The 72,089-nt window shown below is 41.7% G+C and overlaps 1 protein-coding gene across 1 annotated transcript; it reads left to right on the top strand.

Annotated features, from left to right (window-relative positions):
• The first annotated feature begins 58,199 nt into the window (after positions 1-58,199).
• On the top strand, positions 58,200-71,753 carry LOC126236625 (60S ribosomal protein L35a). Its single transcript, XM_049946072.1, has 4 exons — positions 58,200-58,296; positions 58,514-58,811; positions 62,698-62,856; positions 71,684-71,753. Exons 2-4 carry the CDS (start codon positions 58,533-58,535, stop codon positions 71,705-71,707), a joined length of 462 nt encoding a protein of 153 aa, XP_049802029.1. The 5' UTR covers positions 58,200-58,296; positions 58,514-58,532; the 3' UTR covers positions 71,708-71,753.
• The last annotated feature ends 336 nt before the right edge of the window (positions 71,754-72,089 follow it).

The following is a 72,089-nucleotide window of genomic DNA, read 5'->3' as shown; positions in this document are numbered from 1 at the left end:
TAACTGACGCAACGCGTTACATTACCTATAACATAAAACACTTCAGTAGAGAACTGGTTAGTGACAATGAGTCACATGAAGACTTCCACTGTAAACAGTGGTAAGTGGCAATCGATGAGAACAGATTTATCGCATGTAAAACATATTATGATACGCAGTGTGCTTTATTCATGTTAGTCGATACCTTCACGACAAATCTAGAAATTTCAGATTCTCACTAATGATAGATTAGTCAAGATATTTGGATGTAAACAATGGTAAGTGCCAAACTAGGGTGTCCATTCGTCCCGTTTTTCCCGGGACAGTCCCGTTTTTTACCAAAATATCCCGCTGTCCTCAAAGTTTTTTTGGAGACGCTCAAATGTCCCGTTTTTTATGTTTCCGCTTGGCTAGAGTATTTTACGCTATTGATTTTTTGACTTGCTATTATCTGCGCAATTATTTACGCTAGGAAGCGTGTGATGACTTTCAGCATACCCCAAACATGTACCGAACTGTCAAAAATCGCAAGTAATTTTAAACGCATTATAGGTTACGAATAACGACGAAGATTCTTCTCTTCTAAATCGATCCACTGAATCCGTCCTTTCGATCCAGAGATACTCTACACCACTGATACTTGTTCTCGCTTTCGTCACCACACTGTTAATGTTTTGCACTGTGCAATCACTGTTTCATTATGCGAAACGAAAGTGTAATTTTAACACCAATATAAAAAGCGAGTTTCCTTTTATCACTGGTAGTCCATAAACTGTAGAATGTACGTTGTGCAGATCAAAATTTGCTATTGGTCATGGTGGAAGGTCTGGCATTGTGAATCACATTAAGACGAAGAAACATCGCATGAATGATCAAACAAAAAGAGCAAATAAATGCGTGAGTGACTACTATGTAAACTTAAAATCAGTAATAGAAATGGATAGGCAGTTGGCAGCACAAGAAGCTACGTCTGTATACCACAGTGCAATGCATAACCATAGCTTTAAGCCAATGGCCAGTACTACAGCAGTTGTTAAAAAACTTTTCAATCCTAAATTCACATGTGGACACACAAAATGTAATGCAATCATTTCAAATGTTATCGCACCGTATGCAGCTCAGCAGGTTTTAAATGAACTGAGAAGTACTCGATTCATTTCTGTAATGATTGATACATCGCCACATCTGGATTTGAAGTACGTTCCTCTCCTTATCAGGTATTTTCACCCTGAAAATGGCATCACGGTGAAAGTGCTCGAATTGGTTAATTTAGCTGGAGAAACTTCAGATTTACTTCAGAATTATGTGCTAGGGGTTTTAAAGAAATCTGATCTTGAGGGAAAGGTGATTGCAGTTTCTGCAGACAACACTAACACCAATTTTGATGGTAAGCAGAGGAAAGGAGAAAACAATTTGTTCTATAAACTGCAACAGAATACAGTGAATAATATAGTAGGTGTTGGCTGTCCAGCACATGTGGTGCTCAATTCCTTACAAACTGGCTCAGATTGCCAACCCATCGACTGCCAATTAACTGTAAACAAAATCTACCAGCATTTCCTCATATATACAGTAAGGGTTGAATCTCTGAAGTCATTTTGTAAGTTTACTGAAACTGAATGCAAAACTGTACTTGGGCACAGCAAGACAAGGTGGCTATCTCTGCTACCAGCACTGGAAAGAATTGTAGAGATATTTCCTGCTTTGATATCATATTTCATTTCCCTTGATAAGTGTCCTGTTATACTTAAACAATTCTTTGATAACCCTGTGTCTATTGTTCTTCTACATTTTCTTGTTAGCCAGCTAAAACCTTTCTCCACAACAATTAAATGTATTGAGAAACAAGAAATCACAATAGTGGAAGTTTATCAAGAAATAAACAAATTATTGGGCAAATTACAATGTAGAAAATCTGAAAAATTTCTCACATCCTTTGTACATGAGACTCTAAGAAAGCTGGAAGAAGCGGGTGAAATTACTGTAGAACAATTTCATATTTATGCTGACATCTTCTATGACTCTTGCACTGAGTATAATAAAGAATGGTGTTTACCATTTCTCACACGTTTTAAAGTATTTGACTGGGTTAATACTGAAAAGGAGCAGCTACAGTGAAAGGATATTCAGGACTGTTGTGTTTTAGTTAAAAGTATTGTACCAAACTGTCCTGTTGATGAAGACAAATTGTTCGATGAATTTTCATGTGCACAGAACTTCATAAACAGTGAAGAAGGAGACAAAGAAAGTGTTAGTGCATCGTGGTGTAAAATACGAGGGCGGTTCAGAAAGTAACCTCCGATTGGTCACAGTGCGGGTTGTGGGGGGAGTAGCGACGCCATCTGTGCGTTCACGCACTCAACAGGTCAGTCAGCATCAAGCCGTGGTCGAGTGAACGTCGTACCCGCGCTAGTTTAGTTTTTGTGGCAGTTTGAAATGTGTGCTGCAATAGAAAACCCCGCCAAATGTGAAGTGCGTGCTGTCATAAGGTTTTTTACAGCCAAAGGATATTCTGCAGCAGCTATTCATCGTGAGCTTTGTGCCGTGTACGGACCAAGAGTTATGAGTGAAGGAGTTGTCCGTGAATGGGTACGTTTATTTAAAAGTGGACGAGAAAACGTTCATGATGAAGAGAGGAGTGGTAGACCATCATTGGTGACTGACGAACTCGTTCAGACAGTTGATGCAAAAGTTCGTGAAAATCGACTTCTCAATGTCGGAGTTGTCTACTGGTTTTCCACAGATTTCTAAGACTCTCTTGTACGAGATAGTGACAGCAAGATTGGGTTACCGTAAGTTCTGTGCACGATGGGTGCCCAAAATTCTTACCGACCACCACAAAACTCAAAGAATGGCCTCTGCATTAGACTTTCTGTCACGTTATGAGGACGAAGGAGAACCATTGTTAAACAGAATCGTGACCGGTGACGAAACCTGGATTAAGTACGTGAACCCTGAGACAAAAGAACAATCAAAGATGTGGGCACATTCAAATTCGCCTACCAAACCAAGAAAAGCCTCGCAAGATTTTTCTGCCAGAAAACTGATGGCAACGGTGTTTTGGGATGCCAAAGGGGTGTTGTTGGTTGAATTCATGGAACGTGGTACGACCATTAATCAAGACGTGTACTGTGAAACAATAAAAAAGTTACGACGGGCTATACAGAACAAACGCCGTGGTATGCTGACTTCCGGTATCGTTTTTTTGCACGATAACGCCCGTCCTCACTCTGCTCGCAGAACAACGGCCCTTCTTGAGTCCTTCAAGTGGGACGTTATCAACCATCCACCTTACAGCCCAGACCTGGCGCCAAGTGATTATCACCTCTTCATGCATTTGAAGAAATGGCTCGGGTCACAGCGGTTTGATGACGACGAAGAGCTCAAAGATGCAGTCACAGGCTGGCTCCAGGCACAATCGGGTGATTTTTATGCAGAAGGAATTTCAAAGCTTGTGAAGAGATACGATAAGTGCCTCAATTGCTATGGAGACTATGTAGAAAAATAGTGCAAAGATGTAGTTGTAAGATGTATATATTAAAATATTTTTATTTAACTTGGTGTATTTTTTTAAATCAACCGGACGTTAATTTCTGAACGGCCCTCGTATTTGCTTATTTCAAAAGTAAAAACATTAACATGAAAAACATGATTCATTTGGTGGAGTTTTGTCTGGCAATTCCTGGGTCAAATGCTGCTGTGGAACGCGTGTTTTCGTTAGTGGAATCTTTGTGGTCAGATGAAAAAAATAGCAGAATGAAAGTTGAAACAGTGAGGGCATTGCTCATTGTCAAAACACACTTTAATGGTGTATCGTGCACTGATTTTTATGATACAATTTCAAACGAAAATGAACTTCTTGATAAAGTACATAAAAGTGAAAAGTAGGGTGATAGTGTGACAGAATAATTGTAAAAAGTGATTTGGGATCATCTGAGTGCACGTTGTAAAGGTAAACTTGCATGTGTATTAAATGTAGTCAATACAATATTTATGTCCCTTTTTTTCTTTATTGTCCCACGTTTTTCTGTTATTTATTTTAAATGTCCCCTTTTTCAATGAAAATGAAATGGACACCCTATGCCAAACAGACAATTGCCCGTAGTAGTAACGAGTACGGTGTTCGTGCCGGGAGAACCCTTTTCAGGGATGATTTGTACAAATCCGTAAACGATATGGATAACTGCGGCTCAGATAAAAATTCCGAATATGTTCTTGAACATAACTGCGCAACGAAAGTTAGGTAAATGTGAATAATCATTTAAGCAAGTAAACAACGTTAACTGTGTCGCTTGCCATAGTTTCGTGAATTTAGGTGACAATGTGACTGCAGAAGTATTAATGTCCATTGTTAACAATGTTTAAGTGCTGCAGTGTGGCGACAATAAAATTAAATTATATTCTTCAGAACCATAGATTAATTTTTGGGTTGGTACACTTCATCGTTGGAAAAATTGATAATCCAAGGTTATGTATAAAAAAGCGAAACAATTCGGACCTTTCGAATATGTATTTCTTAGGGGTTTCGTTAAATCGCCCAGCAAGTAAACAGTAGTAAATCACTGCTGACCCAAGGTAAGTGCACTCAGTCTGCAAGTAAACAATCTACATCTCCATGGACACCCTCCAAATCAAACTTAAGTGGCCGGCAGAGGGTTCATTGAAGCACCTTCACAATAATTCTCTGTTATTCCAATGTCAAACACATATATCTTTCTGTACGAGGTCTGATTTCCCCTATTTGATTGTCATGATTGTTTCTCCCTGTGTAGGTCGTCGTCAACAAAATATAGGTCGTCGTCAACAAAATATTTTTACGTTCGGAGGGGAAGTTTGGTGACTGAAATTTCGTGAGAAGACTCCGCCGCAACAAAAAGTACACATTGAAGTATTTTTACGAATAATATTTTGGATAGACATAATAAATCTAAAAAATATGTCGATACTCAAGAATTCTTTGACAACATTAACTTTTATGAATAAAGAAATCACAATGCCTGTACACGAAAAATCTTATTTCCCGAGATTTTTCCTGAAATTTTGCTGCGCAGTTTCTGAAAACAACCAACTGTTTCCCTGCCTTTTTTTACAGCTGAGGTATATGACGCTGAGATCAGTAATAGACACTGCGGCCGCAAATATCGGGAAGTACCCAAAAGTAGATGACAGATGTTGAATACGTGACGTCGCCAGTTGAATGTCACTGCACTTGCAGCGGTTGACCCGAGCGAGTGTTCGCGTCTGTCTAGCTCCCGGCCTAAGTGCGTGCCTTTGCCGCGTAGGGCTCGGGGTTCGAGTTTTGTGTCTGGCAAGCAGTATTTTTTTTTTCGTTGCGTTAGACAGTTGTGTGTTACCACTGAAGTAAGATTTATGATTTTATTTCAAAGTAAAATACAACAAATAACTATCGTAATGCGTCTCAAATAAATGAGTATAAGTTTCCGAATTTCGTCGTTACCAGTAACTGACCTACGTTTTATTTACTAAATAATGTCTGTAAACAAAAAAGAAAAGAAACACAAGATAAGAACGACTCTTGATTGGTTATAGGGAGCGCAGTAATTTTGTTACTTCTCCGATTACAACAGATTACATTTGCAAAAGGTTTCGAAATTTGCACCGATGTGTAGCATTTGCCCCTACCGGCGAGTGTAGGGTCGCCAGCACAACCGATGCACGTGCAGGGATGTACGTCATCTGGTGACGTCACATGTTCAAAATTTCCCGATATTTGCTACCCCATGTACCTTATATTAAATTACTTGTGGCAGCGGCATTTACGCCGCTTCGAGTGTTTTTAAACATTAATAATAATCACCCTGTGTATAATGAGTTACAAATAACTAATGATTTTCAGATTTACCTTACTTATTAGTAATTAATTACGTCATACAGTGGTTATAATACACAGGCCGCAAGTCACCAGTCCAACAAATAGTGTAGATTAATACGAGCAATAACGAAAGTAGTCGAAATTAGATACTACTCACTATCACGTCCAGACAAGAGAGAATTATAAAGATCTCGTTTTAAAACAAGCACTGATAGATAGATTCGCACCACCGATTTAATATCTCCATTGACAGGGATAAAACTCATATAACACAGAAGTGATCAAGAAAAAAGTTAAAGGAAGAAAGATTAACGCTTAATGTCCTGTCGACAAAGATGTCATGAGAGACGAAGCACAAGCTCGGTTTAGAGAAGTCACGGAAAACCTAAATCTGGATGGCCGGCCACTGCGCACACTCGCTCGATGGAAAGAAAAAACTTATAGTAATTTACGCTTTAATACTGAAGGATACTACAGTGACAAAAGTGATTGTCTTCTTACGGACGTTGACTTTCCAGCGATGGCCGGTTCAACTTACGGTGGTAATAACTGCAGGCACTTTTGTCCTGTAGGCCACACGCTCCGTATGAAACAAGAGTGCAGAAATATCTATGAGATTAGCATAGCGTACTCCACATGTCGCCAACATCTGGAGGTAAATATCGCTTGACTTTTGGTAATACGCTGATTACAATTTCAGCACATGACACTTTAATAATAAACTTATTTGTATAGCTTTTACTCATATATATACTAGCAACAGCAAACGTGAGTAAATATTGTTGCTTTGGAAGTAAATCGAAATAAGTAAAGGAGTGACAGTTACTTCTCAGAAGTAAGAAGGCCTACTTCAAAGTCACGGACTTTGGTGACGACAATTCTGTTCTGTGCTCTGAATTCTCATTCTATAGATATTACTACTCTTTGATAAGAAACAGAAAATACATTTTCATCAGTAATATAAAATACTAATAAACATTTTTCACATGAATTATAGTAAAGTATTTATTCCAATTATTATGTAAGTGGATGTAAGCTTTCAGCACATGTAAGTAGAGACAATACAGAAAAAGGCGGAGTTGTCATATATGTTAAAAGTTATCACAGTGTGAAAAACTTAGAAACTAAAAAATTTTGTGTAGAGCGGCAGGTATAAGCATGTGCTTGTGAGCTTAAGCTAAGTAATGGAAGTTTGTAATTGCAACTGTGTATAGGTCAGCATTAGGAAATTTTCAACTGCTTCCAAAAAACTTGTATACCTTGTACTGCTTTCTGTCAGAGAGAGGGAAGCAAATTATTATTTGTGGGAATTTCCATGTAGATTTCCTGAAAGAGTCTGATAAGAAGAATGATCTTGAAGTATTACTTAGTCCTTTCAATTCGACATCAGTTATCGATTTTTCTCCTCAGGTAGTACAGGAAAGCAGCACACTGATAAATAACATTTTCATAGACCAAGATAAATTGAATAAAATAAACATTTGTCCTGTTAAGTCTGGTCTATCTGATCACGATGCACAGCTAGGTACAGTAAATGACATAACTCCACATAGTAATGAAAAGCTGTCCTCCAAAAGGGTTCTTTCAATTAATGAATGCTCAAGATTTCCTCATAACTTTTCTTTTCTGTACACAATAATTAAAATAACGCAAAGCCAAAACACATTAAAAAGTGATAGAGTAAAAGCACATCATAATTACCTTATTACTAGTCTTTACCAGGGAAGCCCCGGTTTTGAGACGCTTCCCCGCCCCCCTCCGCCCCCCCCCCCCCAACTCAGTTTTGGAAGTTTTTGCCAAACTATCCGTTTAAAGTATACACTAAAATGTATTATTTATTTATCACTTCAGTCTATTTTGAATTATGGCTCTGGTAACAGTCATCCATGAAATTTGTCCCACTTTTAGCAGTTGTTTTGTAAATATATTCTGCTATAATTCGTATGCTTCTAGCGAGTCGTTTCTGAAGTCTGCTTAAAGTTTACGACACCGTGTCTCTTTACTGTTAGTTAATAGAAATTTGTGAGGTTTTAGGAACAGAATACTAGGCAATTTTGCCTCACCGTAAAAAAAGGTGATTGTTACTTGTACCTGCAATTGAAAGGATGCTGCAGATATCTGATGATATAAGAAGTTATTTCTTGCATAAACAAGACTGTCTTGTAACAATTAGACTTCTTAGAAAATCCATTGGCGGAAGTCTATTTATGTTTTGTACACAATATAATGAGTTTTTCGCAAAAGCAAATTCTACATATTGAAGGTGAGAAAAAACTGTTGCAGAAGTCTATTCTATTTTACATAGCACTGCCTCTAGTTCGCATGAAAGGGCAGAAAACCATTTTGTTCCCTTAAAAGGAAAGGAAATTATTGATAGCTCTTATGACAAAAATTTAATTAACGCCTTTTAAAGTGATATGTACATTCTTCACAATGATATTTACAATTACATTAATAAGTGGATGACCCAATATAGTGGTATATCTGTATTTCTGTAGTAAATTCTGGAAAAAAGACCCAGAGTGGCAAGCAGTAGAAAAAACTGTGCTATTTGTAAGTAGAGTTGATGTTGTTATTGATAGCTCTGTACTATTTGACGATATAAGAGCTTTAAGAACATACTACATGATAAACTCTCTGCAACATTGGTAGAGAGAACAGTGTTGGTGAGAAATGGTACCAGCACATGAGTAATAGCGTTGATTACAAAGAGTTGTTGAAAGTGGTACAGTACTAGTTCGCCATACCTGCACATAATGTAGCTGTAGAGAGAATATTTTCTCTGCTAAATGTTCAATGGATGGGAAAGATTCACTGTTGAAAATGTATTATGCAACATAAAAAATGTAATGTGTGTTTGTTACTATGACAGGATTGTCTGTAAAAAAGGTCCAAGTAAATGAAAAATATGTGAAATAAATCACATTACCTAAATCCCCCTCCCCCCATGTTTTGTTGAACATTAAAAAATTGTAACGATAACTACACATAATTGTCTGTTTATTTATTTGCAACATGCTTCATTACAAAATTTGTAATAATACATTTACATATTGTATCTGCATATATGTGTGTATGTGTGTGTGTGTGTGTGTGTATGTGTGTTTGTGTGAGTGTGTGTGTAGTGTAGTATAATGTTTCTGTTGTATGATAATCAGAAAAGCGAGAGGGCAAAACATGGTGCCAGCACATAGCCTGCTCCTTTCAAAAAGCTCCAATGGGTCCGCCCCACTTAACGTCCCCATCTGACAGACGTGTCACTAATTATACATATATAAATTAAAGTATCCTGCTAATCTCAGGAACTACCATACAGATTTTAATACGATTTTCACTAACAGACAGACTGCTAGTTATATCTGTTCCACATTTAATTGACACCTGGAGTGATATGTTGTGGCAGCAATAGAAGCTATAAGCTGGTCACCTGCAAAGGAGGTAGTATCTGATGGGGAAAATATTAAATAGCTGCTGCAATTCCAGAGAGCAGAGAAGCTTAGCCAGAAACTATACACACCTATCTGTCTATATTTATGTATTCAAACTAAAGGCCCTTGCTGCACTTGTCTCACTGTATGTGTAGGCTGACCTCAAGAACTACTCTAAGGGTTTTGATACAGTTTTCACTAATACTCAGAAGTTTTGTGTATACACTGTCCAGTCACAATACTGTGGTCACCAGTCAAAATGCTGAATAACCACCTTTCACAGCATGGACTGCTTTGAGTCTTGAAGGAAGAGAGTCAATGAAGTTCTGGAAGGCACTGACAGGGATGTGGAGCCCTCTCAACTCTACTGCTGTGGTCAGGTTTCTCGGCTGAGGGCGCATTACATGAACAGCACGATCTGGTACTACAGATTTTTCGATTGGGTTTAAATCCAGGAGTTTCGTGGTCAAGGTAGTACGGTAAATCCATCCTGGTGCTCTTCAAACCCCGCACATAAACTGTTAGCTGTGTAACATGGTGTATTTTCCTGCTAGTAGATGCCATCGTGCTGAGGAAAACAAATTGCATGTAAGGGTGGACATGGACCCTAAGGATACGAAAATACTGATGTTGATCCATTGTACCTTCAGAATGATGAGATCACCCAGGGAATGCTACAAAAACATTCACCAGACCATAACGTTCCCTTCTGGATGCAGTGTGCTTGCTTTGAGAAGGTTCACACTGTCCACACCAATGGCCACCTGTCCGATGAAGCATAAAACGTGATTCACCTGAAAAGATCGCCTGTCGCCATTCATTGAACGTCCAGTTGCCGTACTGGCGTGCTAATTCCAGCCTTCATCGCCAATGAACAGCAGTCAGCATGAACCAGGTGCCTGCTGCAGAGGCCTATACTCATCAACGTTCCCTGAACAGTCTTTGAGGGAGCACTGTTTGTAGACCCTTGGTTCGCCTGGGAAGCCAGCTGCTCAACAGTTACACGTCTGTTCGCCTATACACATCTCCATAGCTGACGTTCACCACTATCATCTAGGGCCCATGGTGAATCACAGTTGCCTTGGCGCCAACTTTGGATAGTACCATTTTGCCATGCATGGTTTACTTTATCCACAATGGCACATGAACAGTTCTTCTGCCATTGACCCATAAGCCACATAAATCGCTCCATTTCCACAAGTAGTAGGACAAGCTCAGCACCACCCCACATTGCATTGTTGCCAAATTTATTCAAGATGGCGGACCCAAGATGGCGGCGATAGATATGGCAATGTCGCGATGATGTCATGGTCAGGAGCTCAAATTTTGGCGGGAAAAAGGTCAATTGGCCTACCTCCACTAACCTAACCTCCTCCCCTCCCACCCTTCCCTAAGAAAATGGCGGGAAGTTCAAATTTTGACGGGCAAAGGTCACTTGGGCTACTTCCACTAACCTAAAAAAGTGGCAGGAGAATAGATCATTTGGACTACTGCCAGTAACATAAGTCATCTGACCGCCACCTCTTTCTTGGAATTTACAAGAAAAGGACTCAACCTGTGCTGGGCTGCTAGATAGGATGGACATAAGTCTTTATTTTGCAGGTAGTGTTTATTTAAACAATTTCAGTTGTCATAGGCATTACCTCCCTCCAGTATGTTCACCATGAGGTCCGGAGTCCAACTGACCTAGTACACAGTACTGCCACCAAAGAGCACCATTGTCCCATGGCGGTTTAGGGGAAAATGGCGGGAAAAGGACTCAGTCTGTGTCCAACTGTTGCAGAAAGGAAGGAGTGTAACTTATTTATTTTGGAACGAATTATTTAGCGATGGATTACATGTAGTTCATTTGTTACACTGATACAAAAACTTGCTCTGACATGCTTGGGGTCACACTACACAGCCTACAGACCTGCAAACTACTCGTAAATTACCAAAATAATACAGTACACTGATGTACAGACCTGCAAACAACTCGTAAATTGTCAAAATAATACATATAAAAGGCTCTGCAAACACGCTCACTAATTGTAAACTGCCGAAATAATGCATAACACAGCCTACAGGCCTGTTCACAAGATAATGCAACAGATATGTCCACTACTTGTGAAATTGTCAAGAAATAATGCATATTTAATACTCTGCCGATATGCTCACTACTCTTAAACAGCCGCACTGCACAAACACTCAGTGCACTTAAAAACCACTTTCGAACTATCCTTAAAAAATTCGACCGCAACACATCAGCGAATGGTTCCCTACAGAGCTCCAAGACATGCATGCCATGCCAGTGTACTCACGCCGGTCCCATACGTGCGCACGTGTTTGATGTTGCAGGCAATATACACTCCTGGAAATTGAAATAAGAACACCGTGAATTCATTGTCCCAGGAAGGGGAAACTTTATTGACACATTCCTGGGGTCAGATACATCACATGATCACACTGACAGAACCACAGGCACATAGACACAGGCAACAGAGCATGCACAATGTCGCCACTAGTACAGTGTATATCCACCTTTCGCAGCAATGCAGGCTGCTATTCTCCCATGGAGACGATCGTAGAGATGCTGGATGTAGTCCTGTGGAACGGCTTGCCATGCCATTTCCACCTGGCGCCTCAGTTGGACCAGCGTTCGTGCTGGACGTGCAGACCACGTGAGACGACGCTTCATCCAGTCCCAAACATGCTCAATGGGGGACAGATCCGGAGATCTTGCTGGCCAGGGTAGTTGACTTACACCTTCTAGAGCACGTTGGGTGGCACGGGATACATGCGGACGTGGATTGTCCTGTTGGAACAGCAAGTTCCCTTGCCGGTCTAGGAATGGTAGAACGATGGGTTCGATGACGGTTTGGATGTACCGTGCACTATTCAGTGTCCCCTCGACGATCACCAGTGGTGTGCGGCCAGTGTAGGAGATCGCTCCCCACACCATGATGCCGGGTGTTGGCCCTGTGTGCCTCGGTCGTATGCAGTCCTGATTGTGGCGCTCACCTGCACGGCTCCAAACACGCATACGACCATCATTGGCACCAAGGCAGAAGCGACTCTCATCGCTGAAGACGACACGTCTCCATTCGTCCCTCCATTCACGCCTGTCGCGACACCACTGGAGGCGGGCTGCACGATGTTGGGGCGTGAGCGGAAGACGGCCTAACGGTGTGCGGGACCGTAGCCCAGCTTCATGGAGACGGTTGCGAATGGTCCTCGCCGATACCCCAGGAGCAACAGTGTCCCTAATTTGCTGGGAAGTGGCGGTGCGGTCCCCTACGGCACTGCGTAGGATCCTACGGTCTTGGCGTGCATCCGTGCGTCGCTGCGGTCCGGTCCCAGGTCGACGGGCATGTGCACCTTCCGCCGACCACTGGCGACAACATCGATGTACTGTGGAGACCTCACGCCCCACGTGTTGAGCAATTCGGCGGTACGTCCACCCGGCCTCCCGCATGCCCACTATACGCCCTCGCTCAAAGTCCGTCAACTGCACATACGGTTCACGTCCACGCTGTCGCGGCATGCTACCAGTGTTAAAGACTGCGATGGAGCTCCGTATGCCACGGCAAACTGGCTGACACTGACGGCGGCGGTGCACAAATGCTGCGCAGCTAGCGCCATTCGACGGCCAACACCACGGTTCCTGGTGTGTCCGCTGTGCCGTGCGTGTGATCATTGCTTGTACAGCCCTCTCGCAGTGTCCGGAGCAAGTATGGTGGGTCTGACACACCGGTGTCAATGTGTTCTTTTTTCCATTTCCAGGAGTGTAAATCTCTACCTGTGGTCCAGCGAAGATCTAATTGCTGAGTGACTCACCATCATAGGCACAGATAAAAGATTTTCAGTGTTATACTGACATCACAGATCTATGTAAATAAAAGCCAAGTCACCCTCTGGACCCGCTATAGAAATCTTGTGCAATGCTTTCAGAAACTGTTGACAAAAATAGTCCAGAATAACATCAAATGCATTCTTCCTGATGACCTTAATGGCAGAGCCCATCCATCACATATCAGTCCCTCACGTAAATCGTAAAGTCTCGCAGAAATAATTAATGGTCGTTTTTGTAAGAGATTTCGTGATGCCTCAGCTTGTCTGCATGGAAATTCTTGCCAGAACCAGAGCTGTTTACGAAAAGAGCTCAGAATAACACTGAATGCATTCTTCCTGATAGCACTAACGAGACACCCTGTCCTACGCTTCCTGGGAATAGTAATGTCCTGCTTTCATCAAACATCTCCGAAATGATAAACATTCTCACCGCTATGAAGAGGCTCATATGTCCCAGCACAAAAGATGTCTTGTGGCTGAATGGAGCATTCTGATTGGCTCTTACAGAATTTACCCGCCAAACTGTTGCTGCTGTTGGTGGCGGAGCACTGTCCGCCATTTTTTTCTGTGCAGACGGGACTTTCAGCGGCAAAACAGTTTTGTACAGATCGCCATATTGCACTGACAATTAAACCCTGCAAATGTGACCTACAGGTCGTCAAATACGGAAAGACACTTCCTCAATGACACTGCTCTGCCACTGACGACGGAAGCTGGAATATTACAGCATGAAACTGATCTCCAACCCAGCAATATATCAGTACGTACCGTGTCGATGTAGTAAACATACTGCACCTTACAAAATCTCCCCTATTGACCGCCAGACACTCGTACATATACCACAAAAACAGACAACATAAGCACATGCACCATATACACTTCTCGCAGCACTAGATATTTACTGCAAGATTGAGTGGTCATCCACTCCAGCTGACGGTCACAAGTCATGCGCCAATAATGCGTGACCAGAGTGCACTCAGCGGACCGAAGTCACTCTTCGAACTGTTGTACAAAGTCGGGATCGGTTCCCATCGGCACAAGGGAGTTACTGTTTCTGTCCCCTACCTGCTTGCTTGCTACACCCATCTCCAGACACTGGGATTACAAGAACATACCTAATTCTGAAGGTGGCAGGGGTAAAATACAGGGAGCGAAAGCTATTTACAGTTTGTACAGAAACCAGACAGCAGTTATAAGAGTCGAAGTGCATGAAAGGGAAGCAGTGGTTGGGAAGGGAATGAGACAGGGTTGTAGCCTATCTCCGATGTTATGCAATCTGTATATTGAGCAAGCAGTAAAGGAAACAAAAGAAAAATTCGGATTAGGAATTAAAATCCATGGAGAAGAAATAAAAAGTTTGAGGTTCGCTGATGACATTGTAATTCTGTCAGAGACAGCAAAGGATCTGGAATAGCAGTTGAATGGAATGGACAGTGTCTTGAAAGGAGGATATAAGTTGAACATCAACAAAAGCAAAACGAGGATAATGGAATGTAGTCGAATTATCTCGGGTGATGCTGAGGGAATTAAATTAGTAAATGAGACACTTAGAGTAGTAAATTAGTTTTGCTATTTGTGGAGCAAAATAACTAATTATGGTCGAAGTAGAGAGGATATAAAATGTAGACTGTCAATGGCAAGGAAAGAAGAAAAATTTGTTAACATCGAGTATAGATTTAAGTGTCAGGAAGTCTTTTCTGAAAGTATTTGTATGGAATGTAGCCATGTATGGAAATGAAATATGGACGATAAATAGTTTGGACAAGAAGAGAATAGAAGCTTTCGAAATGTGGTGCTACAGTAGAATGCTGAAGATTAGATGGGTAGATCACATAACTAATGAGGAAGTATTGAATAGGATTGGGGAGAAGAGAAGTTTGTGGCACAACTTGACCAGAAGAAGGGATCGGTTGGTAGGACATGGCTTCAAATGGTTCAAATGGCTCTGAGCACCATGGGACTCAACATCGTAGGTCATAAGTCCCCTAGAACTTAGAACTACTTAAACCTAACTAACCTAAGGACATCACACACACCCATGCCCGAGGCAGGATTCGAACCTGCGACCGTAGCAGTCCCGCGGTTCCGGACTGCAGCGCCAGAACCGCTAGACCACCGCGGCCGGCGGTAGGACATGGTCTGAGGCATCAAGGGATCACCAATTTGGTATTGGAGGGCAGCGTGGAGGGTAAAAATCGTAGAGGGAGACCAAGAGATGAATACACTAAGCAGATTCAGAAGGATGTAGGTTACAGTAGGTACTAGGAGGTGAAGAAGCTTGCAGAGGATAGAGCAGCATGGAGAGCTGCATGAAACCAGTCTCTGGACTGAAGACCACAACAAAAACAACATGTAATTTCACATGCTTTGCCAGAATATTATACCATTTACGTGATACTTATCAAGCACATAGCAGTATGCTACCGATCGTTTGCACAGTATAATTCCGAATATAGACTGGAAATTATTTCTCTGGAGACCCAACACTCTAGTGAGGTGGAGCGTGCTGTAAATCACTGAGTAACTAGAAACTTTTTCCATCTGTGAAGACCTGTACGTGAAAACTCGAAAAAAATAGAGGAGAGTGATATTTCCACTCACGAATACCCATGACGGTGATATAACAGATTCCAAATCATCCTTATGATTTACAAAGTCAACTAAGGTGTTTCTCATGCCTAGAGAACCAGCAAACGTGTCTCCACTCGTCTTTCACTTGCTAAAAGCACACAACACAGTCGATGTTCTCTCAACCAAATAAAGACGGGAAATGTGCAGAAGTAGTCAACCAGATAATTTACATGGGAGGGAATGATGGTCCAGTGCAAACACATTTCCATATTGAATCTTCTCAAATTCCCATGCGATCACGAAGGCTGCCCAACACCTACTGAGTATTATTTCGCTATTCAGCCGTCTAGAGGACGACACGGTTAAGTCAGCTACATTTCTGCATCCCAACAGGCCTTTCCATTCGGATGACTCCTGCTGTTAGCGGGAAACATGAATCATACCCGCCATAGGCCACCGCCGCCGCACGCCACGCAACCCTAGACAGAATCGCCCTAGGAAACTGGCCGCATACATATTTGATCGCTATACTTACAATTAAATATTACGATCGTTGTCTCAATTGGACGATATTCAACGATGAGTGATGTATCGGAAATACTCCCTGCACGGGAAAGCGGTCTGCGTGGCGCCACCTGGGGAAGGTGTGTTGCCTTCCGAAACTGGGTTAAAACCGCCTGGAGACCCTCTGATTCCCGGAAACCTTCAGAATGTCTGAAGTGCTCTGTGGCTCAGAGGAACCTGAGTGGGGCGGGGACCGTAATGTCCTATCCCGTGGCGTTGACGTGGCCCCGGCGCTCAGTAACCCCCTCAGATGGGGTGAAGCTAACACGGGAAGGGCCGTCCATGCATGACGTTAAAAGGCTAGCCCTTAACTGGGTGCAATCCTCACCGAACCGCACTGGCCCACCGTGAATTATCAAAAGCGGTGGGTGAGACATGGTCGGCCATGATCCCCCAGTACGTGTGGAGGCACTCCGGGGAACGTAACTCGGGTTTGAGTGCCGTACCGTCTCGATGATGTCAAAGTCCACAATATAAGACCTGGGCCATACCATCATTTATATCACATCATCACTCCATAACACCTCCGGGCTGTGGAACGGTGAGCGTTGTCGTTGTGTCAAGGAAGGACGTTAAACTCCCGTCAAGTTAGGACGTTAAACGCCCCCAACCCAAGGCGAAAGCGAAGGGTGCGTGGCACAGGGGGAGCTGTGTCTGAGGGACTAACCATCTGTCCCTCCCTCAATTCGCAGGGCACAAGACCAGCTGGTGCTCTGCATGCTGGCGACCTCGTTTGTCGGCGTGGGACCTCGGCGCGAGTCGGCAAGTGCGCTTCACCACGCCCGTGGGTAACCAGGGCGTGTTCTGCCAAACCCAGGGGGTGGTGACATCGCCTGGGCCAGGTTAGCTGGGTCCAGACCGTCGAACGATTGGGTGACCGGCCCGCCACCTCAGTAGGAGCGGGTCCTTGGCCTGCAAGGTGGGAGCTCGGGCTAGTAGGCGGCGAAGGACGTGAAGTGCATCCGCTTCTCTGGAGTGCGGGGTGCACTTGCCGATGAACACTGGGAGAAATCGTCGGTGACGAGGACACTGAAGGGGACCAGGACACTGGCAACGGTGTGCTGAACTAGACGGCTCAGGGATGCCTTTGACCTAGGGACGAGGTTGGTGGGCGAGCTGCATCTTAGTCCCCCCCCCCCCCCCCCCCATGCCAGAGGAGCCGGTCCGGGGTAAGAGACGGGCTTCCAACCCCTTTTTTCGCTTGTCTAACAATGATGGCCACTGAAGAGACAAGCGACCTAAGTGCGCCCATAAGGGCTTCGATGCTGGCTGATCCCTCGCCACAGGATGGCCTCGGTCAGACGACGGAGGAAAGCAATCTAGAGAGGCATATGAGGATTACCCAGTTTTTAGATCAAAACATTAAAAATGGGAAAATCAGTCAGGCCGCAGTGCAGGCAATTAAAAATGAACTGGCGGCATGGGCGATTGCCAATGCAAAGCTAGAAGGGAGAATTGAAGAGCTGGAAAGAGAAAATGAACGGCTCAGGAAACAACCAGGGAAGACATGGGCCAGCGTCGCAGCACAAGCTGCACCAAAGGCCCAAACAACAAAAGAGACTGTTGCAAAAGTCTCTAAACGACCAGACACAGCAGTATTCTTAAGACCATTACCCGGCCCGGACATTAAGAAGGTGCATGAAGTTTTTGCTACCACAGTAAACCCCGTAAGAGAAAAGATCAGAATTAACAAGGTAAAGGTAACAAAAAATGTAGTTATTGTAGAAGTAGCATCGGAGGAAGACAAAAATAAGCTTTTAGGAAACCAAAAATTGTGTAAGTCAGTAAAATGTGAACCCCCCCCCCCCCCCCCCCGAAAGTGAAATCCACTTGTCATCCTGTATGACGTCCCAAAATCAATGACGGATGAGGACATATGTGAGACCCTGTATCAACAAAACCTTGAGGATTCAGATATAAGTATGGAAACCCTCCTAACAGATTTTAAACTCAGATTTAAGACGGGACCTAGGGACAGAGATGTAGTTCATCATGTTGCTGAAGTTACAGGGGGACTATGGAGGAAACTGACAGCTATGGGCAGGGTGTACATAGGTTTTCACGCCATGAACGTGAAAGACTACCTAATCATACCCCGTGGTCACAATTGTGGGGACAATGATCACATTCATAAATATTGCAGTAGGAAGCCAGCTTGCTCCAGATGCGGAGAGGACGACCATGTAAGAAAAGATTGTAGGAAATCCGCTGTATGCATACCATGTACACGAAGGGGCAAAAAGACGTGTGGCACAACCGGAAGGAACTGCCCAACATATAAATTACTCGAACAACGCCTAATCTCTAGAACAGATTATGGCTGATGGCAACAACAAAACCGGATCAACCAATAAAAGAAAGTCTCCAAGTAAGAAGAGAAGGGATGCAGAAAGAGCAGAGAAATTCAAAGAATTTTTGAAATCTCTCCAGGAGATAAAGAAAAAGGAGATAATTATGGTTGATTCAAGCATGCAAACTGAACCAGAAATAGAGATTGAAGAAATAGAAGAAATGGCTGACTCAGATAATTTGACAGAGCCCAAGACTCTGGTTCATTTGAGTGTCAACTCAACACTCAACCCAGAGGCAGAAAGCTTCATCACCAATCAAGAAAAAACAAGCCCGCAACAGACAATCATGGTTGACCTATGCATACAGACTGAGCCAGAAGAGGAAACAGAAGACAGTCTGTGACCGGCAGAGAGTAATAGCATTGTTCCGGTTCAAAAAGGATCTCTCCAAACTATTGTACATGACAATACAATCACAAGTACAATGCATGTGGAAGCATTTCCGAGAGCCCCAGATCCGGATCCTAGAAGGATCCACCCGAACTTGGAGCTTGCTATGCAACTTTCACGCTTGGTGCAGCCGGCTGTCCTCACCACGGCGCTCAGGCACGTCGTACGTATAGGGCATAAATATGGCAGAAAGGTCACCTTCTCAGCAATGGAGGCTGTGGATAGGATACAGTTAAAGTAAATGAGTCTTCCCACAGATTTCGGAGCTCTGCGTGACTTGCTCAGAAGGGTTTTCGAGAGAAGAGGAGAGGAATTCAACATGCAAGAGATGTACGTGCAGTCTGTCCTTGCAAATGGCCGAATTGTTTCTGATTACAACAAACCATGGCCTGATTGCTATTTCCACACTTACTTCCCATAACATCTGAAATTGTAATAGGACCAATAAACACCCATAACAGTCGGCTGGTCATGCAGGAGCTTCGGAAGGTAGTGGAGGAGAGGAGACTGGATGTAGTCTGTCTGCAGGAGCCATACTCCAGGGCGGGGCAGATCTCCTTCATGTCTACCACTTGGCAGACTATCTTTACCGGAGAAGAGCCGAAGGCAGTCTTAACAGTCACAAACAAGGCCCTAAGGGTCACTACACTAACACAGCTATCAAATAGTCATTGCAATGTAGTAGAACTACAAACACCAGTAGGATTAATACACCCCGTGAACATGTATTTCCAATATGGAGGAAATTTCGAAGATTTCTCAGACCACCTTGCGAGAATCATCACGGCGCTACACGGGCGTAGGGTTATTGTTACGGCAGACATCAATGCCAAGTCCCCTATGGGGAACAGCGGCACAAGGGATGCTAATGGTGAGAAGGCTGAAGAACTAATCATGGCTTCCCAAATTGTAGTGGCAAATAAACCTGGTAATCCCCCCACCTACAGTGGAGGTTGAGGGCAGGGGACAAACATTGATGTCACCCTGGCAACTGCTAACGCCATCAGCATCATTGAAGGTTGGAAGGTTATTGAACACGCCACTACAAGTGATCACAACTTAATTACCTTCTGCCTCAGAGAAGAAGGGTGCCGCTGGGACCTAGGATGGGAAATCCAACTAAATTACAATAAAACCGATTGAGATTGCCTGGCTCGGGAGTGTGACATTCCGCCATTGCCGGAAGGTGACCTGGACATAGATAGGTACGCTGAAGAGCTGATAGGGTCAATAGTCAGCGAGGTCAAGGCTGCTGTGCCAACCAGGAGGAGAGCCGTGGCGGCTTCCCCATCGCCATGGTCTGCCGATCTTGAACGTATGCGTCAGTCTGTGAGACGGGCGAGGAGGTACTACCAGTGAAGTGCCGTCTGGCAAGAAAAACAGTTCTGGCTGCAGCAGTACAGGGAAGAAAAAGAACTATTCCAAAAAGAATTAAAGGAAGTAAGAATGAAAAGTTGGGAGAGGTATGTTCTGAGCCAGTTAGCCACAGATCCTTGGGGAATACCATACAAACTAGTCAGGGAAAAAATCAGGTCCCCTGCGGTCCTCTCGACAATCAGAGATGGAGGCAGAATGACAGAGTCGTGGCAGGAAACCGCTGAAGTTCTTCTGCGCACTCTGCTGCCAGATGATGAGGAAAAGTGAGGAGGATGACCTCCAACAACAAATTCGCAGGGAGGATCTAAATGAATACACCAACAACACCATGGTGTACCCCTTTTCAGAAGAAGAAGTGGCTGCACAAATCAAATCATTGAAAAAGGGCAAAGCACCGGGGCCAGACGGCATAATCGCGGAGGTGGTGCAGTTCCTTGCCCCTCAGCTAGTGTCGTCTCTCACAGGACTGTTCAATGAGTGTCTAAGAACTGGGAGATTCCCTAAAACCTGGAAAAGGGCTAATGTAATAATCATTCAAAAAGGGAAGGATAAGGACCCCACAGAACCCAAATCCTACAGGCCAATCTGCCTCCTAGACAATCTAGGAAAACTGTTAGAGAAACTACTGGCTGATAGACTGACAGCGCACAGGATACTGCGCGGGATGAGCGACAGGCAGTTCGGCTTTAGGCCGGAGCGATCGGCGTCTGACGCAATTGCCCTGGCAGCTGAGGTCTGCAGCTCAACCCCGCACAAGTATGTGGTAGGCATCATGGTGGACATCAGTGGCGCCTTCGACAACCTGTGGTGGCCCTCGCTCTTCTCCCGCTTGCGTGAGAAGGAGTGCCCAGGGCCCCTCTATGGCTGTCTGAGGAGCTATTGCATGGACAGGGAGGTATGGCTATCGTCGCCTAGCGGAAGAACAAGTAAAACCATCACGAAAGGGTGTCCCCAGGGATCAGTTCTGGGGCCACTCTTTTGGGATATAAACATAGAACCCCTCCTAGAGAAATTACAACTAAGTGAGGACGTGCTAGACGTGATAGCTTATGCTGACGACCTTCTGCTGGTAGGCGGCCGCAGCCGAGAGGAACTTGAGCCTAAGGTAGAGCAAGCAATGATAGTGCTTCAGAAATGGTGCCAAGAAGCAAAAATGAAAGTTGTACTGCACAAATCCACATATTTATTAACGAAAGGCAGTCTCGTCAGAAATCCAACTGTCAGAATTGAAGGAACTCCAGTTCTTCGGCGTCGAGAGGCTAGATACCTAGGAGTCACAATAGACGAAAAATGGAATTATAATACTCACATAGAAACCATTACGCAGCGAGCACTAGAGGTTCTAAATAATCTTATCAGTATAGGCCATAGAAGATTCCACCTACCTCCCAACTTGATCAAACTATATCACAACAGTATCCTAACATCCTTAGTAGGATATGCGAGCGGGGTTTGGGCACACAGGCTTACGAGGGTGGTACCCGCAGTGACCGTGAGAAGGGTGCAGCGGAACATGCTGTTGCGTTCAGTCGGGGCATATCGAACAACATCTGGGGGGACCTTACTGATAATAATAGGATTATGTCCCTTAGACATAAAAATTAGAGAACAGGGAGCGTGGTACTGGGTCTCCAAAGGAAAAATACATAAGACCAGGGAAATCATGGGGGTACAAGTTGGGGATAGATATGCAATAAAGAGAAGGGGCGAAGAGTTATGGCAACAGCAATGGGAAACTGAGGAAACGGGAAGAAGGGTTTTCCAGCTACTACCAAATATCAGAGAAAGGCTTCAAATGAGCCACTTTGAGCCTAGCAGAGGTCTGCTGCACTTTCTTACAGGTCACGGGCCATGTCAGACATATCTATGTCAATTTGGAAAACGGGCGACACCAGCGTGTGACTGTGGTGCTCCGGATGGAACACCCGAACATGTCGTCTACGACTGCACGTTATATGACGATGTGGCGCTCGAACTTAGGAATCAATTACCAAACAGAGACACATACACACTACTGCGACGTGCCGAGACCTTCAATGTCGTCAACAATTTGGCAAATGAAATATCCCAAAAGATCTTGAGGGATTTTATTAGAAACCAACACGGTTAGAGAGCAAAAAATATAACCCGATGAAGACTTAGGTGCACCTGCAATTGCCGTCGAGCGCGGTACTGGCCGGTTGTTTCACAACTGGAATCCGCCGCGTTGTCGGATCAGGGGAGCAGGAGCACCATTCCCAGACTTGACATATGCACTAGATTTTATAGGAAGTAGTTACACTAGAATAAGGTAAAATTAGAACACTAACATTACTAACATAGGTAGGGACTGCAGCGATTTCAAAAGTAGTTGGCCAGCCCAGTGCCAGGGGCACGCTCACTGGGATTAGCTCAGTGAGCAGGCCTTATTAGTAGGTTTGTATATCATCTGGCACACCTGTAACGCTGCAGAATAGCTAGTCTTAGAATAACCAGAGTAGTTAAGTAGTTAGATTAACACTGTCCATAGCAAGTGCCATTAATCAATCAATATAAGCTGCTTGTTTTTAAGTATAATAATTGGACCCACTAATTATATAAGGTGGTGGGTTAGTGTGTATCATACAATGTTTGTTGTTTATAAATAATTTGTATCATAATACTTGTTTTTTCGATCGTGTTATAATGTTGTTGTATCAATAAAGTTTTTTTTTATTATTTTTTTTTTTTAATGATACACCCTGCTGACGGCTGTGGCTCTAGAAATAGAAATATCTGTACCATTCTTATGACTTGACATACTTTTCCCTTTGCTATCACAGTATTCCACGTCAAATCCATAACTTCCTTACGACTGGACATAGTCATTTCCTTTGCACATCTACTTTATAAGCCTGATGCTCAAGGCAAACCTATTACACATCTCCTACTACTAAGTATAAAACTTCGCCAATAACTGTTTGCTGGCGATACGAAACGATACTGAGCGAAAATCCGCGATGGGTGGACATGTATCATAAGTTTTTCTTGCGAGTGGTACCACTGTGGCTTAGAAAGAGAAACTTAATCATCTTACAAACTTCCAGATGTTAAAAAAAGAAAAGAAAAAGAAAAAAGAAAAACATGACCGCCGCGACCATGTTACTGCCACAAGCAGTCTTGGTTCTACAGGTGCTCACAAGTATCCATGTTAAAAGCTATACTGGCTTTATCAATCGAAGTATTGCACTATCTCCGAATAAAGTGGTTTTTCCAGACAAATACCGCGACAGTGAATACAGACAGTGATAGCCAGAGTGTATATTAAAGGACCTAAAGTGCGCTTACACGTCGCCAACAGTATAACTCGTAATAAAATCATCGAATTTAGAAAGTGATTTGGCTAAGGAACGCGGTATGAAGCCGGTATTTGCAGCTCCCTCATGCAGCCACTAGACATTCCTCTAGTATTTGTGACTCATTCTGTCTCGATGACACGTCAGAGCATCTGCGATATATCCACTGGATTATAGGCGATGGTTGACTGAGAATGATCACAAAATGCAGATGGTGTGCTGATTGAGGTCGTAAGAATTGTGTACAGGCTTTTTAGATCGCTAGTGCACCGCTTTCCGGTAGAAATGCAGTCTCCGAGTCAGAATCCAGTCTTTTCATTCAACTACATATCTGCATTGGACTCTATGGAGAAGTCTTAATGATTATAGCCACTAGTGAATCATATTTCTGGCACTCTCATATCGCGAAACGAGCCACCGTAAGATTTTAGATAGTCCCTATGCCTCTTGCAACTGTTACCATCCCAGACGCTTTGCGCATGTGATCGTTCCAATTCAAGTCAGAACTTAGCAGAAGTCAGATAGAGCTATATCTACCACCTTATACAACCCGTGTAGAAACAGAGTGACCTGAGTTAGTGCTACAGGACCATGTTTTGACCATTCGATGGAATTGGGAACATGTTGTCGTAGCTCTGCCAACAGTGTATGATGTGTAAGGTCAGCACCAAATGAAGCTTGCTCCTGCAGCACAAGGTAGTATAAAAGACAGAATGTGAACTGGGAGAAGGATGAGGATTTTGCTACTGCATTGTGGTGGATCCCCAAACTACAGGGCTACTACAAATGATTGAAGCGATTTCATAAATTCACTGTAGCTCCATTCATTGACATATGGTCACGACACACTACATATACGTAGAAAAACTCATAAAGTTTTGTTCGGCTGAAGCCGCACTTCAGGTTTCTGGCGTCAGAGCGCTTGAGAGCGCAGTGAGACAAAATGGCGACAGGACCCGAGAAAGCGTATGTCGCGCTTGAAATGCACTCACATCAGTCAGTCATAACAGTGCAACGACACTTCAGGACGAAGTTCAACATAGATCCACCAACTGCTAACTCCATTCGGCGATGGTATGCGCAGTTTAAAGCTTCTGGATGCCTCTGTAAGGGGAAATCAACGGGTCGGCCCGCAGTGAGCGAAGAAACGGTTGAACGCGTGCGGGCAAGTTTCACGCGTAGCCTGCGGAAAATTGGCTCATGCCACAACTGGAGACCGACAGCGCCGACTTCATCTTTCAACAGGATGGTGCTCCACCGCACTTCCATCATGATGTTCGGCATTTCTTAAACAGAAGATCGGAAAACCGATGGATCGGTCGTGGTGGAGATCATGATCAGCATTTCATGTCATGGCCTCCACGCTCTCCCTACTTAACCCCATGCGATTTCTTTCTGTGGGGTTATGTGAAAGATTCAGTGTTTAAACCTCCTCTACCAAGAAACGTGCCAGAACTGCGAGCTCGCATCAACGATGCTTTCGAACTCATTGATGGGGACATGCTGCGCCGAGTGTGGGAGGAACTTGATTATCGGCTTGATGTCTGCCGAATCACTAAAGGGGCACATATCGAACATTTGTGAATGCCTAAAAAAACTTTTTGAGTTTTTGTATGTGTGTGCAAAGCATTTTGAAAATATCTCAAAGAATAAAGTTATTGTAGAGCTGTGAAATCGCTTCAATCATTTGTAATAACCCTGTACATACAGGTACTGCAGTCCGAAGCAGATCCGCATCCCTCAGGGCTCATTCATGTTTCACCCCAACATGCTATCATTTTTATTCTGTACCATCCAGCAGAGAAAAATTACTAACTATAAAAGTTCCACTAACTTCATTCTATAGAGAACTCGATTTTTACCGCATCTCTCTCCTTCCATATGTCGAAAAAAAAAAACTGTCTGTATGCCGGAATCGAGCACATGTGACGAACCTATTAAATATACAGGTATTGATCCATTGCACAGACCAGTGTAAAATTCAATCGCCTGTACTTTAGGTGGACGACCGTATCCCACAAACTATACTATAAGTCGCAAGAGACGCTGCCTGTGACCATGTGTCATTGTTTGAAACATTGTTTTTTTTTCTTCTGTAACACGCTTTGTAGACTGACATACATTTTGTTTTTTCTGCCACAACTTCGAGGTCTGTGTCAGGTTCTAAACTGACATTAACACGTTCTGATCCATTGTCTCTCACAGAAAACTAGATATCGCATGGTGCAAATCGTGTTGTTGCTGCTGCTACCACAACACACCACAGACACCGGATGATTTTAAATAAAATACAGTTTCATCATAAGGAAACTGGAAGAGTTTGGCGCATTGTGGAGCGTTTCAAAACCACTGTCTGAAGGTGGCTGACAACCTCTACATTTAAACTCATCTGACACAATGACGGAATAGCTGAAGACTCTGTGTTCCATTTCGATTGATTCCTCATATTGCAGTCATGTACACGATCATTGTTTCGGTGCTAGCCATCCCCAGAAGGTGTTGTCCTTCCAACAAAACTCTTTCTCCATCTCAAACAAATGATGTCAGTCTATCATTATGTGGTAACCAAAGCCTACCAGTGGACGGATGGGATGGAAAAGACACCGTCAATGTTCTGCAATAATAAGCGTCACAGTTGATAATGTGAACAATTTTAGCAATTTTACAGTTATTTCAACACCGACCAATGATGTGACAACATACTTCCCAATTTCAGTATCATCACTAAACGACGGTGTAAGCTCGTAAAAAAATCATCGAATTTAGAAAGTGATTTGGCTAAGGAGTGAGATATGAAGCCGGTATTTGCAGCTCCCTCATGCCGCCGCTAGATATTCCTCCAGCATTTGTGACACATTCTGTCTCGATGTCATATCAAAGGTTCTGCGATATATCCACTGGGTTATAGGCGATGGTTGATTGAGAATGATCACAAACAGCAGATGGTGTAATGATTGAGGTCTCTACTTTGCGAGTATCATTGCGAATGTATGTAGATGAATGCATAGTACGTCCATTTGTTGTTAATTCTCGAACATATACATGATCAGACATTACCAGACAGCGATCTACGTATTTCTAGCTCCTCGGGCATAGTGCATAATTTACGATCTGTCTCTATGCGGATGGGAGTTAGGGCATTCTCACAGTCGTGGGATAAAATTAGAGACTGAAAGATCCCCTCGCACTGTCTTCGACCTACCCATCCTGCAGCACCGTTACTGATTTAATCTGCGGCTGACCAGAAGTAAACCGCTACTTTCCACATCTCGTGAATGAATGGTGGTTGCCAAGTCCGTGCCCATCCAAGCGCACAAGATTTCTCCAGATGTCGAGGCGGTTACCACCTGTTATCGGTGTATAGTAGTAGATTGGAAAGTGTAGTGACGTAATAGCAGACAGTTAAGAACAAGAAACGGGCAGTTTTTATGCATGATGGAGCTCCAGACGGATGAAGTTTGAGGCATTTTATGTAAATCATCTACACTATCCATTTTATAGTATTGTTCTAGTGTCTGGGATCAATACCAGGAGGGTACTGGTAAGAGAGAACATAAACATGTGCACTCCTAAGGGTACATGGTTCTGCACTTAAAACAGGCTATAATGTTAGATCGCTTCAGTTTCCGACCTACATTAGTCATGTAGAATGCAACGCTGTAAATATTCCATTGTGAGAAATATACTTCCAGCGCATGACATACATCCTTCTTGCAGGTTTCTCTATGATAAACTATGGTAACAAACTGTTAAATGAAAAAAACTACTTCCTTGAAATATCAATTCTGTGTGATATATGCACAATGCAACTTTCCAGAGATGTACAGCGTCCACTGTTTACATCCGATCACAGTTCAGAAATTATACTATGCTTGCATCAGTCCTTTATAAAATGATGGTTAGTAACGGAGAATACCTGTTACAGGGAAACAGATAAATGCGTAGCCGAGGCGTTTGGCATGTGAAATTACACCTCATGCCGCCACAAACTCTGTAAACAGGACGTCTGTCAAGCGGATGTATACACGAGGATTGCGCCTTACAAACACCTGTCGCTAACTTAGAATCGCCTTAGTTATGAAACTGTAGTCTCGATTTTATACCGAAGATGCGACAGGTAAATTAGAAATCATTTTGTGTGAGATCGACCATGCTGTCATCTGAACGGCTCCTGGTTGCACATGCCTCTGTGGACATCACATTTGTCATTACTTTTGCCGCATACAAGGCAACGACCTCTGAACCTGGGCACTTTTCGCCTAACTTGGACAAAATGCGGCGAATTCTTTTCTCCAAGATCTCTTTTCTATACTGCTCTGTATGACTTAAAATGTTATGGGCATGAACAAAGTAACTGCTTTTCGATGTTGTGGGCGTGAACAACATAACAGCATTTCGACATTATAGGCGTCAACAATATAACCGCATTTCGGCTCACAATAATTGACCCTATGGTCCCCTCGTTTCTTTATCATTATCGTCGATGTTTTCGCAGCGCATCACAGCGCTTGTTTTAACCTTTTCGCGTTTTACCAGCAGCCATCGGTCACTCGCATCTGTGGCCTTCCCCTGTTCTTCTGGCCGATCACGGACTTGAGTAACCCCTCTCCCAAGCTCCTATCAGTGCTTTCGGTTTTCTCGTTCATGTGGATGATCTCAGGTTTCGTGGAAGTTCGTGCGGCTCTGGTTGCATAAGCTGTATCGTGTGATGTTTACTTCCTCGACAAAGTTATCGGTGTATCTTCCATTCTGCCCTCTCTCTATCTCTGTTTCTAAATGGCGTTCTTCATCTTTGGGACAAGCGAGTGCAGCCATATTATTTGCCGAGCTGCTTTACTCAGCTTTTGATCAGAGTGATTAGCTCCAGTTTGGAAGGTCTGCATTATTAAACAATCGCCACTACACCCCACATGAGCGATTCCTTAAATAATTGTCTCATGGCCACAGACGTCTAATCTAATGAGGCTAATCTTCTCACAATGGCGGCGCCCCAACATTTGAAGTCGAATGAGAACACACAGTTGGAAATTACTTTCCTGTGGAAGCTACTTCGTCCAACATTGAGTTCCACTGTAAGACGTATTTGCCTGTCTGCATTCAGCTTCTATAAATAAATGCTGGTATTAATGTGTCCCCTGTCACTGGTATCACAAGAAACATTTACCAATCGAGATGGCGCAGTGGTTAGCACACTGGACTCACATTCACAAGGACGGCGGTTCAAACCTACATCTGGCCATCCAGATTTAGGTTTTCAGGGATTTCCCTAAATCACTTCAGGCAAATGCTACAATGGTTTCTTTGAAAGGGGATGACCTGTTTCCATCTCCATCCTTCCCTAATCCAAGCTTATGCTCCATCTCTAATGACCTCGCTGTAGACAGGACGTTAAACACTAATCTTCTCTTCCTCATCAACATGCTGTTTCAAGCCGTTAATCTATGAAAAAAGTGGGGTGAATCCCGCAGTTACCTCTGAACCAATATCTAAACACGCTGGCACTTCTGACCACTCCTTCAGCACATTTTTTTTTTCAGAGTCAGATCCGCTCTCCTTCCTTGTAGTCGATTACATATATCCTACTACATCACGGTTACAGTGGCCTTCTTCTGAATCTACTTGGAAAACTTTTATGTCAACGTTGTATTAGGTAAGTGAGACGACACAACCCGATGCCTCAAAGCAGCAGTCAGCCGTCCACCACATCTTGGTCTACCTTGTATCAGCACCTGAAACCTCATTACAATGCAGGGAACTCCTACTTATTATGATTTATAATTCTCAGTGCCAGAGTTATAGTCGAGTGGATACCCGTCAGAGTGACTGTAAGTGATGTAGTTACCTTTTATATGACAACAACAAGGGGGCCCATCAGTTTCCCACTTTTGATGATGGCCCACCAGTATTGCACTTTCAAGTAGACTAAGTACAAAGAGTGATATAGTTCCGGAAAATGAATTCATAAGAAGTAAATTTAACAAAAATGTATATTTAAAGACAGGAGAAGAACTGAACAGCCCTGTAAAGACCTACAACTCTAAGATTGAATGTTACAAACCAAAGTAATATCTCTTGTAATACGTGATTATGATTCCTTGAAAAATTAATCTTACATTTCATAATCGAATTCATAAAAGCACTTAGTAAAGTAAAGCAATATTTAATTCAATAAGTAGCTTCCAGTCAGTTCATGACAGCAACGTTTGAGCACCTGTTACACTGTGCATAAACACACTATCAGATACCTACACATGGGCTAATACAAGCAAACATTCCCAAACTAACCTCACCACAAAAAACTAGTCTTTATCACAATAAATAAATTGATTCACCTAGACAAAAGCAGCTTCCTTCTCAATCTCAGAACACCGAATGCCTCTTCGACTTTATCATTCCAAGTTCGAACAAGAAGTGTCCCAGAGAAATGGCGCACTACATTCAAATGAAAAGGATCACATGTTCCACATCTGTAATCAAATGCTATTGGTTGAGAGCAGCTAACTCGCCAGAGACACAGTGCTCAAGCAAAGATGTTGCTGAAGAGTTCGTATCGATATATCGATACTGGTTACAGCAAGATCTCATGTCTTATAGCAGATATAAGCATCAGATGCACAAAAAGGCAAAATATACTGTGAGGAAATGAAACTGATGTGGGGTGACGTTGTGCAGCCTGGTTATTACCCTTAAATAATATTGCAGCACAAAATCCCAATATACCGCTAAGAACATACCTTTAAATCCACCACAGTAGCCTTCCTTGGCCAATCACATGTGAAACCAGGCTGCATCTTCTCTCCTTAATCATCCCATAGCGACCAGGAAATAACTGCATTCAGAAGTCACTTCTGTGTGAGCAGAAATACTGTATTTAAATTCTTAATTGTGCCCTCTTAATTCGTGGATCCCTTTCAACCGATCTTCGCCCCTGGAATGACCACAGCTTGCATGACCATATGATAGAAGCTGCATGAGAGGTGCTTCAGAATTTCCTGTGGTGAGCCTCACTTCAGTTCAGCAAGGTCTCTATCTACTGAAGAGACATGAGCACTCTCTCGCTCCAGCTGGTGTTACTTATTAGTGAGCACTCCACTACACTGTTTCTTGTTCAGTCCCTATGCATTCATAACTTCGATCTGTACTGTCAGATCTTCCTTGACTTCACAAAGTCCTGTTGCGTCCATTTCAACGTGTTCTTGATTTCTTTGCCAAAAGTCGTCATGAATTTACATTAGTCCATTGACTTATTCATCTCTGACTGTCACAGCTTACCGATATTCACATTGCACTCTTACCTTGCACTGATAAGCTACCTAGCATTCCTTTATAGCATGACAAACCACCTGCTCAAGGGTTGGTTTGCATACTACAGAGGTGGATCCAAGGAGGATGGTGGTGGAGGGGCAGAAAGTGTCATGGGGGTAATGCCCCCCACCCCCAAGAACATTTTAATTTCTGGGAATAAACAAGTATGAAAACCAAGAATATCGAAAATGTTGAATTTGATAAAATTACAAGCTATGTTTAACACAGGATACTTGTCTACTTGTCAGTTGCCTGCCTGAGGGCTTGCAGCCTGGCCAGCTGATGAAAATATTCCAACCATGTGAAAAGCATCCATACCTGTTGCCAATAACGAATATCATCCAGCTCTTGAATCCATCGGTGGAACCAGGAAACTACAGGAAGTTTAGTAAAGTTAGACAGTAAGAAATACCCTCTGTAAGAAAACAGTGAGACTTACTTTCGTAAATGTTGAAGGGAAGAAATCGACTGAGCACTAAGAAACTATTAGCACACACTTTGTTGTGTAGTGAAAAATTCATTCTGTTGATCACTAATTTAAACAATTATCAAAATATTGAAACATTTTTACATTTTATTGTTATTAATATTAACATCCTAGCTATCTGTGGCATGTTAAAATTAAAGATGACTACAAATTAAACTAGGTGAAGAGCTGATAGAAAAGAAAGGAAGTAAGAACTCTACTTTTCCCGAACCCAGTCCTGAACATTATAGCTGTGCATCAGGTGCAGTCTGCTTTGTTGCCAGATTCCCCCTCCCTTAAACCTATGACATCATGCACTGTAGCCAGATTTCCCACCCTCCCCATTCCCTCACCCATCTAATGTAACCCAGTTTGCCTTATGTATAAAATGGCGACAAACTCAAAAACTGGTGGGAATTGAAAATAGCCCAGTCATGTTACAGGTTTTCCCCCCACTCATCTACATAACTGTGGAAGCATGGTGTTCATCCTAAGTACAAATTGTTGAGAAATTCAAAAATTAAGTATGAGACATTGTTCTGCTACATGAAAATATGGAATGCTGTGTGTGGGTATCGTGACAAAGGCTCTATGACATCAGAATCCTAGATCATGATCCTGGATACAAGGATGCAGCCTACATGGTTGGTTTCCACAGCCAAATGATATCAGAATCTAGCATGGTGGATCTGGGAATACAGGTGCAGCCTCCATTTTTGCCAGGTCACTTATGTTGAGTTTAAAATGGTGGGAAATTCAAAAAATTCAAGATGTCAGCCAAATGACATCAGAATCCACTGTTGATATGGTAGGCCCAGTTTGTGAGATCGTGAAATGGCTTCTGCGCAGTACACCACTAAGACCATTTCTCCCTGCCATTATTACACCACTATGCCCCAGGGTCATGTAACAGCATAGGAGAACGAAGGTTCTACAACACTCCAACAAATTAGTAGCAAAGTCACACAAATGAGTTAAAATGTGTGGCCAAGCACCATACTGAGAGTGAGGGGAGGTGTGGGTGTTGGAACCAGCGTTGGAGCGGCGACCGTTGCTTTAGCCGATGCTGAGTTGGTCACACCCCGACATCCGTCTTGAGACTGCGAGGGCATACCGGCCGAAAATCGATGTAGAGAGCGCATCCCAGCATCCATCGTCAGGGCATCTTTGTGATGGCGTGGATAAGCACCTGCAACATCTTGACTGGAGGCCTCTCAGTAGGCCTTAGGATGGGGCTGACCCAGCGGTGGTGGCATGGCAGGCGCTGCCGGACGCGGCATTGAATCGATGTCCATCGGCTCAAGGTCCGGATACAGCATTGTGTGGCCCCACTGTGATGGATGACATTGGGGTTGCGTCGACCGGGAAGGCCAGGAATTTGAACATATGAGAAGCGGCAGAACTTAGCAAGCAACAAGGGCGAATTTGATTTAGGTGCCGCTTTTGCAATCCAACAGGACCTCGAATCTGAAACATATGTGAGCCAATTAAATTACCAATGATGCTGCGTTCTCATGACTTTCTGCCATAGATTCTGTAAACCACTGGTTGGTTAATGTGATATGTTGGCTGACTGGACTCTGTAGGTGCTGTCCACAGTGGGGTATGGAGCAAATGTAAGAGCATGAGGTGGTGTCGCTCATGTAGCAATTCTGTGGGCGAAGGGCCTTTGTGGGACTGGCAGTGATAACTGGACAAGAAGCAAACCAAGGCTTCTTCGCAAGGATGATGCAAATGAAGTTTGTCCATTTGCTGTTTGAATATGCGAACAAAATTTTCAGCCTCACCATTCGATTGTGGGTAGACTGTTGCTCAGGTGAGATGCCATATGCTGTTTGCCATACAGAAATCGTCAAATTCTGCAGAGGCTAATTGAGATGCATTGTCCACGATGAGCAATTCAGGCAGACCTTCGATGCAAAATATGGCAGAGGCGCTTGCAAAGTGGAGCGAGATGTTGTCGATGACATGGGAATAAATGGGAATTTGCTATAGGCGTTGACAACTACTAACCAGCGTGTGTTCCAGTAAGGGCCAGCAAAGTCTACATGCACACGCTGCCAAGGTGCCTCTGCCTTGGGCCACTCAAAAAAGCGCTGTGGAGGGGTGGCCTGATGTTCTGTACACGCTTGACATCGTTCAGACATCCTTTCTCTTTGCGCATCCATGCCAAACCATGTGCAATGTCTGCACGCTAGTTGTTTTGTGCGGACAACAATGACCTTGGTGCATGAAGTACATGTTTTGGAAGCACTTTCGGTATCACCACATACAAATGTCCTGACGTTCTGTGTAGCAAAATGGCACCATGAACAAACGAAAGAGCATGTCAGCGTGCAAAACATCGACGCACAGTGGGGGCTATCAACGTAATTCATAGAAGATGGCCATTCGGTACAGATGTATAGGAGCAAAATTTGCAAATGGAAATCGGAAGAAGTGGCTAGTAGTGGGACAAGGAGAGCACCACCCCAAAATATGTCACCACAAGGGCCGCCCTCACACCAAAGTAGGTCAACCCAAGTACCATTATCCAAGATGGCAGCCATGACGCAATTATGTGACGTCACGTGACGTCAGCGGATGAGGCGATTGACGTTAGCTGATGACGCCAGTACCATAATCCACGATGGCGGCTTTTGGAGAGAAGATGGTTCAATTGTGCTACCTCTACTAACCTAAGAAAATTGCGGGAAAGAAAGGGCTATTTCCACTAAACTAAGTCACCTCCTCCTAGGAACTGGGCATAAATCTTTATTTAAACAATTAGACGCAACACCACCATCAAGTGTGTTCACTTTCTTCTTCGAACTTCGAATTTTGCTGTAAGAGCTCAAGTGTGTTCACTTTACTCTTCGAATTCCGAATTTTGCTGTAAGAGCTTACTCCTGCAGCTGACAAGTTAATATGGTATGGCCGTTTGATTCGAATCTAATTTTTATAAATTTTTTAAAATTTGTTTAAATTAGAAAAAAATTGATAAAATTTGTTTAAATTTATTATCTATCTACATCATTAGTGTTGTGTTACCGCCACAAGACGCTAAGATATCGATAGCTGTATTACATGCTCTCATTCAGCTCTGGACATAAGTCTTTATTTAAACAATTACAAAGAGTAACAACGTCAAATGTAATCGCCAACCTCTTCGAATTTCGAATATTTTTGCTCTAAGAGCTTACATTAGTTCCAATATAGTTTCTATAAATTTTATTGTTACCACCACAATAGGCTGAGATATCAATAGTTGTAGGACAGTCATGGTTTGCACAAGAAGCAAGTGACCTAGTTCACCGCTACTACATGTCTTTGCGATATGTCATGTTGTCGTCCGCCTATACGTGTGTGTCGCACGCTGATAATATGAACTACAGCCGACTAGCCTAATTTCACACCCGCTGATGTCTGCTGGACACAAACATTCTCAGTTTCTCTAAGAACACTCTCGCCCCCCAGCCGGACATGCTCATAATGGACAGAGATATCGATAGCTGTAACATTCACTGTACATAAGTCCTTATTTAAACAATTAGAGCCACTACAACCATCAACTCTGTTCACGAAATTTGTTCTAACAACTGATGTGCGTTATTGTCCTGATTCCATTCAATTCGAATATAATTTCTACAAATTTCTTTAAATTTGTATAAATTTCCTTAAATTTGTATAAATTTCATAGAATTTGTTTAAATTTATTATCCACCTACAGCATTAGTGTTGTGTTACCGCCACAAGACGCTTAGATATACGTTTCTCAGTGTTTTAATAGCGGCATTACATGCATTTGACATAAGTTTTTATTTAAACTATTAGACCCACTACCGCCATCAAATGTGTTTGCCATCCTCTCGGAAAATGTGCATGAATTTTGCTGAGGGAGGTTAGTATGGTGTCACTCCCACTAAAGGCTGCTCATTCATATAGGCAACAAAAGGTGTTCGCTGCACTTACAAATACGAAGTGTCAACTACTTTTCAAGGTGATCCAACCACATTTCCTACATATATCGAAGTACGGATCTCACTCATTTTATGACGTTGACACAAAACACTCACCATGCCAGCGATCTGGAGGGGAGGAAAATGGGTATGCAAAAAGGAATCAACCTGTTCTGGGCTTGTGGAGAGAGGAGGGAGTGTACTTTATTTATTTATTTTTGAACATGTTATTTAGTTACGCATTTCACCTAATTTATTTATTACACTGATGCAAAACACTCACACTAATGTGTTTAGGGTCGCTAAATACAGTTTACAGACCTCGAAACTACACCTAAATAATAATACATTACACTAATGTGCAGAGACCAAACAACTCGTAAGTTACGAGGTCGCGCAGTGGCTAGCACACTGGACTCGCATTCGGGAGGATGATGGTTCAATCCTACATCCAGCCACCCTGATTTAAGTTTTCAGTGGCAAATACAGGGATCGTTTCTTTGAAAGGGCATGGCTGACTTCCTTCTCCGTCCTTCGCTAATCCGACGAGACCAACGACCTCACTGTCTGGTCTCCTCCCTCAAACAACCCAACTCCTAAATTACCGAAAATAATCCAGTACACACCATTCACATCACTGTAATAATGCATGCAAACATGTTTACAACGCTTAAACACCCAACAATAATTCAATGCACAAACACTCAGTCCAAGTAAAAACCCAACTTATCAACGACTCGAAACCTGATTCTACTGGATGGAAAGCCTAAGAGCACCTCCTAACACATTCAAACTCTCCAGTTGCGGGAGACTGACCCAAATATCCATTCTATTTGCATAACTAATCACAAAGATCGGTCCTAATTAACAACTATATGCATAGCATTGCACAAGAACCGCGATACTACGTAAAAAACTGACAACTCGTGTTATCCTGTTTGGGAAAATAATCATACCACTCTAAACCAGCGACAGAAACACTCAAACTCTACCCTACACCTACAAGCTAGGAGAAAAACGTTCTACTCACTAGATCATGCTGTTTGAGAGAGGTGTGTTTAAAAAAGTATATTAGCTCCAAGAATATACCATCTATCACTGTTTGCCCTCAGAGTTCAGTACACATGTCTACAAAAAAGTCAACCTAACCGAAGCCAGATCGAGATCCTCATCTGAAAAGACTCTTTCTCATCCATATACAATCACAAATTACATGATCGAACTACTATGGTAGCAGTTTCATTGCACCTGCCGCACTGAAATGCCTCGCCGCAAAATCCCTGCTTTCCCTCCAAATGCATCCTATTCCTCTAACCTAATGGCTACGAGGTACTGCTGTCACAGCCCCACATCACCTAGCATTCACAGACCTTGTTTTTAAGTGACGTAGTAAGCTCAATCAGGGTAAGACGAGAGTCTCTGTTCAACGTTCGATTATTATTTATTTAACATCAACTTCGCTCCTATAATAAAGCAAAACATTTCCGATCACAATAAATATCCTATTTTTCACGATAACAGACAAAGTTCAGTTTCATGACCAAAAATCTATATAGTTTTTCACGTTCGATTTAGAAACACTTCACCTCTCCGAACACATTTACGCCTAAACCGATATTTCTACTCATGAATACAGATTTCCGTGATTTAGCAGATTCCAAATCACTCCCTATAATTTACAAAGTCAAATAACATCTTTCTCATACCTAGACAACTGTCAAACGTGTCCTCCACCTGCTAGATGCATACACCATAATCGACCTCCTCTCTACTAAATAAAGAAGTCAAATGCGAAGAAGCACTCGACCAAACAATTTACATAATAACAGAATAATGACCCAGTGCGAAGACACATTTATATTCAATATTGTCAAATTCCCACTTGATCACGAAAGCTGTCCAATACATACTAAGTATCAGTTCGCTATTCGGTCGTCTAGACGACTACACGGTTAAGTCAAATACATTCCCACACTGCAACAGCCCTCTCCATTCGGATGGCCTCCCACTGTTAGAAAGAAACTCGAATCATTCCCACCAAAGGCACTGCATAGACAGAATCATCCTACCAAATCGAACACATATGCATTTGATCACTATACTTACAAGTGAATGACATTCGACAATGAGTTGAGTATCCGAAATACACCCAGCTGATGGCTCTGGAAATAGAAATATCTGTACCATTCTTAGCACTTGACATGGAGTTAGAGGTGTGGATCTGCCACGCACTATATATATATATATATATATATATATATATATATATATATATATATATATATATACTGATGTAGGGAGGTGGATCCACCTCCAAACCCATATTGTGGATCAGCACCCCAACATCGGTCCAGATATAATGAGCGGCGGGTCCACACTTGAATACTAACTCCGCTCTACTAAGGGGCCTGGGGGCCTTCCGTGACACATGCATGTATATACACATACAGAAAACAGAGCAAACGCTGTCTAAATGTGTGGGTGATTGGATACAGTCGAATGCTGTGATATACTATGCCCCCCCCCCCCCTGATTAGTGCATTTGGACTAGATGCTGGCAGCTGTACTAAATTTAAAATCAATTCTAGAAAACAGAACGAGAGGTTATTACACGATCGCATGGATAGAAGTGACATAAAATAGATAGAATTGCGAAAAGTGATTAGGGGAAATAGGTATAAACTGACCGAATATAAATGCCACAAAGTTGAGCAAGTACTTGAATATCTTCTCGTTGGTGCAGAACAATTTGTACATGGGATCAAGTATGCTGCAGCAAGAAAAACCTGACAAAACGTCGACATGGACATGGAAGTGAAGGGAATGAGGGAAGCAGTCAATTTTTGTTCGTTGAGGCAGCATTATACTGTATGTCTGTTGACGTCTCAGTGATACACGCGAGTTGACTACTGTATTTGACAATTTTCAGGAAGACAGAACCATCCGTCTATAAACTTAAATGCATCTGCTATCACGTGACATAGCCTGCGTTCGACTCGCATACAGTCACATGTTCTGTATATGATTTAAAGCACTGTCTACTTGCGATTGTTAACTGTAAACCTCTCCTGCATCAGATGACTTCCATCTCGTGTGTGATGACCCGTTACACATTCCTCTAAACGAACTATGATTTATGTGATGTACTCCATCCAACCTGTCGCATCTTGGGTGTAAAATCGAGACTTCAGCTTCATAACTAAGTTAACGATTGGTGCTTGTGAGGTACTGCAACCCTCCTTGTATACATTTACCTGACAGATATGTTGTTTACAGAGTTAGTGGTAGAATGACTTGTAATTTTAGCATGTCGGACGCTGCTGCTATGCGTTTATCTGTTTCCTTGTAAGAGGCTTTCCCCGTTAGTAATGGTTCAAAAATGGCTCTGAGCACTATGGGACTTAACTTCTAAGGCCATCAGTTCCCTAGAACTTAGAACTACTTAAACCTAACTAATCTAAAGACATCACACACATCCATGCCCGAGGCAGGATTCGAACCTGCGACCGTAGCGGACGCGCGATTCCAGACTGTAGCGCCTAGAACCGCTCAGCCACTCCGGCCGGCCGTTAGTAATGGTCATTTTATGCATAGGGCTAATGCACGCATAGTATAATTTCCGAACTGTGATCGGATATGAACAGTGGTCGCTATACATCTCTGGAAAGCTATATTGTGCTCGTATCACACAGAGCAAATGTTTTAAGAAAATAGTTTTTTCGTTTTACGGTTCGATAACATAGTTTATCCTACAGAAACCGGGAAGAAGGATGTATGTCATGCACTTGAAATATATTTCTTACATTGGAATTTTAACAGGGCTACATTCCATAAGAGTGATAGGTTGGAAACTTAAGCGATCTAACATTATAGCCCGTTTTAAGTGAGGAACGTTGTCTCCTTAGGAGTGTGTGCGTTTATTTTCTCTCTCTTAACAATACCTTCCAGCTACTGATCCTAGACTCTGGAATAATAGTTTAAAATTGATGGCTTGGTTGATTTATGTAAAAATGCCTCAAACTGCATCCGTCTGAAGCTCCATCGTGCGTAAAAAGATCACCCTTTTCTAGATCTTCTTCTTCTTAATGGCCTGCTTTTAGATGACAACACATTCAGATCTGTCACTACACATCAATAAGGACTGCTAACCTCCTCGACGTGGAAGCATCTCGAGAAATCTTGTACACTTGGATGGGCGAGGACTCAGCGAGCTCCATCCAACTTCTAGTCGGTTGCATATTAAATAGGTACCAGTGCAGCAGGGTGGATTGGTTAATGACATTGTGAGGGGTCTCTTTCAGTCTCTAATGCTAAACATAAGACTGCAGGAATGCTCTATGACTCCCATTAGCATGGACATAGATCGTAAATTAAGCAATATGCCATAGGTGTTAGAAATATGTAGAGCGCGGTCTAATATACTTTGATGATGTATGTGTTTGTGGATTAACAATGAATGGACATACTGCACAGTCATCTATCCTGATCCGCAAAGTGGAGAAGGGGTGGTTTAGCTATGATACTGAAATTGGGGACTTACAGTATAGTCCTCGGGATACAATCATTGTCCTGCAGTACAGGTGATGAAACTTTAAACTGAGGTGTGCAGTTGATCAAAACGTGTATATTTAATAGGATCGTCGCATGTGCTCAATGCCTGCACGCATGCGGTATTTTGTTTTCGATATATGGTAGGAAAGAGAAGCGGAGAAAATCGTATCGAGTTGTCTATTGCATGAAGCTAGTGGAGCTTTTATAGTTGGTAATATTTCTCTGTTGGATGGTACAGAATAACGAAGATAGATGTGAATGGACTCGGGTCTGTAGTACTTGTATGTAGTATGAGAGCGCACTGCAGTAAGGTAGAAAAAATCATTGTCCTTCTACTAGTTCCGGTTTCCATTGAATGGCCCTGTCACAGTAACACAGCTTAGCCTGTTTCTACATGGGTTGCAGAAGGTGGTAGATATATTATCCCCCAACTCCTACTCAGTTGTGATTTAAATTGGAATGATCAGCTTCGTACAGCTGGAGAAATGGCACCAGTAGCGTGGCCACTAATTAGAACGAGGTTGAGATTTTACTGTAGCAGATCGCCTTGAGAAAGGTGGGTCGTTTCGAGATATGAGTGTACTAGAAATATGATTCATTAGTGGCTGTAATAAAGGACTTCTCCGTCGGATCCTACACAGGTACGTGCCAGATTGCGAGGACTTGATTCAAAATCGGATACTGCATTTCTAATGGATAGCGTTGCACTATAGATCTGAAAAACTAATGTACATTTCTTATGGCATCATCCACTGTTTGTGATCCTTCTCAATAAAGCAACGCCTATAGCCCGGTCAATATACCACACAACCTCTGACATGCAACAGAGAGAGAATGCTTTACAAATACTGGATAAATATCTAGTTGCAGTTGCTTGAGGGAGCTGAAAATACCAGTTTTATAACACGTTCCTTAGCAGAATAATTTTCTAAATTGGGAGCATCTGGTTTATAAAGTATGTACTAGTGTTCTGAGATGTGTAAAGGAGATGGCTATGTCGAGTGGTAAGGAAGGCTTGGATTTGACGAGGAATACTGTGATAGCAAAGGGGAGACTATGACAAGTGATAAGAATGGTACAGATATTTCTATTTCCAGAGCCTTAAGGAGGGTGTATTTCTGATACTTCGCTCATTGTCGAATGTCGTTCACTTGTAAGTATAGCGATCAAATATATATTTGTTCGATTTGGTAGGATGATTTTGTCTATGCGGGGCCTGTAGTGGGAATGATTCAAGTTTCCCGCTAGCAGTGGGAGGCCACCCAAATGGAGAGGGCTGTTGCAAAGCGGGAATGTATTTGACTTAACCATGTAGTCATCTAGATGACCGAATAGCTTTCGTGATCAAGTGGGGTTTTTGACAAGATTGAATATGGATGTGTCATTGGGCTGGTTCATTATTCTGTTATCATGTAAATTTTTTGGTCGATTGTGGTGTATGCATCTAGCAGGTGGAGGACACGTTTTCCGGTTGTCTAGATATGAGAAAGATGTTATTTGACTTTGTAAATTATAGGGAATGATTTGGAATCTGCTAAATCACGGAAATCTGTATTCGTGAGTCGAAATATCGGTTTAGGCATAAATGTGTTCGAAGAGGTGATGAGTTTCTAAATCGAACGAGAAAAACTTTAGATTTATGCTCATAAAACTGGACTTTGTATGTTTTCGTGAAAAATAGGATATTTATTGTGATCGGAAATGTTTTGTTTTTTATAGGAGCGAAGTTGATGTCAAATAAATAATAATCGACGCTGAGCAGTAACTCTCGTCCAGCCCTGCTCGAGCTTACTATGTGACTTAAAAACCAAGTCTATGAACGCTAGGTGTTGTGGGGCAGTGACAAAAGTACTTCGTAGCCATTAGGTTAGAGGAATAGCATGCATTTGGAGGGAAAGCAGGGATTTTGCGACGAGGCATTTCGGTGCGGCAGGTGCAATGAAACTGCTACCATAGTAGTTCGATCATGTAATTTGTGATTGTATATGGATGAGAAGGCAGTCTTTTCAGATGAGGATCTCCATCTGGCTTCGGTTAGGGTGATTTTTTTGTAGGCATGTGTAGTGAACTCTGACGTCAAACAGGGAAAGATGGTATATTCTTGGAGCTAATAAACTTCTTTAAACTCACCTCTCTCAAACAGCAGAATCTAGTGAGTTGAATATTTTTCCCCTAGCTTGTAGGTATAACGGTAGAGTTTAAGAGTTTCTGTCGCTGGTTACAGTGGTATAATTATTTTCCCAACACGAGTTGTCAGTTTTTTGCGTAGTATTGCGGTTCTTGTGCAGTGCTATGCATATAGTTATGTAATTAAAGCCGTCGTTATGCAGCGCTATGCATATAGTTGTTAATTAGGACCGATCTTTGTGATTAATTATGTAAATAAGATGGATATTTGAGTCAGTGTACATCTACATACATACTCCGCAATCCACCATACGGTGCGTTGCGGAGGGTACCTCGTACCACAACTAGCATCTTCTCTCCCTGTTCCACTCCCAAACAGAACGAGGGAAAAATGACTGCCTATATGCCTCTGTACGAGCCCCAATCTCTCTTATCTTATCTTTGTGGTCTTTCCGCGAAATGTAAGTTGGTGGCAGTAAAACTGTACTGCAGTCAGCCTCAAATGCTGGTTCTCTAAATTTCCTCAGCAGCGATTCACGAAAAGAACGCCTCCTTACTTCTAGAGACTCCTACCCTAGTTCCTGAAGCATTTCCGTAACACTCGCGTGATGATCAAGCCTACCAGTAACAAATATAGCAGTCCGCCTCTGAATTGCTTCTATGTCCTCCCTCAATCCGACCTGATAGGGATCCCAAACGCTCGAGCAGTACTCAAGAATTGGTCGTATTAGTGTTTTATAAGCGGTCTCCTTTACAGATGAACCACTTCTTCCCAAAATTCTACAAATGAACCGAAGACGACTATCCGCCTTCCCCACAACTGCCATTACATGCTTGTCCCACTTCATATCACTCTGCAATGTTACGCCCAAATATTTAATCGACGTGACTGTGTCAAGCGCTACATTACTAATGGAGTATTCAAACATTACAGGATTCTTTTTCCTATTCATCTGCATTAATTTACATTTATCTAGATTTAGAGTTAGCTGCCATTCTTTACACCGATCACAAATCCTGTCCAAATCATCTTGTATTCAGTCACTCAACGACGACACCTTCCCGTACACCACAGCATCATCAGCAAACAGCCGCACATTGCTATCCACCCTACCCGAAAGATCATTTATGTAGATAGAAAACAACAGCGGACCTACCACACTTCCCTCGGGCACTCCAGATGATACTCTCACCTCCGATGAACACTCACCACCGAGGACAACGTACTGGGTTCTATTACTTAAGAAGTCTTCGAGCCACTCACATACTTGAGAACCAATCCCATATGCTCGTACCTTAGTTAGGAGTCTGCAGTGGGGCACCGAGTCGAACGCTTTCCGGAAGTCAAGGAATATGGCATCCGTCTGATACCCTTCATCCATGGTTCGCAAGATATCATGTGAAAAAAGGGCGAGATGCGTTTCGCACGAGCGATGCTTTCTAAAGCCGTGATGATGCATGGACAGCAACTTCTCTGTCTCAAGGAAATTCATCTCCCGCATCTGGACAGTTTGAATGTGTTAGGGGATGCTCTCGGCTTTACATCCAGTCGAATCAGGGTTCGAGTCATTGATAAGTTGGGTTTTTACTTGGACTGAGTGTTTGTGCATTGAATTATTGTTGGGTGTTTAAGCGTTGTAAACATGTTTGCATGCATTATTACAGTGATGTGAATGGTGTGTACTGGATTATTTTCGGTAATTTAGGAGTTGGGTTGTTTGAGGGAGGAGACCAGACAGTGAGGTCATTGGTCTCATCGGATTAGCGAAGGATGGAGAAGGAAGTCAGCCGTGCCCTTTCAAAGAAACCATCCCGGCATTTGCCTGGAGCGACTTAGGGCAATCAACGAAAACCTAAATCAGGATGGCTAGATAGAGGATTGAACCGTCATCCTCCCGAATGCGAGTCCAGTGTGCTAGCCACTGCGCGACCTCGTAACTTACGAGTTGTTTGGTCTCTGCACATTAGTGTAATGTATTATTATTTAGGTGTAGTTTTGAGGTCTGTAAACTGTATTTAGCAACCCTAAGCACATTAGGGAGAGTGTTTTGCATCAGTGTAATAAATAAATTAGGTGAAATGCGTAACTAAATAACATGTTCAAAAATAAATAAATAAAGTACACTCCCTCCTCTCTCCACAAGCCCAGAACAGGTTGATTCCTTTTTGCATACCCATTTTCCTCCCCTCCAGATCGCTGGCATGGTGACTGTTTTGTGTCAGCGTCATAAACTAAGTGGGATCCGTAATTCGATGTATGTAGGGAACGTGATTGGATCACCTTCAAAAGTAGTTGAAACTAGGTATTTGGAAGTGCAGCGAACGCCTTTTCTTGCCTATATGAATGAGCAGCCTCTAGTGGGGGTGACACCATACTAACCTCCCTCAGCAAAATTCATGCACATTTTCCGAGAGGATGGCAAACACATTTGATGGCGGTAGTGGGCCTAATTGTTTAAATAAAAACTTATGTCCAATGCATGTAATGCCGCTATTAAAACACTCAGAAACGGATATCTAAGCGTCTCGTGGCGGTAACACAACACTAAAGCTGTAGGTGGATAATAAATTTAAACAAATTCTATTAAATTTATACAAATTTAAGGAAATTTATACAAATTTAAAGAAATTTGTAGAAATTATATTCGAATTGAATGGAAACAGGACAATAACTCACATCAGCTGTTAGAGCAAATTTCGTGAACAGAGTTGTAGTGGCTCTAATTGTTTAAATAAGGTCTCTGCACATTAGTGTAATGTATTATTATTTAGGTGTAGTTTCGAGGTCTGTAAACTGTATTTAGCAACCCTAAGCACATTAGGGTGAGTGTTTTGCATCAGTGTGATAAATAAATTAGGTGAAATGCGTAACTAAATAACATGCTCAAAAATAAATAAATAAAGTACACTCCCTTCTCTCTCCAGAAGCCCAGAACAGGTTGATTCCTTTTTGCATACCAATTTTCCTCCCCTCCAGATCGCTGGCATGGTGAGTGTTTTGTGTCAGCGTCATAAAATGAGTGAGATCCATTGTGAGCATGTCCGGCTGGCTGGCGAGAGTGTACTTAGTGAAAGTGAGAATGTTTGTGTCCAGCAGATATCAGCAGGTCTGAAACTAGGCTAGTCGGCTGTAGTTCGTATTATAAGTGTGCAACACACACCTACAGGCGGACAACAACGTGACCTATTACAAAGAGATATATAGTAGCAGCGAACTAGGTCACTTGCCTGTTGTGCAAAGCATGACTGTCCTACAGCTATTGATATGTCAGCCTATTGTAAATTTATAGAAATTATATTGGAACTGAATGTATGCTCTTAGAGCAAAAATATTCGAAATTCGAATAGGTTGGCGAACACACTTGATGGTGGTACTGTTTGTAATTGTTTAACTAAAGACTTATGTCCAGTGCTGAATGAGTGGATGTAATAAAGATATTAAAAGACTGAGAAACTGATATCTCAGCCTCTTTTGTTGGTAACAGAACACTAATGCTGTAGGTAGATAATAAACTTAAACAAATTTAAATAAATTTAAAACAAATTTATAAACTTTTAAAGAAATTTATACAAATTTAAACCGATTTATAGAAAATATATTTGAATTAAATGAGCAGCCTCTAGTGGGGGCGGCACCATACCAACTCCCCTCAGCAAAATTTTCCGATAGGATGGGTAACACAATTGATGGTGGTAGTGCCTCTAATTGTTTAAATAAAGACTTATGTCCAGAGCTGAATGACTGCATGTAATACTGATATCGATATCTCAACGTCTTGTGGCGGTAACACGACACTAATGCTTTAGGTAGATAATAAATTTTAACAAATTCAATGAAATTTAAACAAATTTACTCAAATTTGAACAAATTTTAACAAATTTAAGCAAATTTAAACAAATTTATAAAAAATAGATTCGAACTGAACAGCAATACCATACTAACTTGCTCAGCTGCAGGAGTAAGCTCTTATAGCAAAATTCGAATTTCGAAGAGGAAGGTGAACACACTTGATGATGGTATTGACTCTAATTGTTTAAATAAAGACTTACGCCCAGTTCCTAGGAAGAGGTGAGATAGGTTAGTGGAGGTAGCTCTTTCTTTCACACCATTTTCTTAGGTTAGCAGAGGTAGCGCAATTGACCTATCTTCCCTCCAAAAGCCGCCATCTTGGTTAACGGTACTCACGTCATAGTCTGACGTCAATCGCGTGATCAGCTGACGTCACATGACGTCACACACTTGCGTCATGGCCGCCATCTTGGATAACAGTACTTAGGGTACCTACTTTGGGGTGAGGGCACCCCTTGTGGTGACTTACTTTGGGGTGGTCTCCTTGTCCCACTACGGTGGCTTGCACTACTTGGCGATAATCCAGGGAAAACTGCTCGACAATGTCAGTTTCTTGTGCATCAATTTGAAAACATGCTGCTTCGGATTTTTGGAAGTCAGCATCAGGTATCATACGTGGACGTGAGAGAGCACCTCCCTTTGCATTCCTAGAAGTGGGTCGATAAATGATATCGTAATGTAGAAGAAGGAAAGAAGAACCCAACGTTGCAATTTCTGAGCAGTATGAATAGGAATTGGGTTCGCCAGATTGAAGAGTGACTGCAAAGGCTTGTGGTCAGTGGCCAATTAGAATTTTCTACCATATAAGTACTGGTGAAATTTAGCCACTCCGAAAATTTTGGCGAGAGCTTCGTTTTCTACTTGGCAATAATTCTGCTGAGCTTTGTTCAGAAGCTTGGAAGCGAAGGTAGTCTGTCTGACGAACCAATGCTGTGTGACAAAACAGCAGCAATTCCATAAGACGATGCATTCGTGGCCAAAATGACATGTTTGCTTGGATCGAAATGAACCAAGCAACAATCACTGAGCAATGCTGATTTCAGGTTCTGAAAGGCTATGTCACACTGTTGGGACGAATCAAAAGAAACTTTTTTGCGACGAAGGCGATACAAGGGAGCCGCTATATGAGCGGCGTTACGGGTGAAGCGAATGTAATAGTTGGCCTCCCCTAAGACAGATTCAAATTCTTTGACATTCTGAGGCGGTTTGAGATCACATATTGTTTCCAAATGTGCTTGTGTCATGTGAACACCTCGAGAATTGATAACATGACCTAAATATTCTATTTCCGTCTGGAAAAAGACACTTTTCTCTGTCAGCTGTTCTAGGTAGCGTTGGAAAACGGCAGGTGCTGATGCGCTACTGAAAGGCAAAAGAAGGAACTTGAAAAGTCCTAAATGTGTGTTGATGACAAACATTTTGTGAAGATTCATCAAGAGGTATCTGAGGATAGGCATTGTAAAGGGCAATTTTTGAAAAATAGCGACCCATGCCTGGGCGATCCATGAGCCCGTCAGGCCGTGGCAATGCATATGCATCTGCATCTGTGAGGATTAACAGTGGCTTTGTAATTAGCACAAATCCTAATTTTTCTTGATGGTTTACTAACATAAACTACTGGGGAAGACCACTAACTCACAGAGATTGGTGCGATTGTGGCATTTTCTTGCCAGTGAGCCAGTTCTTTTGCATCCTGGTCACGAAGTGCAATAGGCACTGCATGTGCTTTGAAAAAGTACGGCTGCGCGTTGTCTTAAAGCATTGTTATTGGCTTTACCTTCTCCAGGAGCAAACAATTCCTGAAATGAGACACAGCTAGCACATTGGGCACAATGTTTAGTCGAAACAAGTCGAACGAGCTGAGACCAAAAATATAACTGATTGTCTGCTTCGCAGCTCTTGAAAGGAAACTGTGTTCTGCAGATTCTGACATGTGGGCCCAGTGTTGAGTGTTCCTATTGCTGGAATGTTCTTGCCATTGTACGCTGTAAGCGTATTTGTAGATTGACACAGTTTTGGTGTGCCTAACAGTTCATAAGTTTCATAGTTTAACGAGGACACTAATGCACCTGTATCAAATTGGAGTGTTATTGTATAGCTTGCGATCACTAAAGGTACATACAATTTATTAGAGGGACGTTGCACAGGGGAATTAGTGTTCTGAATAACTGCACACAATTTTTCTGTGGAACAATCTGTTCTGAATGTATTACATGCGCTTGCATAGCAGGGCGCTATGTTCCACATTGTGACCTGGGGACTTTTGTCTTTTTAAGCAAACACTTTGTGTATGTGCATTTCGGTGGCAGGAGTAGCAAGTGTTTTTTGGCGTGACGGGTAATGTTCATGTTTAGGTGCGGTATAGCATCAGAGGAAAAATTTATGGTGAGCGAAGCGCGGATTGCGCTGAAGTTGTCGACGTGTGGGATTTCTGTCCACGGGGCTGTTTGCATGCCGTTTTGTGTGGCTGTTTACAGGACTGCGTAGCATTAGGGCTATTTCCGCCCTTCTGCTCTACAGCACAAACGTTAACAGATTGCTGAAAACTGTCTACAGCAGAATCACTATAGTCTTGGTAATCAATGATGTGCAGTACCTGCTCAAGAGTAGGACCGGAATATTTCAGAATCTATTCTCTGATTCTATTGCCTGAACATTCTGTGTGATTGCGTCCCTGATTATATAGTCACTGTAACATTGTCCACATTCGCAACGGAACTTGCATTTCCGCGTTAAGCCTTGTAATTCAATCACCTACTGACAGTATGTTTGTCCCGGCTGCTTCTTTAAACGAAAAAACTTAAACCTGGCAGCCGCAATGTCGCTACGGTTTTCAAAGTATTTATTTAATGGACTGACTAGTATCTCGAAGGGGACGTTTCAGATCGTGATGCAGGGAAGAGTTTTGTGAGATACAATGATACACCAACGACGGAAAGGAACTAAGCCTGCATCACAGTACCTGATGTTTGTTTGGTGGGCTGCTAGGTGGGCCCTGAATTGTGCAATATACTCCGTCCAGTCTTCTGTGTTTTCATAGAAGGCGCGATACGGCGACAGGAACTGTTTGACGAATTGTGTCACGACAGCATTCAGCTTCTGAAGCGACTGCATCTGAAATCGACGGAACGTATTAAGATCCTGCGGCGATTGTACATCCACATTAGGCAATGCTTCGCTAGGAACAGACACAATTGGCGGATTCTGTGGATTTGGAGCCGGAGTCGGTGAAGGCATAGGTGACGGTTGCGCCAGGGAGTAATAAATTACTAATTGTTGTCTGGCAGTGGGTGGGGTTGATATTGTTACTAGTTAGATAATAGCAATGATACAAAAGCAAAAGGTGTGACGTACATTACGTGCTCCCACAACGAGAACAAAAAAATTTCACAAACGTGCAGAGTTGGATTACAAGAAACAATGCAAATAAGAACATTTTAAACTTAATGCAAAAGTCACGCCAGCTGTTGTCTCCACTGCTTCTGGCTTGGGAAACCACCACCTCGTCGGCAGTTTTGTAAACCCTCGCCGCCAGTTTAGCAAAGGCCTTGTCGCTACTGCTGGCGAGGCCGAGTTGCCACTGTTGTTACAGCAGGCACAGTTTGTGAGCTCGTGAAACGGCTTCTGGTGCAGTACACCGCTAAGACATTTTCTCCCTGCCACTATTACATGGCTAAGCTCCAGCGACAGGTAACAGGTTAGGAGAACGAAGGTTCTATAACACTCCAACAAATAAGTAGCAGAGTCACACAAATGAGTTAAAACGATTTGGTTATCTTTGTGACTTGTTGAATAATGAAGTCTACAACACTGCATGCAATATAACACAAAAAGACCCTCAATGGTTAAGTGCATAATCGTAGGTAAACTTTACAGTACATAGCAAATGCAATTACAACAACTATCTGTTCACTTCTTAGAGTTCACTAAACGACATTCCCAGCATAAGTCATCCCTGTCGATGATACATAGTCAAGTGGGCGAGAGTTGCTCTTCTGTCTTCCGAGTAGGCTTCTGTCCGTTGTAGTCCAGTCATTGGCGGATTGTACTCGGCCGGCAATTGTCCGAGGCGAAGTCGATATCTTCATTCTCAGCGCCGGCCGTGGCGCTGGTGGAAGTTGCGCAAGTAGCGAGCCTCTATGGCACTGGCACCAGCTCGCATCTTTGCGCCTGTGGTGCTTTTTCCCTGCCTGTGTCTTGTTCGGACGACACAACAGGTAGACCTAGAAATAATGGCACACTCTTATGACTTCAGAATCCAGTGGTGGAATTATCAGATTCTGGCACAGCCTGTTTAGAAGTCATAGTCAGATAACTTGTGCTAAGTATAGAATTTAAGATTGTGCACTTGGCAGATACTGACACAGTAAGCATGATTGCCAGTCACTTGTGTTCAAAGTTTCGAACCATATCCTAGTGGTAAATTTAAAACAAATCGTTGGTTTCCCTATGATGTTGCCGTTCACTTGGTCTGAGTTTAAATGTAGCTAGGTCACTGGTGCTACACATATGATTACTAAATAATTGCCACTATGTTGTCCATACATAGTAGGACTGAACTGGAGTGGGTATATGCTTGAGTTTTATTTGCTAAAACGTGCCTAACCACTCCACAGGCAGAACTTGCACTACACCACGTAGGTCGTAAGAATCACTTTGTGATGTGTAGATAATCGTGCCCAAATTGCAGTCCCTTGCCACTCTGATCCATCAATCAGCAGAGCTCACATCAAAGCTCACTGTGGCAGCAGTTGAATGACGAGTGATGTGAGTCAGGAGTGCTGAATGTTCTCCCCTGCCACAGGCACCCACATGACATCAGTGCACCATCACACAGTTTCATCACTTCCTCATGCATATGTTGGATATGTATTACATACGAAGTCTGCAAGCAATTCTGTGTCCTGCTCTGACATAGTGGACACTGCATCATGGAGTCTGTGGTGACGTGACTGTTGCTGCTGCTCAGATGTATCATACACTACATACGCTACGTCAGAGTGCTGTTGCACCAAGGGAGAAATAAACGAAAACTACAGAAACAGATACATATGCACACAGTGGGTAATAATAGTTAATATTGACAGGATGTTAATACACTGCCATAAATAAAAAATACTACACCTGGAAAGACAATGTCGAATTTGATCCGATGATAGTATATGCCACCTGGGGATAGTAGATGTACTGATAATGGTTTCAGCTTCATCCACCAACAGGCAGCCTAGTGGCATAGTTACTAGACCGCCATCTGTATCTAACCTTTAATAGGGAATGCTCACAGTCAGAAGGCACAGTGTGATGCAGACATGTGAAGCAAGCAGGCAATCATGCAACGGAGATGCACTCGTGCTTCCTACAGCCCCCTGAGTAAGTTTGAAAGGGGTCAAATTGTGGCCTTCCAAGTGGCAGGATGGTCCTTTCATAGTTGGGTGTGCTGCATCATTTGTGCAACGATGCTGGTATCAGTGCTCATGTGAACATTCTCATACCCTTAGATGAGCTTCTGGACATCCAAGTTGCACAGATGTCTGCCAGGATCACCATATTGTAAAGGCAGCAGTGACAGGTCGTAGAGCTACCACAGCACAGATAAGAGGACTTGTGAGCCCAAATGTGTCAACATCAACTGTTGCAAACCAGTTGTTAGCAGTGGGCCTTTGGCCATGCACAGTTATAATCCGTCTTCCAGCCACGCCACAGTATCGACATCTATGGCTCGACTGGTGCTGTCAGAGGATCAGTTCGAAGATGGAATGGTGTGCTGTGGTCTCCAGCCGTGAAAGCAGATTCTGCCTGCACTCAGGTGATGGTCATTTGTGTGTATGACGTAAATATGGTGAACACTTTCTCTTAGAGTACGTTTTTCGAAGTCACACTGGCTCAAACCAAGCCTTATGGTCTGAGGTGCGATAAGTTACAACTCTTGTTTACTTCTGGTGTTTCTGGAGTGGACGCTAGCCAGCACTCGATATGTGCACAGTGTCATTCCTTACCTCTTTGAAACAGGAAGGTGATATGTTGTTCTGACAGGATAATGCTCACACACACATTGACCTTGAAATTCTATGATGTGCAGCAACTTCCCTTCCTAGCATGATCTCTGGACTTGTCTCCAATCAAGCACATGTGGGATATAATGGGACGAAAAGTGACTTGAGCAAGTTGTCAGTTCACAACTTTTACAAAACTACGTGAACAGCTGTACAAACGACTGGATGCCAGAATGTGCCCCTGCATCGCTGCCTGTGGAGGCTACACTATGTACTAACATGGGTGTTTCTGTATTGGTTGAAACCCAGTACCTCAGAACTGCTTGTGCTACTGACCTGTAAATGTAGTTATTTCATGTACTTCAGATGCACTGTTGCAACAATAAATCTTGAGTGAACTGGAAATGTAGAAAAGGTGTATTACTTTTTTCTGGCAGTGTTCTTACAATAGAGTGGGTAAATCAGTTTTGTTTCTCTGGCGGTGGCAGATTTCTGTTGATGCTTCATGGAGCTCAACCAGGATGTACTGCACATATCTGCCTAGTTTGCCTGGTGAGTGGATGGCACAGAGGATTGCTGGGGTAGATGACTGCAGTGCCACAGATACTGGAACAACTAGTTTGGACTGGTAACACGGCAAACTGCACTCATGAGTCCAGGTCAGCCGTCATGAATCACCGTCTTGGATTCTGATGTCAAAGCCATCTTGAATTGTGACATCATATGTATACCATCTTGGATTCTCATTTTTGGTTTTAAGCTTAGAGGCCATCATGGATTCTACACTGAGGATAAGCAGCTTACGTTTACTATTGTGTCAGGGAAAAAACTCCTTAGAACAGGTCAGTGCTCAAGAGTCAATACTGACATTGTGGGAGCGACACCTTGGGCCACAGACATACAGATCTTATTATTAATTGATAAGCTTCATAAATTAAATATTATGAACCCCCAATAGACTAGCTATAGTATAGGCACAATGAGTTGGCTGCCAAACACCAAGTAATGATCGTTAAAAGTCGGCACCATTTGAAACACTTTGACTGCTCTCTGTTTGAGATTGCTGCCATCTTCAGTGACCCCAGAGATGTGACACTATAATTTAATTGTGCAAGCATGATTCTTTGCTCACCCTCATAACCCTGCTGCTGGCATTACCTATTGCTTCCCAATCTTCACAGAAGCTCTCTTGTATACACTGCTACGCTAGCACTCCTGCAAGAAGACAAGTTGGAGAGAAATGCCGTAGCAACAGCATAGGGGATTGTTTTGAGAGCGACTTTCTTTCTCTGCAGTGAAGTGATTCATTCTGGGACCCTGTCCCTGTTGTTAACAATGTATTGAATGTATCCAAATCTCATATGGAGCAGCTCTACAATGAATTAACAAAGACCCCATTTCGTGAAACCAAATTTTTTTTATATGGATCCTGATAGCTTCATCTATTGGTTAAAATCTGTGATTCACATGAAAATGATGTATCAACATGAAAAAATTGACATTTATACTTTTATAGATATAGTTTCCATGGTCTCCTAACAACACCATCTACTGACAACAAAGTTGCTATTCACTGAATGGAAGATGTGGCAATTCTATTGTTGACTGATGACTGGAAGATTATGTGGCATACCTACATGGTGGAAAAGTAGATACCTTGTGTAAAGCATGACAGGCCTTCTCCTGTTGTAGTAAGGTAGATACTGATACTGACCTCTCACAATGACAATTAAAAATTCATTTGTGAAAATGGAATTTGACTGCTGGTCACACATTTCACTGAATTCGTCTACATTTTTTCTCTCTCTCTCTCTCTCTCTCTCTGTGTGTGTGTGTGTGTGTGCGTGCGTGTGTGAAAAGTGAGAGAATCTATTAAATTTTCTTTTGTAAAGCTATTGTGTACGATTTACTTTTTATGATGTTCGCTGACAATAGTGATTCCATACTGCTCAAAAGCCTGGTGTAGATGTTTCAATTAGACGCTAGATCAGCGACTTGCTTGTCTCTAAAGTACCCCAGTAATCATGCTCGAAAATGGGATATACAGTTCAATTTGGAATTTGAATCATGTGTCATTCCTGATGGATCTTCACATTTTTTAGAGATGAAGGCTAGGTTAAATCTAGACTTAAATATTCTATGGTCTGACCAGAATTTGATTGTGTGACTTCCCAGTTTCCAGTCACACATCTTACCATTAGACCATCATGTTCTACTGCACACAACTGGTGTACATTATCTCTGATTCAGCTCTGAATGCCTATGCTGTGGTTTTTCGTCATATATCAGTAGTTTATATATAGCTCTAACCACTCATCAGCTGATGCATTTCTTAAAAAACTAACACATCATTTTCATCCAGTCTTCCCCAAAATCTCCTGTCAGAGGAAGGAAGGTTACAGGAGCCAATGGATTACCAAAGAAATAACTGAACTCAGGAGTAGAGTGAAAGAACTCAGACAAAAAGTGAACGTGGAGAGATATAAACAGTATTAAAAGAAGTACAGGCAATCAATAAGAGAATCAAAAGCCAGTTAATAAATTGAGCCAAAGCAAATTCAAATCATAAAAGGAAAGCCTGGGATGTAATCATCACTGAAAGATGTAGTGAAAAGAGTATAAATAACAGAAATTTGATTAAGTCAGCGAGCATTGAAAGCAATATAGTTACTAATGGAACAAAAATTGCTAATATACAAAACAACAATTTTATAGATGCCATACAAAATTTAATGGGGGGGGGGGGGAGATTCATGAGAGGTGAAAACATCCTACAATACTTGGGCAACTATCCCACTCCGTGTCCTGGAACGAGTAACAAAAACAAAACTCATAAAAGAAATTCAGAAATTCAAATCCAAGAAGTCTGCAAGAGATGATGAAATATCAAATGATCCGATACAGAATTCGAATGAAGTAATGATTGAACTTCCTTTGGATATAGATAACTGCTCATTCAGAGGAGAAGTTTTTCCACAAAATGACAAATAAGCAAAGCAGTATTGGTTCATAAGTAATGTGATAAAGATGGCCTGGATAACTATAGATGAGTGTCTTTAATCTCTGATTTCTCAAAAACACTAGAGGTGCTCATTTGTAGCAGGAAGACCACATTCCTAGGTAAACATAGGATTCTGATTTAGCACAAAAAGAGAAATCTATGGACACTGCTATCTCAAACTTACATGTATCAGACAAAAGATACTCTGTATCTGCTATGGTTCTGAATTTGTGTGGAGCTTTGGAGACAACAACCATACAGCATTGACTGAAAAACTTGAAAGCTATGGCATACATGGATATTCAATGCAATGAATACAATCATATCTCAGTAACCAGTATGTAACAATGGAATCCGGATGCACACCTGGGATATTAACTGCAGTGTACCTCAAGGATCTGTACTTCACCCACTTCTAGTCAATATACTTGTAAACAGTGTCAAAGACAGTCAGAAGGATAAAAAATTACTGTTTACTGATGACATGACATTAGTGAACATAGAACAAAATCTGGAAACACTAGAATGAAGTGCAAATAATACAGTATTCTGGCTCATTCACAATGACTGGTTCATAAATGTAAAAGGACAAGGTTCATGGTCTTTATGAATAGGGAAAATGAGGATCATATAGATATATTCATAGGTGAAACAAGATTGGAAGAAGTTGCCTCCATATATTTTTGATGAATTACAACTGACAATAAGCTCCAATGAAAAGAACATATACACAATGTCTTTTGCAAATTAAACACCATAATATTTATTATGAAACAGCTTGCAGATTATGAAAACAAAACCTTTCTGTACAGAATACCACACTCTATTTGAACCATCATTATAGTATGGAATTACTGTTTAGGGAAACTCTAGCATCAATGATACAAAAAGAATTTTTGTATTGCAAAAAAGGCCATTAAGACCATTTTTTTTAAAAAAAATGACGAACTCGCTCATACAGAGCTGCCTTCTGTAATCTAAAAATATTGACTTTTCCGTCCATACATATATACAAAACAATAATTTCATTAAACCAAGACAATACTTTAGTAGATATGAATACAGATGTTCAGTCATATGACAAAAGGACTAAATGGCGGCTAAAAAGTATGCCTCACAGTCTGAGAGCTGCTGAAAAAGGTGCTCAATACTGAGATGTACAATTGGTAAAGCAAAGGTCTACAGGACAGAATGATTGAAAGTATATTCAAGAAACTTCTGAAGGATTGGTTAATGAAAAAAGAAGTTTATAATGTAGAGGAGTGTATGTGTAAAGAATGTGGGATGCTATTATTATTCATATGTAAATATTGTAATCAACTAAAAATATTGCAATATAATGTACGAGGGTAACGTAATTATTATCCGCAATTTAGTTATATTTTTGCTTATTTTGGTAGTACTGTCGTTTTACGTTGATGGCGCATGCTTTGTTTATTTGTTTTTATATCTTTGCAATTTTCAAGCTGCTAGGTTAGTTTCGTTATCACTGCTGTGCTGTCTGTTTGCACCACAGAAGAGCAGCGTTCAGTGATCCGCTTTTTGTGGTCGGAAGGCGTATCAGGGGCCGAAATTCATCGAAGACTTCCAGTACAGTATGGGAACAGTGTTTTGTCACAACGGAGTGTGTACAAACGGACTCAAAAATTCCGAAATGGTCGCACAAGTATTATGCACAATGAAGTAGCTGGAAGACCGTTTACCGCCAGAAGTGAAGAAACCATTGAGTGCTCATGTGAAATGATTCTCTTAGACAGACGATTAAATATCGACGAAGTGGCACATCGTCTGCAAATTAGTCGTGGTCCTGCCTACAAAATCATCCACAACAGTCTTGGGTTTCATAAAGTTTGTGCAAGATGGGTCCCGAAACAACTCACACAGTTGCAGAAACAAACGCTTTTGGACATCAGCAAAAACAATTGGATCGCTATGATAACGAAGGGGACAACTTCTTAAACAGGATCATTGCTGGTGACGAAACATGGATCCACCATGACGAGCCGGAGAGTAAACGGCAAAGTACGGAAAGGAAAATTCCAAATTCGCCGCGCAAGAAAAAGTTCAAGACCCAACCGTCCGGAGGAAAACTGATCCTTACTGTTTCTAGGGACGCACAAGGTCCAGTACTGGAACATTGTGGGGAAAGGGGCGCAACAATAAACAGTGTACGTTACAGTGAGATTCTTACTGCCAGGCTAAAGCATGCAATTCGAAGCAAAGACTGAGTATTGCTGTCAAAAGGGTTTGTGTTGTTGCACGACAATGCCCGTTTGCATACTGTTGTCAACACTGCTGAAACGCTCCAGAAACTCAAATTTGAAGTACTGGATGATCCTCTATATAGTCTCGATCTTGCCTCTTCTGACTATCACTTGTTTGGTCCACTCAAAGAAGCATTAAGGGGCCTTCGATTTGTCTCGGACGAAGCACTGAAAGAAGCGGCGCACATCTGGCTCGCAGGTCAACCTAGAACCTTCTTTTATGAGGGCATCAGGAAGTTTGTAGAACGATGGACCAAGTGTGTTGAAACGGAAGGAGATTGTACCGAAAGATGATGTTGTTGTAAGTTTCCCCATTTGATTACAATAAAATTTTACAACCACTTTGCGGATAATAATTGACTTACCCTTGTATGTAAATAACTTGTAGTATGATGCTCTATATTTAAATATATTGGCTAAACATTTTGAGGTATTAGGTTCGGTTGACCTGTCCCATGTTAGAGTTACACACCTTGTACATAATATAATCAAATGGGATCAAATAAAAATCAGTCTCTCAATCAATTACATGTGCAAATTATTAATCTGTACTAATTATAGAGCACTATGGTGGGCATTTGTAATTCCTTCTGCTCCAACTGCAGCTACCAGTATCTGTGTAGAAGCGCCGAAATGTTTCTGAATGTGTGTGTGTGTTGCTGCCATAGCTTGAAAAACATTGGTTATATGTCTCAGCAGAGAATTGTGAACCAAGTTGGGGCACTTATCTCCTGACTTGTTTGCCACCTGGGCGATACAGTAGGTTGCTACTATAGGCCAGTTGACTGTCCGATGAGATTTGGAGGGGCGAGGGGGCTATGTGCAAGTTTTTGTTGCATATGGAATTTGGTTTTCCGATCTGTCGAGTGTTAATCGATCTTCAGTTTCTGTCAAGTCAAAAACATTATTTTTCATTTAAATTAATAATAGAGACACTGATAAAAACTAAAATAAATATTAATGACTAGTATAGGTTAATTTTGAATTATTTCTATATTGAGTTATTATGAAGCTATGTACATTTTTAACAAAAATTCTTGCATGGGCTCTGGTGTTATTACGATTATCTTTGAGTGGGACAGCTATACAGTTAAGAATATCTTTGATGTTCCACATGGTTCTTCCTTTAGAGCAGGAGAGGTATATTTCCGGTTGGCGAAGTGGTAAGGGAGCATATATTTTTCAGATGTGTGAAATAATAATTGGGGATATGTAATGTTGTTAAATACCGTATGAATGTGTACCACATAGTTTATAGTTGCGTCCGTAATAAGCAATTTCTATTGTGGGATAGTAATTATTATGATGGTCGTTGATTTAAAGTTTGTGTAACGTTGTTTTATAAGGTGTGTGAAATGTTTTGATTAATTTTCTGTTTAGGATTTGTTGACTCCGTAAAATGGCTGATGTAGAGAAGCCAGCAAAGGCGAAGAGTGCGGAGAAACCAAAGGATAAGAAAGTTAAGCCTGCTAAGGAGAAAGTGGAGGTAGAGAAACCTAAACTGAAGAAGCGACCAAAGAAACGCCATGGTCGACTGTACGCTAAAGCGATATTCACAGGCTACAAGCGTGGTTTACGAAATCAGCACGAGAACACCGCCCTTTTGAAAATCGAAGGTTGCAGTCAAAAAGCAGACAGCTGGTTCTACGTTGGTAAACGCTGTGTTTATGTTTATAAGGTGAGTGAAAACGGCTGTAATGCTGTATCAAGAAACTTCATTTAACGAAACCATTCTTACCCCGAAGTTCTTACTATTTCTAAGGAAGTCATTGTATTAAATACGGGTGGGAGGACATCCGCCGGATAGCACTTAGGTTAAAAATCGCTTAGTTTTGTGGTAGAAATGTTTTGGAAGATAAATTTGCAGGTAGGGGCTTACGTCTGTTTGGGAAATTGTTTCGTGAACAGGGAGTTTTTTACGTAAGCTTTCCGAACTTTGGCAAATTGTCAATTATAGCATTGTGTGTTTCTATATACAGTTCACTTAGATGAAGCTGGCACTGTTGAAGTAAACCCGGTTGTTATGTGCATATGTGTTCTCAATTGATAAGTCTATTTCCTCACTCTTGGAGTACGGACTAAAAGTTTTCAGCTAGCAGGTCTGATCATTAGGGACAGCTGTGTTCCAATAATGAAAGTTCTTGCTGCGAATGACTATTTTCTTTATTGCTGTCTGAAGACATGGTAGACATAATCTTATTTCATTGTCCATAACTGCTGTAGTACTGTCACCTTCAGAATCACAGAAGTCATTTACAGTTGAGTTCTTCTAACAGTGCTTCTTGCATAGCATCTTTAGTCAGTAAAATGTCATTCCTACATGCTATTTTCATATAAATGTGCTTAACACTCGACTAAAGAACAGTTACCGGTGTACTCAAGGGTCACAGTGACAAGTCAAATTGTCAAACTGATTTAACAGTGTATCCCTACTTAAAACATATGTCCTGTGCTAGATCTGACTCAATGCTGAATTTACATTGGTGGCAGCAGGCTGTATATGTGCAGTGGTACGTGCACACCACCCAACTCGAGACACTCCTTGAGTTGGGTTGGGAGGAGAGTTTCATCTTGTCTGTGATAATTTAATTATTAAGTACACATAATTTTAATTCTCATCTTAATTTTATATACATTTACTTGTAGGAAAGGAATTTTCTAAATTTAAAGTTCTTTAAACCCAACTGACAACATTGTAATTATATAATGTTAATGAAATTTACTACTCTTGCTGTAATGTCTGTGGTTGTGTGGTTTCTGTATTATTGTAAGAAATGAAACAAACTTTAGTGGGGCTAAGTAAGAATATTCATTGATGAATCACATTAATTAAACTTTAACAGCATTTGACCGTTCTGTCATATGGTGGTAAACAGTGTGCATGCACACTGTAAGGATGTTTCCGTATTTTGTGGAAATGCTGAGAACTGGTTGTGGTTACGATAAAGTGACTTCGTCAATGGTGTGTTAGGACCGTAAATGATTTCGAAATGTTACACTATATGGGCGACAGGGACAAATGGTGGATTCATGAAATTTAGAGAGTAGTGTGGTAAAGAGCATAGCATATGTAGGCATACCTATGACATTTTTTCCCATACAGTGTACCCATCCTCGGAAAAACATTTTCATTATGGATAGCTGCTCATCTCAAGAGTTGTCATCTGTTTATTCACCTTTAGTTAGATGATGTATTTTTTTAAAAAATGGTTCTTTAGATGTCTAATTGAGTATTTGATATTTCTGTGCTATTGGAAAAGTTTGTGTATATTGTGACTATGCACTTCCCAGTGTTAATTTTTAGAGAGAGGAAGTATCATATGGTATTGTTGGGCGGTAACTGTAATTTATTGGGGTTATAATGATTGCTGTGCAAGTGATGCATGTTCAATTCCTGGTACTACTAAGGATATTTCCTTGGGGCCAGGCCATATTTCAATTTCATGGATTCTGACTGCCTTAAATGTTCAAAATTGTTATACACAGAAAAGTTGGAGATGGCAGCTTTGTTTAGAGATCAAGCTATTGTTTCCTGATTAACATAATCAGGAAAGACTATTATATGTATGCAAGGATGGTAGCAATAAAATTAGCAAAAACCACGACTCACAAGTGATGAACAGTGGGTGACACACAGATATGTTTAATAGATCAGAAAATTCAATAGGCCTACCTGGAACAGGGTAGACTGGCATCCAAGCACAATAAAGGAAAGGCAACACTTAACATTGTGACTAGCTACAACTGCTGCAAGTTGTGTGCAGCATATTATGTAATCACAATTAACATCCTGTAAAGTTTGCTTTGTATTGTCACAATGGCCTCGCTAATCGTTTTGTTGCTGTGAATGTAAACATGTCATGCTACACTGTTCCCCAGCTGTTGTGCACATGAGTGCATGCATTGCTTGGATTTTCCTTCAGTTCTTATGGGTGTCTGAATGCAAAGTTTATGCAATGCGTTTCTGCCTCTGCAAAATCCTGAGTTTCATGTGGTGTTTTACTTACGTTTGATGTAACACAGTAACTGTTGCAGTCCTTTACTGTGTGAAGATGTCAAACTGATGCACAGATATGTGCTAAAATAAAAAATTTTTTGCTTGTTAGTTTTCAGAAAATTGGATAAGTATGTCATATTGACCAGACTGCCATCTCTCGGAACAGGCACCAGCATTTGGCAAGCTGCACAGCCATAAGAAGCCACCTCAGTGTGGGAAGTAAGGAGAGCTCACTACTGTAACAGCGAAAGGATTAATGGATGTGCCACAGATAGGGCCCTACCATATCTGAAGTTAAGGTACCAGGTGCAGATGCCACATGAAACAATGGTACAGGCAATTTGACAATGATTAATTAATGGATGGGGGTGGTTAAATTTATCCTAATGTCTACTATGGTTGCTGCGGGTCGACAGAAGCATCCGATCCCACGCGTCGGCCTTGACCCGTGACATAAGGGTGATTTCGTGTGTGACGTCATGACGGTGCGGAGTTTGGTTTGTGAGTGTGGCGTGTTTGTAACTTCCCACTGCATCATGTTGTGGTTTGTTGTGCTCTCTGGTGGTATATTCGGGGTTTTAGTTTGTGTGGTGTAATGGGCTCAGTTTGCTTTTGCTCATTATCCAGAATTGTTGGTGTCGGCTGTTTGTAGTGGAATTCATTTCAGTGAGTTAACGATTTTGTGTGAAGGTTAATTTAGTGTTGTTCGCTGTACATCGTATGGTAATTTTAGTAAAATTAATCTGTTTTTGTTTATGTTCAGGAATGGATATGACGGATACAATTAAGTGCGCAGGTCAAGCGAAGTGTTCAATACCAATGTGTGGCTGTGTATGTTGATATTGGTATCGAGAGATGTTTTTGAGCTATATAGACCAAGGGAAGTGTAATTTACGGGATTGGAAGCTGCTGTTGAACTATATAGGTCAAGGGAAGTGTCTGATTCCAGATGATATTGTTTAGTGGTATTTGTGGAGTTTTGTGATGTTGGTTTCTTCGTGGTTTTGTATGGGGGTGGGTGTCTAAATTGGTTTATATTTAGTTTGCCCCCACCCAAAAACACCCCATTTCCTGCGCTTGTCCCATTAGTGTCATTAGGATTTTTGTGGAAAGTGTGTGTGTGTGTGTGTGTGTGTGTGTGTGTGTGTGTGTGTGTGTTTTTTCGATGTATTTCCGTCCTCACAATCTGTACGTACCAACTTCATATGCACTATATTGGAATCGTGGTTTATGGTCGTTTCCGCCATATTTGTGACGTCATGGGTCAAAGCAGACGGGCGGGATCAGACTCTTCCGTATTTCCGTTGCTGCAATGTAAATAACTAAGTGTTGAATCACTTCATTCTGTCTGAAATGAAACTTCAGATCTTTTGCATATTTTAGTGAGTTAAATGTGGAAAAGTTCTTGCACAGTGTCTTTGCATGAATTTGTTAGATTTGTGAGTTGTTTTAAAAATGTATTTGTGTATGTTAAAAAATTGTTCCTGTAGGATAGTAACTACAAAATAAACAGCTTTAAAGCTGAACTGTTCTTACTTGTTTTAACAAGGATAGTTTTGTTTTTAAGGCAAAGAACAAGACACCAGTGCCTGGAAGATCAACAAAGAAGACGAAAGTTAGGGCTGTGTGGGGCAAAGTGACGAGGCCACATGGATGTTCTGGAGCAGTGAGAGCAAAGTTCAAAACAAATCTTCCTTCGAAGGCAATGGGTCATCGCATAAGAATTGTGAGTTATTTGCTATTTCATTGTAGTTTAATGTACATATTGATGATGCTACGGTCGCAGGTTCGAATCCTGCCTCGGGCATGGATGTGTGTGATGTCCTTAGGTTAGTTAGGTTTAAGTAGTTCTAAGTTCTAGGGGACTGATGACCAAAGATGTTAAGTCCCATAGTGCTCAGAGCCATTTGAACCAACCAAGAACCCGAGAAAGAAGCAAATAGGCAGTTTCAATAATTAATGTAACATATCTTTTTCTCGGACAGCTTCGTTTAAAACAAAGCGGAATTTGTGTACTCATGGATGAAATGACCTGTGAAAGGTCTTGAAAATTACTTACATTAACAACAGTATTTAAGCAGCTGTTGAAAACATTACCAGAAGGTTTTTCATCATTGTTGAAGAAAGTTTCTTTGAACTGCACGTTCCTCTCTGGTGTTTATTTTGTGATTAGCTTACTCTTAGAAATTTTTTGTGGTTGAAGAAACCTATTTTAGTGACTTGAAGTCACTACAGACTGAAATATGCTATTTTATTAAAAATAACACTTTTACCCTTTATTATCGCAAAGCCAGGCTAAAAAATTCTTATTTCATAAAACTGAGCTGAACTTTAAAATCTCAGAAAATCGTCATCTGAACCTTGGTCTTTCTCTTGCTTTCTTAGTCATTGTTGTCCTTTATATATACAGGGTGTTACAAAAAGGTATGGCCAAACTTTCAGGAAACATTCCTCACACACAAATAAAGAAAAGATGTTACGTGGACATGTGTCCGGAAACGCTTAATTTCCATGTTAGAGCTCATTTTAGTTTCGTCAGTATGTACTGTACTACGCTCAATGGAGCACATTATCATGATTTCGTACGGGATACTCTGTGCTGCTAGAACATGTGCCATTACAAGTACGACACGTGGTTCATGCACGATGGAGCTCCTGCACATTTCAGTCGAAGTGTTCGTACGCTTCTCAACAACAGGTTCGGTGACCGATGGATTGGTAGAGGCGGACCAATTCCATGGCCTCCATGCTCTCCTGACCTCAACCCTCTTGACTTTCATTTATGGGGGCATTTGAAATCTCTTGTCTACGCAACCCCCCCCCTCCCCCGGTACCAAATGTAGAGACGCTTTGTGCTCGTATTGTGGACGGCTGTGATACAGTACGCGATTCTCCGGGGCTGCATCAGGGATTCCATGCGACGGAGGGTGGATGCATGTATCCTCGCTAACGGAGGACATTTTGAACATTTCCTGTAACAAAGTGTTTGAAGTCACGCTGGTACGTTCTGTTGCTGTCTCTCCATTCCGTGATTGTGATTTGAAGAGAAGTAATAAAATGAGCTCTAACATGGAAAGTAAGCGTTTCCAGACACATGTCCACATAACATATTTTCTTTCTTTGTGTGTGAGGAATGTTTCCTGAAAGTTTGGCCGTACCTTTTTGTAACACCCTGTTTAAGATAGTGTTAGGTATGCCCTACCTCTTGAAAGGATTAAGTGTCTTCTGTGCCTCTAGACCACAACTGTTTTAATCCATTGACACACTTGTTTGATTGTAGGTTGTTGTAAAGCTCCCTTTGGTGTGAATTTGTGTTTGGTTTCCTCAGTTGTCCATTTGTTCCATGCTTTTCTCATACACACTTTAAATGGTTTATTTATTAAACAAGAGGATGTAGTTGTGAACTGACTCCTGGAATAATAGCAAACTATGTATTTCGCTGTCTAAGTTTCTTTCACAGAATTTTTCAGATGACTAAACTGATCTAGCACAAGAACTGAAATCTTCAATAAAGCACTTTCCCTTGTCTCATTAATCCATAATTTCATTCCAGCCTCATCCATCTAACCCTTCTCATGTATGTGAACAACACCTGGTGGTATTTCAGGTGGTTTTCTCATTGTTCTGCACTTGAAAATGATTGTTGTATTAAGTGTAAACTAACTCCACCCTTAAGTTCCACTGTAACACTAGCTTAAGAATGCGTATTTGAATCATTTTTGTATTTATTCCCGTGCCAATTTGGGGGTGTCCTTGAATCAATTTCAGTATGTCATCTAGTTTTGGTCAACTTGCATTCAGTCCTCTATTTGCACATTTAGTCTTTTTTCCAGTTCTTCTTTGCTAGTCTGCCAAACGCAAATGGTTTGTTCTGTTGGTGGAGGGCTGAAATGCTGCTCTGTTTTCATGTTCTTTTGCACATGTTGTTACTTTCAGTTCATAGCCCATATGATATGAATACCTTTTTTGTGCTAATTTAGAGTATAAGATGAGCCTGAATTTTGGAGGCAATTTGTCGAAGAAAAAAGTGTATCTTATAGTCCGTAAAATACGGTAATGTGTGCGTTATGTAATGAATCAAGAAATGCCTGGTAATTATTTTGTGGTTGATATGGCACTGATTGTCACAAGCATCTGTAACTTGTGGTCAGACATCTTAATCCAGGGAAAGAAATGTCCCTGGACACAGCTTAGATCTGGATTTTTTTACAAAGATTTCAGACTTTCCGTATTGTAACATCTGCTGACCTTGAAATTTCAGTTTGTTTGCAATACCTGCTGTAATCCATTTTGGAAAAACAAATGTAAAGTTAGAAAGGATTTACAGGCAATTGATATTTCTGAGGACACTTTGAAGCTTGATTATACTCAGTTTGAAATCACTTTATGATTTTCGTTTTAGCAAGTAGAGGGCCAGCTGCCACCCAATTGTAGTTTGTTTTGAGCGCCACATGCTCGCTGTGTTGCCTGTTTCATGGGAACTGCAGTACTTAAGGTGTGGGTAGATCCATGGTGCCGACACTGGCTTACAGTCCCCCCGCCACCTGCCTGTTACTACAACTTGTTAATCAGAGCATAATAGTTTTGAAGCCTAGCCAGAAGCTATGTCCCAGATGCATGTAAGAATTTTCTCATAAGTAACTATGTTGCCTTAGGGTGAGCAAGAATTTCACTACTGATTGCATATAAGCAGTTGCTCATTACTCTGTAGAATACTTCACAAGCCTCTCTTAGAGGTTCAGCTGCTAAGATTAAACAAATTAGCAAAAGGGTTCAATGGGTGACATAAAGTGGGAAGTTCAGCAAGCACAAAGTTCCATCACCAAGGCTATAGCAGTAGCTGCTGGTGTGAACTCCACTGATGTGGAAACTCGAATTGTGAAGTAATGCTAGAAATCTATATCCTTAGACGTTTTAATTACCGAACAAAAAATAATAGTGCATCATTGAAGTCATTCCAGCAAAGTTCAAATTTTGACCCCAGCTCATAGCAGCAGGAGTATAGAGCAAACTGCAAAAGAATTTGGTGCTTCTGTGGTAGTGGTTGAAGCAGGAAAGGAAACTAAAGATGGAGGCTGGCATCTGGGCATTCCCTGCAAAACAAGAGGGGGCGAAGGCTTGATAATATCAAACACAAAGTCCTCAGGTTCTTTGGAGGTGTTGAACGTATTTTAAGTAATAATGTGGCAGTGAATTGCGCATTCAAAATTTTGTGAACTTGCGTCAGACTTGTTGTCCTGCTGGTACACAATGTTTTCGTGTTCTGTAATGCATCCAAATGCCATTCATGTTGGTTGCAATACCCATGAAAGATGACTAGAAGGAACTAATAAAGAAACTGTGTGCTGTTTGGTATCAGAAGACTGCAATGCTGTGAAGTGTCCTGAGAAACCTGAAGTGGAAGAGTATTTGGTGGATCTTGTGAAAGATGGGGATACATTAGATATGTCATGCAATTATGGAAGTGTTTATAGACGAACTGGTTCTAATAAGTCATGGTATGACAAGACACCATTTCCTGCAAGAAAATCTTGAAGTTTAGCGGCATCATCATTTTGATATATTTCACAGAGAACTAAGTCATTAGGTGCTGGGTGAGGTTTTCATTGGGGGACAGCAAAGCAACATAACACCCCTTTGTGGTTTGATTTGATGGTAAAGAACTACAGAACACCAGCATCTGTATTATTAGTGACTGCCTTTGCCATGATACCATTTGTTCATGCTTTCATAATGAGATTGATTAAACATTTGAGGATAACAGGAGAAACTGAGCTCATTTGCTAATTTAAAGATGGATCTGCACCCCAAGACTTTATCCCTCAGGGGCTCTTGGTTTTTTCATTAGTTTGTGCATGGGGCCCTGAGCTGTTGTGGCCCATTCTTCACTCCTGGGGTGTATTTCTTTCCTTGTGCCCCTCCCTCCCCTATTGCCCCCTCCTTCTCCTCTCTTGGTGTTTTTACTTACGCAGCTCTTCGTACTTGTGATCCTCTTCGCGTTGTTGCAGTGTCAATTACACTTCACCATTCTTTGAATATGGTCTGGGGAGTCATTTTTCATACAAACCTCATCCTTCAAACTGATGAGCTTCCGGCCTATCTGGAATGACAGGGCATTCATTTTGTTCAGCATGTGTAGTTCAGCATGTGCAGAAAGGACAATCGCACCGATACTGGCACTTTCATTCTGGCACTTGAGGGAGATAACTCTACCAGAGAAGGTCAAGGTTTCATGTTACCGGTATGACGTGAAAGTGTATGTCCCGTACCCATAAAGTGCTTTTGGCGCTTGCATTTTGGGAACATGTCTTCCCAATGTTAGACAGACCCTCTGTTGTGACTGTGAATACCCACTTCATTAGTGGGCCCCTGTGTTCTTCCACTGTCAACTGCATGTGTTAATTTTTACAACCGTCACTCTTCACACTCACCGGATTGCCCAGCCTGTAAGAAAGAAAAGAAGACATAAAAGTTCCTGGATCGTTTCTTACACTGAGACTCATCAGAAATTTGACAGACTTCTAATGCTTCCTCTGTTACTCCCTTTCTCCCTCCTCCCTCTTTCTTACCCCAGTCCCATACCTCTCCTGTTTGGACCCACACCTTCCCTGCTGGGTGTTGAATTTTTTCTTTGTCCGTGTATATACCCAGAGTGCAGCTTTCGGGAGAGATGGTCAGATTGATCATCTGCTTTGATTGAAAACCGCAGTTCGGGTGCAAGTCTTTCGATTTGACGCCACTTCGGCGACTTGCGCGTCGATGGGGATGAAATGATGATGATTAGGACAACACAACACCCAGTCCCTGAGTGGAGAAAATCTCAGGCACAGCCAGGAATCGAACCCGGGCCCTTAGGATTGACAGTCTGTCATGCTGACCACTCAGCTACCGGGGGCGGACTGTCATTGTACTACAGTCCATCTTGATCTGGAGCGCTACCTTGACACCTAGTGCCTGACCATGGACCCCCGTTCATTGTCTTGGGCCTTTGTCTTAACAAGCTTACTTGGTTGCCCCATATCCGTCATCTGAAGATTGGCTGTTTGTGTAAACTGTGTCCTTCTCTTTCTTGCCCATACCTGTTGGGATGCGGATCATATCATCCTTCTCCACCTGCACAGGTTATTACTTATCTTGTCTGGACTATGGTTGTCAAATTTATGGATCAGCTGCCTCTTCCACACTGCTCCTTTTGGAACCGGTTCACCATCGTGGTATCCGTTCAGCCAGTGATGCTTTTTGCACGAAGTGTGTTGGTAGTATTCTGGTTGATGCTGGGATCCCTCCCCTTTAAATTTGAGAGTCCCTGCTCCTGGTTTCCTATGCCATCACTATCTACTCTTCCACTGCTTGCCCCTCCTGTTCTATTGTCTTTGTGGACCACTGCTCTGCCTCGCTTCTACGTGCCATGACTTCCATCTCCTGATCTTGTTCTCTTTCCTGTATTCTCTCCCGACCACTTCCTATTGGTTAGTTCCTCGGCCCCGGATTCAGATGGATCTTTTCCGGGTTTCAAAAGCCTACATTGCTCCAGTGGTGTTCCATTGTTTGTTTTGAGCACTCTTACGGGAGTTTCCAGATGCCATGTTTTTTACACCAGTGGCTCTAAATCTGCCGATCGTGTTGGATATGCCTTCGTTTCTTCTGTTGGCTCGGAACACCCATTTTCTGCTTGCCACATGTGAAATGTTCACAGTAGAATTGATGGCAATCTATTGCCTCTGCTTCTTTATACAGTCCTCACTTACCTGATTGTACAAATTCGGTTTGATCGGGATAGGTTTGCCAAGGGCCTCGTAGAATGGGGGGGGGGGGGCAGTTTTAAAGCTCATTGGTTTCAATAGAAACAAAGTAAGCAGTTTCTAATGATGTTGCAGCATTCAATTAATGCATTTGAAGCAGATGAATAAATTCCAGTTGTTTCAACTGCAATGTTACAATCAGGGCATTATGTTGCTTGTATGTGTGACAGTGCCAGGCATGTGATAAATATATGTGAAGTTTCTTCAGAAAAAAAGATCCCTTACTCAGCTTCATGCATTCCGTGCTTCTCCTTATGTTGCCAGTCTACTAAACATACTTGATAATTTCAGTCCAACACTTTTAAAATCATAAAAGCACTGTCACAACATCAGGAAGGCAATAAATTTACTTTGTCTGAACAATACAGTATTGGAAAAGTATACAGTCTGAAGTGGAAAACGATCATTCCAGTTTTATAGTGTGCTAAAACTACGGACTTTTCATTTTCGATTGTTTAATTGCTGCTTTTTTGTTTAAGTTTATTGCTACGTAACTGTACTTCTGTTTTATGAGAAAGCAGTTTTCAGATTTTACTTTGTTTACCAATTGCCAAATTGTCCTGCTTTTAAGTCAAGTACTTCATCCATAAGCAGGCATGGATCTGAAATTAAAATCTATATTGTACTAAGATCAGAACATAGCATGGCTGTGTGTCCTACACCTATTCTCAGCTGAATCTGCACATAAAATTATGATTTACGTCTGGTTTAAGATGGGTTTTCAAAGTCACACATTGAATTTATCATTTTTCAAGTAGCATGTTTATTCAAAAATCTAATCAGTAATATATTCTTACTCAGTACAAAAATTTGTAAGTATACAAAGGCAGGGGCTTGTACATAATGTGTAAGTTTATTGAAGTGGAATGAGCCAAATTGCACTGCATTGTCACATGGAATATTAGTGACTTTTCCCATTTGTCTTGAATTGAGATTGAGTTATCTTAAATTACAGATTGTCTGCAATTAAGTGAAAGGCTATTTATCCTCATTACAGTTTAACTAAGCCCTTGTAAAAACTAAGGAACTTGAAGCACCAACACACTGGCTGGAACCTAGATTGTCCAACCTTTTTGCGGGTGGCATCATTGATGCCCAAAACAGTGAAATATTACACAGGCAGCGAGGGAAAATTGAATTTAATTTCATCTGGGGGAAAAGGAACTAAATTCACAATTGATACAAAAATAGCAACAAATGAGCTCAGGACCTGCTATAACAAAGGAATACATAAGTAAAAAAAATTTCAAAATTGAGAAATAGTTTCCGTTTAACAAAAATGCGCTCCCTGTAAAATGTTACACTGAAGTGATCAAACCAGAAGCACTATTTGCATCATACACAATTACTGTTTAATACAGAATATTAGAAGGAAAACATTTAAAATCATGAGTAAAATTTTATGACCAGGAACAAAACATGAATGTGTCAATCACAACGTAATGTAGAAATTTGCAGGGAAATCTTGAATATCACCCTAACATCGCAGTTGAGATTGTGAATAGTGACTTCAAATAGTGGGGCACACAATGTACTGGGATTGGCAAAGCAGTCAGATTCATACATTACCAAAAAATGGTACTAGACCTAAATGGTGCAAATACAAAGGCCTCAAGGAATTAGGATTGCAAAAGTTACATGATAGAGATGCTCTCAGGAATGTGTCGGTCAGGAGGTTTGGAGGAAAATGTAGGAAACAGACAAGACATTGGCAGTGTTGTGGAAATGCACTCATTCATTGCACAGTAAAGAAGACTGAGCTAACAGGAAGGCCAGTTTGTGGTGATTTCATTTGGTGTTACAGATTTTCATGAGGCTGTCTGACACTTCCTGATCATCAGTGGAATCTTGGAATGTCCTGATTTTTGAGAGATCTTATTAAAATTGAATTGTCTGTTTTGTGAAGATATTTTGTGTGTGATGTTGTAACAAGTTGGATTTGCAATGTCATAGTGTTTTGTATCTTAAATGATAGTGATCTAATATTTGTAATTTTGAATTATTGGATCTTGTAATTTGTTTTGGTATGTAGTGTGTGGGCCTCTGTGGATGCACTTGTATACAGCTGATCTTGAACTTGTTAAACCTGTTGCGTAACAGTCTTGTTTTCTGAGTTGGTTGTAACAGTGCTTACAATTGGTTATTCTACTACTTTGGACATGAATACCTTATAACAGGTGAATGTAAAGTTTCAAACAATTGTATAACAGTAACGTCATATGTGTGTTTAGAGAAGTCTTCAATGCACCCATTGCTCTTCCATGGTTTGACAAATTTACATTAATTTTTTGTTTGTGCAGGTGGATGTTTATTCCTTGACATTGAAATTTTAAAATTTGTTGGTGTAAGGTTGCAGGCTTTTTTTTGAGTGCTATGGTGTCATTAGTCATTTCAGGGAAGCCTTTGGAACTTCGTGAAAAATAAGATACTAGCAACAGGTTCTGTTCCCCTGAGTGAAATATCACTTACATTGTATTATCACTTGAGGATGGCTTTGTTCAAATTTCACTGTGCCAGTACTTAGGTTTCCTTGGATCACTTAAAAGTGCTTCAATGAATCCTTTCTGGTTGCAGGCTGGTTTTATCACATCTGTATATTGTTACATGACTAATAGTATGTCATTAGTTTACCTTGCTGTGGGCAGTTGCCTGTTACCAAGTGATGCTATGTAACTCACTGTAGAATGGAAAGCTGTTGGAAATATTATCTAATGTTTGTAATTACTTATTTTTGTTTTTCTTCTTTTGCAGATGCTGTATCCCTCACGGATTTGAATGTTTATATTTAATGTTGTGACTCAATAAAGACACTTTTGTGTAATTTGTGTCCCAAGAAATTTATTTTGTGTGTGTGTGTGTGTGTGTGTGTGTGTGTGTGTGTGTGTGTGTGTGTGTGTACACGCGTGCGCGCATTTAAAGTGTAGTGACAAATCAATAAACTCATTCTTTTTAACATGAAATGGTAAGAGGCTGTGAATTTGTCTCCCGGCCAATGAGCTAAATGCTCATAATTGTTTTTATTCCTTTACCATATTATTGCAAAACCACAAGTTTTGACTCTCTTTTAATTACCTCTATTAAAATTGACATTACATGTATAAAGAGATATTTATGAAGAATACCTATACACGAATTTAATTGGTGAGTGTATATAAAT

This window comes from Schistocerca nitens, chromosome 2 (genome assembly GCF_023898315.1).
Source record: "Schistocerca nitens isolate TAMUIC-IGC-003100 chromosome 2, iqSchNite1.1, whole genome shotgun sequence".
Taxonomy (NCBI): Eukaryota; Metazoa; Arthropoda; class Insecta; order Orthoptera; family Acrididae; genus Schistocerca; species Schistocerca nitens.
Note: the sequence above shows the minus strand (reverse complement) of the source record. Positions and strands in the feature narration are given on the sequence as shown.

Excerpts from the sequence above, each read along its gene's own strand:
- LOC126236625 (XM_049946072.1), top strand. The coding sequence starts at position 58,533 with ATGGCTGATGTAGAGAAGCCAGCAAAGGCGAAGAGTGCGGAGAAACCA. Across the intron at positions 58,812-62,697 it reads GCTGTGTTTATGTTTATAAG|GCAAAGAACAAGACACCAGT; the intron begins GTGAGTGAAAAC and ends TTTGTTTTTAAG. Across the intron at positions 62,857-71,683 it reads TGGGTCATCGCATAAGAATT|ATGCTGTATCCCTCACGGAT; the intron begins GTGAGTTATTTG and ends CTTCTTTTGCAG.